A 72,089-nucleotide genomic window follows, 5' to 3' on the forward strand; every position below is an offset into this window, starting at 1 on the left:
TTGTGCACCTCCTATTTTGAGTGACGTCAGAGTTGCGCAACGTGACTTACGCGCGATTTTATGATTTTTAATGATTGATCATAGCTTAAAAAACAAGCGTAATTTTTTTTTTACCCTTTATGAAAATTTAAGTCATATCAAGGGCAAACTTTTAGTTAACTAAAAATGGCGTGTTTTACAAGAAGTTACGCGCGCACGCGCATTTAAAATTTTAAAATGCGCAAAATTAATTTCTAATGACATGACATTTTGCGCATGTCAAAATTTCCCACGCGCGCGAACAATTTTACGCGTGCAGTGCGCACGCAGCATGAAAATCATGATTTTTTCTATTAAATTGTGATTTTCCAGCCTTTCCTAGTCATTTTTAAAAAGATTGACATCATTTCAAATTAAAATGACGTCATACGTACACGTTGATTTAGACCATTTGCATGCGTTTTAGTTGCAAAAGTTACAAAATATTGTCAAAATTATGCCTATTTTGAATCTATTATAGCTCCTCAGGATCAACCGTTACCCCCGAGTTTTTTAACTTAATATGTAAGCAGATATGTTGTAGATATGAATTCATGCAGAATTTTTTCCTTACGGATGTTGTGACGTCATCGTATGGCCACACAAATGTAAAAAATAGGATTTTTGTCTCTTTCGTTATTGCTCATCACATTCAATGGAGCACATCACGCTTATCCGTCTTCCATTTTCTCCGAGATTTTAATATTATCTAGGTCAATCAACTATCTTTCGCATGAGTTAAAAATATTTTAATTTTTATAACGTCATCATGCCTAAAAATTTAAATTACGTGGGTCATTAATTTTATCTTTACAGTAAATTTTAATCTGTTATAGCTCGTAAGAATAAAATGTGATAATCACAATTAAAACGTTTTCTGGAAGCTATTGGATTGTAGATACGAATTCATGTGAACATTTTGTCAATCAGATGTAGTGACGTCATCATATGGCCAGTTGAATAAAAAAAGTCGTATTTTCACCTATTCTGCACTGTATGTAGTACGTATACAGTATATAGTGTATACCGTATATACTTAGACGTGAAGCAAAATAGAGGGCACACTAACACTTTTTCAATGGCATAATCGTTTTTCTGTGCGCAATATTCTAACTTATGTCGTGCGCGTGGCTTTTGCGCTGCGGATAACCTAACTCGTCCGTAGTGACGAGTTCAAATCTAGTTGGTTATCCGCACTTGGCGGATAACCCCTTGTTATTGTCAGGATCTTTTTTTTTTTTTTGGTTATCCGCACTTGGCGGATAACCCCTTGTTATTGTCAGGATCTTTTTTTTTTTTCTTTTTTTTTTTCTATCTTATTCTTCTTTCTTTCCACGAATTTTGTTAACAGCGTATCTATATCTTCTGGCCAACATAAGATTGTATAACTTTGTCATAAGATTGACCTATAGCTGTAGATGTGCAGCCAAGCTTTTCGACGATTTCGGAGTTGCGCAGCGTAAGTTACGCGCGATTTTATGAATTTCAATGATTGATCATAGATTAAAAACCAAAAGTCATTTTTTATTGAAACTTGGTGAAAATTTAAGTCATATCAAGCGCAAACTTTCTATGGATTAAAAATGGCAGGTTGCGCAAAAAGTTACGCGCGCACGCGCATTTAAAATTTAAAAATGCGCAAAATTAATTTCTAATCAACTTTCTACGCTGATCATGACATTTTAAACATGTCAAAAATTCTCACGCGCGCGAAAAAAATTACGCGTAAGGTGCGCACGGAGCATGAAAATCATGTGTTTTTTTCTTGAATTATGATTTTACAGCCTTTCTTAGTCATTTTAAAAAAGATTTACATCATTTCAAATTAAAATGACGTCATACGAACATGTTGATTTAGACCATTTGCGCGCATTTTAGTTGCAAAAGTGACAACAAATTGTCAAAATTAAGCCTATTTTTATTCTATTATAGCTCCTCAGGATCATCCACGACCCCCAATTTTTTTAATTTAATATGTAAGCAGATATGTTGTAGATATGAATTCATGCAGAACCTTTACCACTCGGATGTTATGACGTCATCGTATGGCCACACGAATGTAAAATATAGGATTTTTTACTCTTTCGTTATTGCTCATCAAATTCAACAAAGCGCTTCTAGGTTATACGTATTCCATTTCCCCCGAAATTTTAATATTGTCTACGTTAATCAACTATCTTTCGCATGAATTAAAAATATTTTAATTTTTATGACGTCATCATGTCTAAAAACGTAAATAACGTGGGTCACTTATTTTCATCTTTACAGTAAATTTCAATCTGTTATAGCTCGTCAGAATAAAAAGTGATAATCATGATTAAAACGTTTTCTGGAAGCTATTGGATTGTAGATACGAATTGATGTGAATATTTTGCCAATCAGATGTTGTGACGTCATCATATGGCCAGTTGAATTCAAAAAGTCATATTTTCATCTCTTGCGTAAAAGTTCATTGCGTTTAAACGAGAGCGCATCTCACTTTTACGTGCCCAAAATTCTTCAAATTTGTTTTAATGTAAATTTTTAGATAATTATCTTCTAAAATTGTTATCTTTATATGTCGATTTGATGACGTCATCGTGTTAAAAATTGGATTTAAAAGATGGGTCTCGTAATTTTGTCTATGCTACACTGTATATAACATATACAGTTTATTCTGTAAAATACTGTAATATGGTGTATGCTACATAATAGGTAGAATTCAGCACTGTAAACATATTTATTTCATGTCATAGGATGGCATAATAATTGTCGAGGTTCATATGGTTAAGTATGTGCATGTTGCGTTTGCGCGGATAACCCGAACTCGTCAAAGTGACGAGTTCAAATCTAGTTTTTCTATGTTATTCTTCTTTCTTTCCCTGAATTTTGTTGGCAGCGTATCTCTAATTCTGGCCAACATAAGATTGTGTAACTTTGTCATAAGATTGACCTGTAGCTGTAGATGTGCAGGACGTTTCGTTTTTTGACTATAGAGTTGCGCCGCGTAAGTTACGCGTGATTTTGTGAATTTCGCGTATTTACCATAGATTAAAAACCAAAAAACAAATTAAATTGAAACTTGGCAAAAGTGTAATTTATATCATGCGCTAACTTTCTATGGATTAAAAATGGCACTTTTTACAGAAAGTTACGCGCGCACGCGCGTTTAAAATTTCAAAATGCGTAAAATCAATTTCTAATCAACTTTCTACGCGTTTCAGGTCATTTTGAGCATTTCAAAAATTCCAACGCATGCGCAATATTTTTACGCGCGCGTGCGCACGTAGGGCAAAAACATGTTTGTTTTGCTTGATTTTTGTTTTATCAGCCTTTTCTAGTAATTTTACCAACTTTTAAACAATTTCGACTTAAAATCACGTCATACGAGCACGTAGAATTGAACAATTTGCGCGCGTTTTTGATAAACAATTTCAAAAATGTGTCAAAATTATACCTTTTTTTAAACAGTCATAGATTCTAAACTACATGGTCAATTTTATTTTTTTTTTACATATTCTGAATGTAAATGAGTTGTAGATGTAGAATCATGCATCCATTTGGCTAACCGGACATTCTGACGTCATCGTATGGCCACTCCAATATCAAATATAGGATTTTTGTCTCTTTCGTCATAGCTCATCACATTTAATAGAGCGCATCTCTACTTATCCGTATTCCATTTCCCCCCATTTTTTATATTGTCTAGGTCAATCAATTATCTTTCGCATGATATACCATTTTTAAAATTGTGATGACGTCATCATGTCCAAAAGCTTTAATTACTTTGGTCACTTATTTTCACCTTTTCTGCACTGAATGTAGTACGTATACAGTATAGTGTTATTTTGTATATACTTAGACGTGACACAAAATAGAGAGCACGCTAAAATTGTTTCAATGGCATAATCGTTTTTCTTTGCGCAATAATCTAACGTATGACGTGCGCGTGGCGTTTGCGCTGCGGATAACCTAACTCGTCCGTAGTGACGAGTTCAAATCTAGTTGGTTATCCGCACTTGGCGGATAACCCCTTGTTATTGTCAGGATCTTTTTTTTTTTTTTTTTTTTCTCTTTTTTTTTCTATTTTCTTCTTTCTTTCCACGATTTTTGTTCGCAGCGTATCGCTAATTCTAGCCAACATAAGATTCTATAACTTTGTCATAAGATTGCCCTGTAGCTGTAGATGTGCAAGAAACTTTTTTTTATTAGTTTCGAGTCGCGCAACGTAAGTTACGCGCGATTTTATGAATTTCAATGATTGATCATAGATTAAAAACCAAAAGTCATTTTCTATTGAAACTTGGTGAAAATTTAAGTTATATCATGCGCAAACTTTCTATGGATTAAAAATGGCATGTTATAAATAAAGTTACGCGCGCACGCGCGTTCAAAATTTCAAAATGCGCAAAATTCATTTCTAATCAACTTTCTACGCGTTTCATGTCATTTTAAGCATTTCAAAATTTCCCACGCGTGCGCAGTTTTTGTACGCGCGCGTGCGCATGTAGCGCAAAAACATCCATTTTTTGCTTGATTTTTGTTTTTTCAGCCTTTTCTAGTAAATTTATCAATTTTCAATCAATTTCGACTTAAAATCACGTCACACGAGCACGTAGAATTGGATAATTTGCGCGCGTTTTTGATGGAAAACTTCAAAAATTTGTCAAAATTAGACCTTTTTTTAAACAGTCATAAATTCTAAACTACATGGTGAACTTTTTTTAAATTACATATTCTAGAAGTAGATGAGTTTTATTTCTCGAATCATGCATTGATATGGCTAACCGGACATTGTGACGTCATCGTATGGCCACCCGAATCCAAAATATAGGATTTTTTTCTCTTTCATCATAGCTCGTCAAACTTAATAGAGCGCATCTTTACTTATCGGTATTCCATTTCCCTCATTTTTTTTATTTTGTCTAGGTCAATCAATTATCTTTCGCATGCTTTACCATTTTTAAAATTGTTATGACGTCATCATGTTCAAAAGCGTCAATAACTTTGGTCACTTATTTTCACTTATTCTGCACTGTTTGTAGTACGTATACAGTATATAGTGTATATTGTATATACTTATTAGGCGTGACACAAAATAGAGAGCGCACTAACATTTTTTCAATGGCATAATCGTTTTTTCTGTGTGCAATATTCTAACGTATGACGTGCATGTGGCGTTTGCGCTGCGGAAAACCTGAATCAAATTTGTTTATTTCTTTCCTTTTTCTTTTTTTTTTCGATTACGAGTGAAATTTAAAAATACGCCAAATTAATTTCTATTTAATTTGCGTACATTTCAGGTCATTTGAGCATTTCAAAACTGTCTAAATTGTTTGCGTTTTGCGCACGCACTTGTGCGCACAGCTCGTACAAAGCGTAGAAAAATGTGTTTTGCAATTGATTTTTGTTGGTCATAGGCCTACGTTCACGATTTCATTCATTTTCATGAATTTTTATTGCAAATTAACGATGCACGTGCATGTTAAACTTTAGAAATCGTGTGCTAAAGAATGGGTAATATAATACAATTTTTTTCAAAAATATACCTATTTTGATTCAGTTCTAGCTCCTCAGGATGGCAGGTTACCCCATTTTTTAAAATGTATTATAAAAGCTAATGAGTTGTAATTATCAATTACTGTACAATTTGTACCTAAAAGATGTTCTGACGTCACCATATTGGCCACTCGAATTTTAAAAATAGATTTTTTTTATATTTTGTATTAGTTAATCCCAGTTAATAGAGCGCATCGCGCTAATGCGTTTTAATGTTCTTGACAAATCAATTTTTTTCACACATGAGTTAACAAAGTGACCCACGTGATCAAAACTTATGGTACTTGTTGAATTGTAGATATGAAGTCATATACAAATTTTGTCTATCTGATTTCATGACGTCATCATATGGTCAGTTGAATTTAAAAAGTCAGATTTTCATCTCTTTCGTAAAAATTAATTGTGTTTAAAATAGAGCGCATCTCAGGTTAACGTTCCCAAATTTCTTCAAATTTGTATTAATGTAATTATTTAGATAATTAAATTATATAACATATACAGTGTATTCTGTAATATGCTGTCAGCACTGTAAACATATTTATGTCACTCAAAAGATGGCATAATAATTGCCGGCGTGCCCAAATTTCTTCAACTTCTAAGAATATAATTATTTAGATAATTATTCTCTAAAATTGTTACCTTCATGTTTTATTTTGATGACGTCATCATGTTAAAAATTGGAATAAAAATATGGGTCTCGTAATTTTTCTATGCTTCACTGTATTAGTATATATTAGACGTATGACACAAAATAGGCACAATTCATTAAAATCGTTTTTAAAAGTTTTCCTATCGGATGCTGCGAGGTCATGCTATCGGGTTATGCTATGGCCAGTAATAGGAAAGGTAGGATTTTTATTTGTTTTTTGGCATATTACGCATCTCAGTTGTACGTGCCAAATTTCATTATATTTTTTATATTATATTATTTAATTATGTTATCGTTGAGATGAATTATTTCCCGAAAATGGACATACTTTTATGTTTCATTTTGATGACATCAAACAATGTTTTCTCCCGTAATTTCAGTTCTAAACACCATAATATACTACACTAAAACCGGTTACATGTGTGAATAATAATAACAATAACAATTTCTTGTCTTCTCTGCTCTGTGATTTGATCTGATCAATTATTTCAGTTACCAGTGAAACTTGCTCCAATAGATATAATATTTCTGATAAAGCTAATATTATCACACCATAACTGTTAAAAATAATCTTTTATTTCAAACAAATTGAAGAAAACACACAAATCTGTATAAAATGTGTACCGGTATTTATATAAGCTTTCATTGGTTATTGTAAATGGTACAAAATTGTCAAAATATAGTAGGCTGTTTATACTATACAGTAGTTCATCAACATTTTGGTAATCAGTAAATTTACATAGTACATTATTTACATGGTAATTTGTTAGTTGAGGATTCATTAAACGCATATTTATTGATCTATTTATAGAAGATTGTTATTTTTTAACAATAACTATTAATATGATTATTATTAATTTAATAATTTGCCGCGTTTAGACAAATGTTATTAAAGAGCGAACAACTGCATTAGTGACTGCCTAAACATTCGGATCCCATTATTAATTAAAGAGATGAAACCATTCCATTGTACACCTAAAAATCAAAACAAAATAAATTGATTATTCTTGCAAAATTCTTGTAAATTGCTGTATTAGGAATTTCATGTGGACCTGCATAGATAGAAAACAAAACTGAAAGTATGTGTAGACCTAATAAAGTATTGGTAATCGTATAAAACAAAACGTATTTTCTTCTTCTGTAAAATGTAATTTTTATTTTTAACATTACTTGAATACCGGTAGATATTGAAAGATTATTATATGCACAGATTGCAACATTGCATATTCAAATTCAGAACAATATTTATAATAATATAACTCATATAAAAACAAGATTAAAATGTGTTTACTCACCAGATATTGTTTCTCCTATACAGTAGAATGACATGGTTGAAGTTACACATTATTCGCTGCCCCTCGTGCATAGATAATAAATTGATTATTCTTGCAAATGAATAAATTACTGTATTAGTAATTTCATGTGGACCTGGATAGATAGAAAAAAAAATATTAAAAGCAATTATACAACTGAAAGTATGTATAGACCTAATAAAGTATTGGTAATCGTATAAAACAAAACATATTTTCTTCTTCTGTAAAATGTAACTTTTTATTTTTAACATTACTTGAATACCGGTAGATATTGAAATATTGCATATTCAAATTCAGAACAATATTATATAACTCACATAAAAACAAGATTAAAATGTGTTTACTCACCAGATATTGTTTCCACTATACAGGAGAATGACATGTGTTGAAGTTACAGATTATTCACTGCCCCTCTTGCATAGATAATAATTGATTATTCTTCCAAATGAGTAAATTACTGTATTAGTAATTTCATGTAGACCTGGATAGATAAAAAAAAAATATACAAAAACAATTATACAAAAAATGAAAGTATGTATAGACCTAATGAAGTATTGGTAATCGTATAAAACAAAACGTATTTTCTTCTTCTGTGAAATATAACTTTTTATTTTTAACATTATTTGAATACCGGTAAATATTGAACAATTATTATGTGCACAGATTGCAACATTGCATATTGAAATTCAGAACAATATCTTTAATAATATAACTCACATAAAAACAAGATTAAATGTGTTTAGTCACCAGATACTGTTTCTCCTATACAGGAGAATGACATGGATTGAAGTTACAGATTACTCGCTGCCCCTCGTGCAGAGAGTCATAATGATTTTCAGCTTGTTTTTATAAAATTGTTTTTTTTTCTTGATTTGTATCCAGTTCTATTTTCAATTCTTAAAAAGTTTTTATAGTATTCTATTCTGAATTCTATTCACAGAAATACTTAAAAACCATTGCTACAATTATAATTTAATTTGAATGGCTTCATGATAGCTATAATAAATTGGAATTACTTCAGCCTGTACTGAATCAAGACCTTTGCTATAGACATGATCAATCAATGTATTGTTTTCAGTGGTGGAACATGTAACATGTTGTCGGTATTCATTCTCTGACATTAAATTATTCACTCTGGAAGATTGTTTGAAAAGATTTTCATTAAAATCACCCATTACAATACATTTTGTACTCATTTTTTGTAACTCTTCCAAATATTTTCTCAAATTTTGACAGAATTGATTAATATCATAACTTGGGGGTCGATAAATTACTGACACGGCAATAGAAATCGGACTTGTTATTAAAAATGAAACTGCTTCTATATCATTATTACATATGTTTAATCTACTTGAAGACGTGTTCTTGACATACACTGCAACGCCACCATGAGCCTGATGTTTTATTTTGGAACTGAGATCATTTGTATTAGAATACGAATCATACCTTGCTTGGTGATAACATTTATACGGCTCAATGCGTACGTCAAAAACATCATCATCCTTGTTCAACCATGTTTCAGTTAGACATAGTATATTAGAATTCATAAACAAATCATTACACTGAAGATCAACAAAATGTTGTTTAAGCCCTTGAATGTTATGTAACATTATTGAAAATCTAGAATCCGAATCATGACCTTGTTTATCACATTGTACGTATGAATCCATATTATTTAAGCACTTCTTTATGTTTGGATCACAATAAATCAGACTAGGTTTAAAATTTTCAATAGTAAGTCCAAATATTGAAGTAACACGACTGAGGCCTACATATGCTTGTCCATGCGTAAAAGTATCTTTAAGGCAAACCACTGCTTTATCCATTGTCATTCCTTGCACTTTATGAACTGTGCATGCATATGCTAATTTGAGAGGAAATTGTTTTCGACTGTATTTTTCCCCCATAGATTCTTTAAACATTTCAATTGCCTGAATACCAATGTCATTATTATCAAACTTTACTTTAATAGATACTGGTTTGGCGTTATTATTGGGTTTGACTATTTCATAAACATGTCCCATACATCCATTCGTTAAGCCTTTTTTAACATCTACATTTTTAATCAACATCACTCTGGCATTAAGTGCAATCCACAAATAATTTAGTAAACTAGTTTGACGTGAATTCCGAGGTTTGTCACAATTTTTGGTCTGTTTCTTGGCGTTTACTACACTATCTTCTGCTTCAATGCATACAATGTCTGTACAGGTTTTGTGCAACATTTTTTTATTCCATTCATCAACTTGTTTGTTGCGTGGGTAAATGTGAACAGCATCTTCACATTCTTCACCTGTTTCACGTGATTTTAGAACTAATAAATCGTTATCAGACAAACAATCATGTTTTTCTTTTGTACGCAATTTGTTTAACAATAAAGCAAATTCTTTATCTTCTTTTTGCCTCATGATTTGATCTAACTGTACTTGCTTAAAGTTATCTATCCACAGTGAGCTTTCCAATGTGTCTTTATATAACGAACTGCCCATAACCGGGGGTAACTGATAAAAATCACCAACAGCAATTACTGAAATGTTACCAAATGGACTATCGTTGCGTACTTGTTTTATTTGCCTTAATCGTCCGTGGATATACCAAAGTAACCTTTGATTTACCATTGATATTTCATCTATAATAACAATTTGCAACTGGCCCAATTTATTACGAAGTGCACTTATTTTTTCTTCTCCAAGTGGTTGATACGGAAGTGAAATATTAATCGGGATAGACAAAGCGCTATGAATTGTTTGGCCTTTAATATTATATGCTGCGATTCCTGTAGGAGCTAATTTCAATATTGACAAATCATCGGGATTTTCCATAATTTTTCCAAGAATACGTGTCGCTTCATTATAAATACAGTTTACCAAATGACTTTTTCCTGTACCAGCGCCACCAGTTATGAAAGTGTAAAATACTTCAGGTTTTTTACCATTAGCTTTGTCTAAACACCATTGTCTTGTCTTATAAAATATATGTTGTTGTTTTTCATTTAAAGATCGAATCATTTTGTTCAATTCTGGTCTTGGAATATTAGATGAATTAGACTCTATTTTAGATGTATGATTTTTTTGAATTCCAAAATCTGGAATGAAAAATTCATCTTCTTCATCATCAACCTCTACATTTGGCTTTGGGTTGTCTAACCTTTCTTTTTCGCTTTCTGGACATAATAGGCTCCATGCATCTTCTTGTGGTCCAAATTTTGATAAAACTTCTTTTGCTTCTTCAACATCATCAGCACTTTTTTCATACTGTTCCATGTTTCCATGAACTATTGACTTTACCGTTTGTAATTGACATCCACATAATTTCACACATCCTTTCTCATGAAATTGTTCATACGTTTCAAAATTTGGAGGTTTTAACTGTTCATCTTTTCGAAATGGTAGAAATAACTGAAGTATACTCAAAAAATATTTCTCAGGTGCTGTATCAATTGGAAATCGAGGGTATCTTACTATAGCATTACTAGTTCGTGTTCTTTTTTGGATGAATCCCAACTGTTTTTTTAACTGATATACATTCTTTTTTTGTTTGTTTCCTTTTATTTCTGATGAACTCAATATTCTATATTCCGAACAAAATTTTGCAAGGCACATTTTATTAAATTCAGAACCATTAGGTCGAGCTTTATATTTGTCAATCTTATTTGGCAACCATGCACTTACATCATCATCTGCTTTGTTTTTAATTACACTTAGTGGTAAACTCATTCTGACAGGATTAGGTCCTACTGGGATAAATTCAACTTTCCTTGAACATTCTTTTAATCTTAAACTACAAACACGATAAATACTTTCTTGTGCAGACACTTCTCGGTTATTCATATAAACATTACCAAGTTTTCGCAAACTTTGCCTAGCATCTTCATTGCCTTCTTTCACTTCTGATGCTGCATGAGATAAAAGTAAGCCCATTTCCCGTTCAGATTTAGACATATATCCTATAACGTAAATAATACATGCATATACATTTGTAATATATTGAATATCCATATTAGCATTCCATGCTCTCAATAAGGAAGGATTATATTGATTTACCCACACATCTTGAGGATTTCTCTTTATAACAATCTTTTCCTCAGTAGCTACACAATTATTTGCTTTCTCAAATGCACTCTGTGTAATACCTAAACTTTGGAAAAGTTCTATTGCATTTGTATATGTTTCTTCATTAGTCACAGCATCTTTTACTGACGTTAATAACTCCATTGCTTGTTTATTGTCATCATTATCATCACTGTCTTTATCCACAATTGTAGGTCTCATAACAAATGTATTTCCAGAAGGTTGTCTGGGGAAGTTAAATCTGCAGTTTGTTCCCTTTTTTTTACATGATTTAGAATGTCTTTTACTGTGAATTTGCACACTTTTAACAATTTCATTCAGTTCACGATCTACAGTTTCACATGGCACAGCACAAGAAATATATTTATCGACAAAATTAATAACCTCTTTATCTTTATCCGTACCAAAAATAGGAGCATTTTCAACCCATACTAACATATGAACATGCGGACTTCCTCTCATTTGAAATTCAATTCGGTAAAAATAATCTACGACTTTACCAATAGGCTGTGCTTCAGACAAAATTACATTTTTCAAAAAAGTATGAAAGCGTTTATCAAACATTCTGGCAACAGTCACTGGATTTGATTTCAACAAATTACATTTATCTGCCCATTCTAATTCTTCAATGTTTCTTTGGTCTCCTGACTGATTTAACAATGTCGTCATTATTTCTTTCCAACGGAAGTCAGCACTTGAGAATGAAAGAAAGAATGTTGGCTTTCCAATCTGTCTAACCATTGCTATTACATCTTTCTGTGTAGCTTGCCAGTACGGTGGAGTTCCACGAATTTGTTTTAAAAATTTATAACCCCTATCAGATTTTAAAATCTCCTCAATTTTGGTAACATTTTTTAAATCGGATACAGTAACTTTGCTAAAATCATCCTTTTTACTTGACCCTTTTCGTAATGCAATGGAAATACTTGATAAAATTTGCTGAAGTTCATATAAAGATTGAGCATAAAATATGAATTCTGTATTTTGTGCAAACCTGTTATCTATATGCATTAATCTATTATGAAAATAACGTCCAAGTGTTATTTTAACATCTCTCGTATCATGGAATGTCGGTTGACCTGTTGGAAATAGCACTGGAAATGATTTTGCTTCATTGCTTTTATTACTTAACAATGCAATAGGACTATTATTTTCACATGGTGCACAACAAATTATGTCATTAAAATATTCATCAACCAAATTTTGTCGCCTGTCAACAGGTTGAAGACTTGTATCAAAGGTAACACCACATAATCGGTCTTCTACTTCTTCTTCTTTTTCTTCTTCTTCATTGTTTTGATCGTCATTAGTAGTTTCATTTTCCATGTTATCTTCAGATAAATAATTGTGCCATTCTTCATTAATAGCTATATCAAAGTAGCACTTGTTATGATCTTGTAAATATCTAAGAGCTTGAATAACATTGGCAGTGTTAACAAATTTATATTTGTAATAACCTTTGTAAGACAACTTTCGCTTCAATTTTACAGATATTAATTGATCATCAACCTCTGGTCTAGGCAACATTTTTACAGTTTCAATAGTATTTGAAGGTACACATACGACTGGTCCATGTATTCCATGCTGTCCACCTTTTGGTAAATTCATTAATTTCATAAAAGGAATGTTTAATCCAATCAAATGCTGCTCTAAATTATTTAAACACCTGAGCTCAGGAGGAATATCGTGTAGTTGTAAATTGTTTGAATTGGCTTCTGCAGGAACTTTTCCGTTTAACATTTTCCTGTGGCATGTGAAACAAATCCATAAACGACACCTTGGTGATTCGACAAATTGACAAGGTTTATTACATTCATTACTGCAAATATGCAAATACTTTTCATTTATACAAGCCTTATTTTTGTATTTAGCTTTGATGCACTTCATAACTTGATCTTTGAATAACAATTTAAAGCATACACAACAAACATATTCAGGACCACGAGAAACTGTTTTCCTGAAGTTTTCTAAAACAATATCAAAATTAATGTTTTCTGTGGTTTTTTTTTCCCGATTTTTCAAGTTTTTCTTCATGATTTTTTTCCGGAACCCTTCATCACCATGATACTTTTCTGTAAATCTTTGCTTACATCTTTGACGAAATTTTAAATTATCTCGATATTTCTCTGCCAATTTCTGCTTACAGTTTTGTCTAAATTTCAAATTACTCCGATACTTTTCTACCAATTTGTCTTTACATTTTTGTCTAAATTTTAAATTACTCCGATACTTTTCTGCCAATTTGTCTTTGCATTTTTGTCTAAATTTCAAATTACTCCGATACTTTTCTGCCAGTTTGTCTTTAAAGTTTTGTCTAAATTTCAAATTACTCCAATACTTTTCAGTAAATTTTTCTTTACAGTTTTGTCTAAATTTCAAATTACTCAGATACTTTTCTGCCAATTTGTCTTTCCATTTTTGTCTAAATTTCAAATTAGTCCGATACTTTTCAACAAATTTTTCTTTACAGTTTTGTCTAAATTTCAAATTACTTTGATACTTCTCTGCCAATTTCTGCTTACAGTTTTGTCGAAATTTCAAATTACTCCGATACTTCTCTGTCAATTTTTGGGTAATGTTTTCTCTGAAATGTGAATTATTACAATACTTCTCTGCTAAATTTTGCTTCAAATTTTGACGAAATTGTGGATCATTGTGATACCTTTCCTTATTTCTTTGTTTATTATTTTGTTTAGTTTTATGTCTAAACATTGTATCATTGTCGTATCTACTCTTCATTGTTTCTTTTTTGGTTGTTCGGTAATCCAAATCAAGGTTGTAGTTATGTTTAGCTTTATTTCGTACCTTAACTTTATATTCAGGTTCACATCTATACATTTTGCGTTGTCTTTCTCTGTTTTCCTTCCTTTTTTGTAGTTTATAATCATCATCACCATATCTTATTTTTTGTGCCTCTTTTACTTTGCGTTTCTTTTCCTCTCTGTATACAGAATCACTTTGATATTTGTGTCCGAGTTCATTTGTTTCTTCTGAATTATTTTTTTCTTCTCTTTCCCGTTTAATTCTCTGTCGATTCTTTGCTTTTTCTTTTCTAATTCTATAAGATTGTTTTCGTTTTCCGCTCAATATTTTTACTCTGCTTTCCGAACAAGGGCTTTCAACAGTTTTACTCTGTTTGTGTTTTGGTTCTATATCTTCAAATGTGTCCCAAGTTTCTTTTCCCGTTTTCTTTCGTTTCTTCGATGTGACATTCATATCAACTTGTCCTGTTGTTTCCTGAACATTATTTTGACTAACATTGACAGATTCCACTACATTAAAATGCACATTCATGGTGTACAAAATATATATACCATTGTCAGTTGTAACATCATCTATTCTTCCCGGCTTTTTAGCAGAAAACAATTGCCACGTCAAAAGTTGATCATTAAATGAATAAATATCTGTATTAAGCAAGTTTGCCATTGCACTTATTTCAGTATTGGATGCCCACGTTCCATTATCTATTACTCTTTTTTTAAACACATATTCCTTAACTGATCTATATTCGTGACTAAATGTATTAATAAACAAGTTACCAGTCTCCAATAAATGATTAGTAATTGCTCTTCTTAAAAGTAAATGATTATCTTCAGTACCAGAAATAATGTATGAAATTGCACGATAAAAACAATTACCATCACCTGTAATATTCGTAATTTGAAGAGGATGTCCAATCTGACTAGCTCTGTTAATACCACAATTCATATCGGTATGTTCACAATGAATGCCTACTTCATTACACATGTTTTTCTTTTGTGCTTCTGAGATAGGAATAAATTTAAAATTCTTGTCAGGTCTTTCTTCATACTGAACATTAACAATTTCAATATCACTATCACTTTGACATCCATTACTTGATGAGACATGAGTTTCTTTATTATGTTTTTGACCTTTAACTTTAGAATCAATATTCTTGTCAGGTAATCGTGTACTACATTTATACTGATAAGACGTACTAGGTTCATCAACATCGACATTTTCCAAGTTGCTTTCATCAAACACAGAAGCGGAACATAACATCATAGACTTATTTTCAATATTTACACCAGTCAGTTCAAACTCGGTGTCATGTAAATTACAGTTCATTGACCTTGCTAATCTTATACAATAATCGTACACACCTTGCCAAGATGCACTGTAAAGTAAAATACTCTTTCCATGTTCACTAACACAACCAAATCGATATCTTGCATGTGGATCAAATATAAGAAATCCATTTACACGTTTGATAATAGAAAATGTGCTTCTGTTAAAATTCATAAAAAATGCATCATGTTGGTGTAATTCTTGTTCAACAGCTTGCTTTAATGATAAAGCTCCATATTCAGCCATAAATTCGAGATTCCCATCTATTATGCCAAACACTGATTCTTTGGGGGATATTACGAATGTGTTATCCAAAATATCCAATTCTTTCGGCAGTTCTGAAATCATCAAAAGGTCCTCGTGCATAGTGGAATCTTTCTGAATGTAACAGTACAACTCGTTTCCAAGAGTCAATATTGTATCAAGATCTTTGGTGTAAAATTCATTTCCATTCCTCTTTGTAGAATAAAGAATAGCTACAAGACTATTTGCAACACACTGTTTACCACGTGCAAAGCCAAACCTATAATTCCCTTGATTAAAACTACCCTGTGCTACAGTTATATTTTCATTACTATTATATAGTTGTAATTCTTTTATTGATTGTGTTTTCTGCCTTTTTCGTGTATTTTTTTGTTTTGGTACCTCATCGATTATCAATTCTTCCGAAAAATTATTTTTTGTTAAAACTTCAATATCCACATCGATAGTATGTTGGTCACATTTAGGTTTAGTATGGGACCTAATTTTTTCAGTCACTGCTTTTTTGCATTCGTCATTAATTATCAATACTTCATTTTCCTCAAATTCACAACTTGCACATGTTTGATTTTTATGATCTGTACCATTACTATCAATTATTCTATTTCTGTCATTTATTTTGCTATTATTTTGTGGTTTCACATCGTCAGTCGCTGTGTTGTCGGTTTCTTCAGTACATTTCATTTTAAAATCCTCGTCAGTTTTTATTTCTGAATTGTCATTATCACCCATGTTCTTTAAAATAATATCTTCGCCAATCCGTTCCATAATATCGCAATCATTCTTTAAATTCAGGTCCACATTACCTTGTGATTTTTTGTTATCAATCTTCTTAGTTTTGACAAAACGACCCTTGTTATTTCGTAAACGTTTCGAACCACCACCTGATTGTTGTTGTATTCCGTTTATTATTTTTGTATTTTTCAAAACATCACACGTAGGCTTACCACTGTCGTCAATTATTATTTGTGAATTTCCCAATACATTCGTTTTATCATTTTCCTTGTTGTATTCTCTGTAAGTATTTGTATTCATATTCCATTCCATTTTGTTATTTCGTCTTTCATAGAAATCTTTTACACCTTTGCCAATATATTTTATACCGGGTTCTATACTTATACCATGTATAACGCGCTTTCTCCTTTTCTTATTTCCTCTGTTTTTACATCTTTTTTTTCTGTTGTCGGTTCTTTTCTTTGATCTTACCCTTATCCAATCACTACCAAGTAAATCTTCACATCCTATTTGTTGACATTTTAATTTGGCATTATTACAACGTTTTTCTTTATTTTTCGGTAATTCTGGAAAGTCTGCAGTGACAGATTCATCAGGTTCTAGAATCGTATATCTATTGAAATGACAGGGAATACCTATTTCACCCAATATGTTATCAACAAAATTACTATTCCCACACATTGAACAAATCCAAATTACTCTGGAATCACATAGTTTGTCTTCAAAAACATCTCTTACACATTTCACATGAAAATATTGACTACAACAGTCACATGTTATGCAATTGTCGTCTGCTTTCACTTCAATACTACATAAATCGCATGTATCATCAAACTCTGAAGTGACCTTTGTATCATAAGATAATATGTTTATGGTATCATCAATTATTTCTTTAAATTCAATTGTATCTTTCATAAATTCATAATTGACATTACCTGTATCATCATTTCTCTCGTCTTTGACATTCTCAGTTGAACAGCATTCATCAAGTAGGTCCAAGATGTCATTAACAACTATTTTAAATTCTGCTGTCTTATCCATAACTCCATTATTAACATTACCAGTTGTATTGACAAAAATCTGCTTTTTACTTGTAACTTCTTTATTCACATTCTTACACAAATAAATTATCATTGTAAAGATAATTAACAAAAAGATACCAACTACTGTTATGAATTGCATATCCATTTTCTTCAAATTAATAAAGTTTGTTTACAAATTAAATTAAAATGTATTCTACAATTCCAATAAATATTAGGTTCTTTTATCAATTAAAACTTCAAAAAAGAAATACTTGCTACAACAAAATATATTATTAAAATTCCAAAAACAATTCAATTTTATATTCTCTTTTGTTTCTATGATTTTAACTTTTGCCCTAATTTATATTTAATATATATATATATATTCAATATTTTTTTGTCTGCTTCTTTTCAATAAGTAGATTATACAATTTCACTGAATACAGAAATTAGCTTCTACTTAATATTGGCTTGATGAAATACTTTATATTAATTTAAACTTCTCTGTAATACTTGGTTATGCTAAATAGTTTCAGATTGTAATTTATATTCTTTTTACAATTCTACTTAATAGAATTCAAATAAAAAGTGATCTTTAAATCTTCTTTAATTTATTCTTTTGTAATAAACTCTGTTTAATATTTGTTTCTTTGAAATAAGCTTCTGTTTTATTCTTCAAACTTTCTGCAAAAATGGTTTTGAAATAAACTTTGGTTTATCTTCAAGGTTTCACTGAATGTTTGCAAAAATGGTTTTGAAATAAACTTCGGTTTATCTTCAAGGTTTCACTGAATGTTTGCAAAAATGGTTTTGAAATAAACTTTGGTTTATCTTCAAGGTTTTACTGAATGTTTGCAAAAATGGTTTTGAAATAAACTTCAGTTTATCTTCAAGGTTTCACTGAATGTTTGCAAAAATGGTTTTGAAGTAAACTTCGGTTTATCTTCAAGGTTTTACTGAATGTTTGCAAAAATGGTTTTGAAGTAAACTTCGGTTTATCTTCAAGGTTTTACTGAATGTTTTACTGAATGTTTTACAGATAAATTGTACAGAAATATTCTTTGTTCGGTAACCCCTCGTAGATACTCTCTTCGGAGAGAAGGATCTTTTTCTAAAGATCCGGATCTCTTCTGAGATCCAGTGGGTTTATATAAGACAGTCACCTACAATAAAAGAAAAAAAAAGAGTTAGGTATTGATTTTAAGATACACTGTACTAAAAATTACAGTCAAAGAATTATAAATTAAATCAGTAGATAAATCAGTGTATTTACAAATAGCTAAATAATAATATACACATCCCCTTGTGGAATGTAACATGATCTATTGGGCCTAGCAAAACAAATTAGGACCAACTCACTACTAAATTCAGGATAGACCCATTTTGTAAATTGCAAGTAGATGCCTGGAGAAACTGACCGCCACATTTATGTTAAAAAGGATGATTGTCCCAAATTTTTAAGTAAATTGTGATAATATATTTGTGACTTTCGTTTATACAATATAAATAAATCACTATAGAAGATATTTTGACCTAAAAATGTCAAAAATTCATTACATAGAATGTGTCGGAAACAAATTCTTTTATAACACTTTCACCTTCACAATTTTTCAACTTCTGCGAAATCAACTTGTATTTTTGTTGCTTTTAATCAAATACTTGTATAAAATGATAATTCACATAAATTGTTATATTGTAATATTCAATAAAGTCCTAGTATAAACATATAATCTGAAAATAGGTTTAATTATTCAATGTTCTAATATAATAGAATTTTATACACAAAAATATTTGGTCACTCAGTATTGTAAATTTACAGACAACACATGTTTATCAATTAAGGAAGGGCATAAAGTAAGAAAAATATGTTTTTCCGTTTTACAGATAATTTTCTAATACTCACAGCTGTAACTGACACTGTATATTTTCTGTACAACTACAATCTAAAAAATAAAAGGAAAATCATTAATAATGGCAATAAACAACATTATCACTTTTTCAAAATCAACATGCTTCTTAATCGAAAAATTAAGAAATTTCCTCAAAATGACTTTAGGTATGGGCTGGTTGATTGGGGTCTACATGTTGTCTCAATACTAATTTCATTTAATATCTTATTCACAAACAATAAAATTAGAATAGAATTATGTAAATGTTTCATAATAGAAAATGGCTACAAAATAACAGGCAAAAGTTCACAAAGTAAGGAAAAATATGTTTTCTCCGTTTAACAGATAATCTACTAATACTCACAGCTGTAGCTGACACTGTATATTTTCTACAATCTAAAAAAAAACAAGGAAAAACATTATTAACAACATTAACACTTTTTCCAAATCAAAATGCTTCTTAATGTCTGAAAAATTAAGAAATTTCCTCAAAATGACTTTGGGTATGAGACAGCTGATTAGGGCCTACATGTTGTCTCAATGCTAATTTCATTTAATATTTTATTCACAAACCATAAAATCTGAATGATGTAAATGTTTCATAATAAAAAATGCCTACAAAATAACAGGCAACAGTTCACAAAGTAAGGAAAATATGTTTTCTCTGTTTAACAGATAATCTACTAATACTCACACAGCTGTAGCCGACACTGTATATGTTCTACAATCTAAGAAAAAACAAGGAAAACATTAATAATGGCAATAAACAACATTAACACTTTTTCCAAATCAACATGCTTCTTAATCGAGGTCTGAAAAATTAAGAAATTTCCTCAAAATGACTTTAGGTATGGGACGGTGGTTAGGGCCTACATGTTGTCTCAATGCTAATTTCATTTAATATTTTATTCACAAACCATAAAATCTGAATGATGTAAATGTTTCATAATAGAAAATGCCTACAAAATAAGAGGCAACAGTTCACAAAATAAGGAAAATATGTTTTCTCCGTTTATCAGATAATCTACTAATACTCACAGCTGTAGCCGACACTGTATATGTTCTACAATCTAAAAAAAAAAACAAGGAAAAACATTAATAATGGCAATAAACAACATTAACACTGGGTATAAGACGACTGATTAGGGCCTACATGTTGTCTCAATGCTAATTTCATTTAATATTTTATTCACAAACAATAAAATCTGAATTATGTAAATGTTTCATAATAGTATATGCCTACAAAATAACAGGCAACTCTTCACTCCCAATCATGAGGCCATTAATCATCTCTACAAATTATTTATTTTATGTACACTAGGCCTAGGCCTACTTTACTTACGATATTCTACTGTAGATACTATGAAATTGCTTAAAATTAACAATTTCTGCAAACAATAATGTACAAATGCACACTATAAATGCACAGGTACAACCTAAAAAGAAATTTAAAAATAGATACTAACTTGTATTAAACCACTAACATGTATTGATTTAGGTCTATGCATAAAGTTAAGGGTTTCTTTATAAAAACTATTCATTATGATTGCAAATTGTTTAACATTAATTATTATTTAAAAAAAACCTAGTCCATCCATACAAATTGGTTATAAAATTGCCAGATAAATTAAAACTCTATAGGCCTATTTGTTCATATTTAACATACAAATCAGGCCATACACGTTCTCCTCTCCTTCGGAAGCCATTGACAAAAACGTCACTACGTTAATCATCTCTGAAAACAAGCCTCCCGTGTGTAACAACAAAGAACTTATTCTTTGGTAACAAGTAGGCTTGGTGGCAGGCCCAGTCAGTCAGTACGTTGCAATTACAACTACAAATCAAACAATCCACATAATTTCTTACCTATTTCTTATACTAATCAAATTAAAAACAACTTGAGTTTGATATTATTATTATTCGTTGACGAATAATATACAATAATATATAAAATTGTTGTAATTTTATCAGAGTGGCGACTCTAAATAAAAATCAACGTGGAGTTATCCAAGTCATGCATACAACAACAACACGTTCAACGTTGTCTTTTCTCTCCTTCCTTCCCCTCGATCAAATTTCACCACACAGTATGGCAAGCAATCTCCGCCAAAATTATCAATATTATTGTAACAAATAACGAAAATTAGTTTTCACGTAGACCTTTGAATTTCTACGTGTATATTACACGTTGCGTTTGCGCGGATAACCTAACTCGTCCGTAGTGACGAGTTCAAATCTAGTTAGTTATCCGCACTCAGCGGATAACTCCTTGTAACTGTCCTGTTTCATCATCTTTTTTTTTTTTTTTTTTCTGTATTCTTCTTTCTTTCTGTCATTTTTGTGTCACACGTAACTCAAAAACGTGTAAACATAACATTTTATAACTTTGTCAACATGTGGGCATTCACGTGAAGTTGTGCACCTGCTATTGTGAATGACGTCAGAGTTGCGCAACGTGACTTACGCGCGTTTTTATGAATTTCGCGTATTTAACATAGATCGAAAACCATATAACATTTTAATTTGAAACTTAGAAAAAGTTTAAGTTATATCTTGCGCTAACTGACTGTGGGAAAAAATGACATGTTTTACACAAAGTTACGCGTGCACGCGCGTTTGAAATTTCAAAATGCGAAAAATCAATTTCTAATCAACTTTCTACGTGTTTCATGTCATTTTGAGCATGTAAAAAATTCCCACGCGCGCGCATTTTTTTACGCGCGCGGTGCGCACGTAGCGTTGAAAACAATTTTTTTCCCGTGATTTATGTTTTTCCAGCCTTTTCTAGTAATTTTACCAACTTTTGAACAATTTCGATATAAAATTACGTCATACGGGCACGTCGAATTGGATAATTTACGTGCATTTTTTATTAAAAAGTTCAAAAAATCGTCAAAATTATGCCCTTTTTTAAACAGTCGTAGTTCCTAAACTAAACGGTGAAAGTTATTTTTTTTGCATATTCTGGAAGTTGATGAGTTGTAGATTTTGGATCATGCGTTAATATGGCTAACCGAACATTGTGACGTCACCGTATGGCCACGCGAATATAAAATATATGATTTTTGTATCTTTCATCATAGCGCATGACATTTAATAGAGCGCATCTCCAATTATCTGTTTTCCATTTTTACCCAAATTTTTATATTATCTAGGTCAATCAACTATCTTTCGCATGAGTTAAAAATATTTTAATTTTTATGACGTCATCATGTCTAAAAATGTAAATAATGTGGGTCACTTATTTTCATCTTTACAGTAAATTTCAATCTGTTATAGCTCGTCAGAATAAAACGTGATAATCATGATTAAAACGTTTTCTGGAAGCTATTGGATTGTAGATACGAATTCATGTGAACATTTTGCCAATCGGATGTTGTGACGTCATCATATGGCCAGTTGAATAAAAAAAGTCGTATTTTCATATTTTGCGTAATAGTTCATCACATTTAAAAGGGCGCGCATCTATATTTTACGTATTCAAATTTCTTCTACACGGTAATATGTGGTTGCTGAGATAATGTCCTTCAGAAATTGCTGTCTTAGTTTTTCATTTTGATACCGTCGCCATGTTAAAAATAGGAATAACCGGGGGTCCCGTAATTTCACCTATTCTACACTGTATGTAATATGTATACAGATTATACTGTTTATACTGTATATACTATATGACACAAAATTGACAGAATTCAGCACTAACAACATATCATATTCTTCAGATCAGGTCATAATGCCATAATCTTTTTCTGTGTGCAAAAGTCTAACGTATGACGTGCACGTGGCGTTTGTCGTGCGGATAACTAACTCGTCAAAGTGACGAGTTACATGTCTAGTTGGTTTTCCGCAACGAAGTTGCAGGAAAACCTCTTGTGATTGTACGAAATCATCAACTTTTTATTTATCTTCTTTCTTTCTGTATGATTTTTGTGTATCGCTTTTCTCTGAAACTTGCAAACATAACATTTTGTGAACTATGTTAACATTTTGACATTTATGTAACGTCGTCAAGCGAAGCTTTTCATGATGTTTACAATTGCGCAACGTGACGTACGCGCGATTTAACGATTTTCTCGTATTTAACATAGGTCAAAAACCAAATAACATTTTAAATTGAAACTTTGCACAAGTTTAATTTATATCATGCGCTAACTTTCTGTTGAACAAAAATTGCGTGTTTTACACAAAGTTACGCGCGCACGCGCATTTAAAATTTCAAAATGCGCAAAATTAATTTCTAATCAACTTTCTACGCGTTTCATGTCGTTTTAAGCATGTAAAAAATTCCCACGCGTGCGCAAATTTTTACGTGTGCGGTGCGCACGTAGCATTAAAAACATATTTTTTTCGCGTGATTTATGTTTCTCCAGCCTTTTCTAGTAATTTTACCAACTTTTAAACAATTTCGACTTAAAGTAACGTCATACGAGCACGTGGAATTGGACAATTTGCGCGAGTTTTTGTTGAAAAAGTTAAAAAATTCGTCAAAATTATGCCTTTTTTTAAACAGTCGTAATTTCTAAACTGCACGGTCAACTTTTTGTGGATGACATTTTCTGGAAGTTAATGAGTTGTAGATATCGGATCATGTATTAATATGGCTAACCGGACATTGTGACGTCATCGTATGGCCACGCGAATATAAAATTTAGGATTTTTGTATCTTTCGTCATAGCTCATCACATTTAATAGAGCGCATCTCCACTTATCCGTTTTCCATTTTCACCCAAATTTTGATATTGTCTAGGTCAATCAACTGTCTTTCGCATGAATTAGAAATATTTTAATTTTTTTGACGTCATCATTCCTAAAAATTTAAATTACGTGTGGCATTAATTTCATCTTTACAGTAAATTTTAATCTGTTATAGCTCGTAAGAATAAAATTTGATAATCACGATTAAAACGTTTTATGGAAGCTATTGGATTGTAGATACGAAATCATGTGAAAATTTTGCCAATCGGATGTTGTGACGTCATCATATGGCCAGTTAAATGAAAAAAGTCGTATTTTCATTTTTTGCGTCATAATTCATTACATTTAAAAGAGCGCGCATCAATATTTCACGTATTCAAATTTCTTCTAGACGTTAATATGTTGTTGCTGAGATAATTTCCTTCCGAAATTGCTACCTTCGCATTTCATTTTAAAACCGTCAACATGTTAACATTTGCAATAAATAGCGGGTCCCGTAATTTCACCTATTCTACACTGTGTGATATGGATACAGATTATACTGTGTATACTATATATGAATCGAAATAATAGAATTCAGCAATAACAACATATCATATTCTTCAGTTCAGGTCATAATGCCAACGTGAACACTTCCTTTTGTCCTCAACCTATCCCTTAATGTTAAAAGGTACGTCGTTACACGTTCATGTTGAACCACTTGCGCGGCGGAAAACCAAACTCGTCAAAGTGACGAGTTACATGTCTAGTTGGTTATCCGCACTTGGCGGATAACCCCTTGTTATTGTCAGGATCTTTTTTTTTTTTTTTTTTTTTTTCTATGTTATTCTTCTTTCTTTCCCAGAATTTTGTGTCACGTGTATCTCAAATTCTGATCAACATTACATCGTATAACTTTGTCAGAAGATTTACCTCTATCTGTAGAAGTGCAGGACAGTTCGTTTTTTTACTTTAGAGTCGCGCAGCGTAAGCTACGCGCGATTTTATGAATTTTGCGTATTTAACATAGACTAAAAACCAAAAGTCATTTTGTAATGACACTTGGTGAACATTTAAGTCATATCAAGTGCAAACTTTCTATGGATTAAAAATGGCATGTTTCACAGAAAGTTACGCGCGCACGCGCGTTTAAAATTTCAGAATGCGTAAAATCAATTTCTAATCAACTTTCTACGCGTTTCAGGTCATTTTGAGCATTTCAAAAATTCCCACGCGTGCGCAATATTTTTTACGCGCACGTGCGCACGTAGCGCAAAAACATCTTTTTTTTGCTTGATTTTTGTTTTTTCAGCCTTTTCTAGTAAATTTACCAATTTTCAATCAATTTCGACTTAAAATCACGTCATACGAGCACGTAGAATTAAACAATTTGCGCGCGTTTTTAATGAAAAAGTTACAAAATTTGTCAAAATTTTGCCTTTTTTAAAACAGTCATAGATTGTAAACTACGTGGTGAACTTTTTTAAAATTGCATATTCTGGAAGTTGATGAGTTGTAGATATCGAATCATGCATCGATATGGCTAACCAGACATTCTGACGTCATCGTATGGCCACTCGAATATAAAATATAGGATTTTTGTCTCTTTCGCATAGCTCATCACATTTAATAGAGCGCATCTCCACTTATCCGTATTCCATTTCCCCCCATTTTGTTATATTGTCTAGGCCAATCAATTATCTTTCGCATAATCTACCATTTTTTAAATTGTGATGACGTCATCATGTCCAAAAGCGTCAATAACTTGGGTCCCTTATTTTCACCTATTCTGCACTGTATGTAGTACGTATACAGAATATAGTGTATACCGTATATACTTTGACGTGACGCAAAATAGAGAGCGCACTAACATTTTTACAATGGCATAATCGTTTTTCTGTGCGCAATATTCTAACGTATGACGTGCACGTGGCTTTTGCGCTGCGGATAACCTAACTCGTCCGTAGTGACGAGTTCAAATCTAGTATTTATTTCTTTCCTTCCACCCTTCTCGCTCATTTTTTGTGGGCGGCGTATCTCTAATTCTGGCCAACATAAGATTGTGTAACTTTGTCACAAGATTGACCTGTAGCTGTATATGTGCAGGACGTTTCGTTTTTTGACTTTAGAGTCGCGCAGCGTAAGTTACGCGCGATTTTGTGAATTTCGCGTATTTAACATAGATCAAAAACCAAAAAACAATTTTAATTGAAACTTGGCAAAAGTGTAATTTATATCATGCGCTAATTTTCTATGGATTTAAAATGGCACTTTTCACAGAAAGTTACGCGCGCACGCGCGTTTAAAAATTTAAAATGCGAAAATTCACCTTCTAATCAATTTTCTACGCGTTTCATGTCATTTTGAGCATTTCAAAAATTCCCACACGTGCGCATTTTTCTTACGCGCACGTGCGCATGTAGCGCAAAAACATTTTTTTTTTGCTTGATTTTTGTTTTTTCAGCCTTTTCTAGTAAATTTACCAATTTTCTATCAATTTCGACTTAAAATCACGTCATACGAGAACGTAGAATTAAACAATTTGCGCGCAATTTTGATGAAAAAGTTCAAAAATTTGTCAAAATTATGCCTTTTTTTAAACAGTCATAGATTCTAAACTACGTGGTGAACTTTTTTATAATTACATATTCTGGTAGTAGATGAGTTGTAGATATCGAATCAAGCATCGATATGGCTAACAGGACATTGTGACGTCATCGTATGGCCACTCGAATATAAAATAGCGGATTTTATCTCTTTCGTCATAGCTCATCACATTTAATAGAGCGCATCTCCACTTATCCGTATTCCATTTCCCCCCATTTTTTTTATATTGTCTAGGCCAATCAATTATCTTTCGCATGATTTACCATTTTTAAATTTGTGATGACGTCATCATGTTCAAAAGCGTCAATAACTTTGGTCACTTATTTTCACCTATTCTGAACTGTATATAGTACGTATAAAGATTTTACTGTATATACTGTAACGGCATTTGGTATAGCCCAAATCATTTATTTCCTACCTATTGCTATAATGTAGCAGGCCAAATAAGACTAAGTACTGATTGGCTATTTTACTGTGTGTGTAATTTAATTACGCACTAACTTGTGGTAAACAATTTATCCAGGGACCTAGTATAGTATAGTAATCATGATAATCTTTTTCTGTGTGCAATATTCTAACGTATGACGTGCAGGCTTTTGGGCTGCGGATAACCTAACTCGTCCGTAGTGACGAGTTCAAATCTAGTTTTTTTTTTTTGGTTATCCGCACTTGGCGGATAACCCCTTGTTATTGTCAGGATCTTTTTTTTTTTTTTTTTTTTTTTTTTCTATGTTATTCTTCTTTCTTTCCCTGAATTTTGTTGGCAGCGTATCTCTAATTCTGGCCAACATAAGATTGTGTAACTTTGTCATAAGATTGACCTGTAGCTGTAGATGTGCAGGACGTTTCGTTTTTTGACTATAGAGTTGCGCCGCGTAAGTTACGCGTGATTTTGTGAATTTTGCGTATTTACCATAGATTGAAAACCAAAAAACAATTGAAATTGAAACTTGGCAAAAGTGTAATTTATATCATGCGCTAACTTTCTATGGATTAAAAATGGCACTTTTTACAGAAAGTTACGGGCGCACGCGCGTTTAAAATTTAAAAATGCGAAAAATCAATTTCTAATCAACTTTCTACGCGTTTCATGTCATTTTGAGCATTTCAAAAATTACGCGTGCGCACGTAGCGCAAAAACAATTTTTTTTTTGCTTGATTTTTGTTTTTTCAGCCTTTTCTAGTAATTTTACTAATTTTTATACAATTTCGACTTAATATCACGTCATACGAGCACGTAGAATTGAACAATTTGCGCGCGTTTTTGATAAACAATTTCAAAAATTTGTCAAAATTATACCTTTTTTTAAACAGTCATAGATTTTAAACTACATGGTCAATTTTATTTTTTTTTACATATTCTGAAAGTAGATGAGTTGTAGATATAGAATCATGCATCCATTTGGCTAACCGGACATTGTGACGTCATCGTATGGCCACTCCAATATCAAATATAAGATTTTTGTCTCTTTCGTCATAGCTCATCACATTTAATAGAGCGCATCTCTACTTATCCATATTCCATTTTCCTCAATTTTGTAATATTGTCTAGGTAAATCAATTATCTTTTACATGATTTACCATTTTTAAAATTGTGATGACGTCATCATGTTCAAAAGCGTCAATAACTTTGGTCATTTATTTTCACCTATTCTGCACTGTATGTAGTACGTATACAGTATATAGTGTATACCGTATATACTTAGACGTGAAGCAAAATAGAGGGCGCACTAACACTTTTTCAATGGCATAATCGTTTTTCTGCGCGCAATATTCTAACTTATGTCGTGCGCGTGGCTTTTGCGCTGCGGATAACCTAACTCGTCCGTAGTGACGAGTTCAAATCTAGTTGGTTATCCGCACTTGGCGGATAACCCCTTGTTATTGTCAGGATCTTTTTTTTTTTTTTTGGTTATCCGCACTTGGCGGATAACCCCTTGTTATTGTCAGGATCTTTTTTTTTTTTTTTTTCTATGTTATTCTTCTTTCTTTCCCTGAATTTTGTTGGCAGCGTATCTCTAATTCTGGCCAACATAAGATTGTGTAACTTTGTCATAAGATTGACCTGTAGCTGTAGATGTGCAGGACGTTTCGTTTTTTGACTATAGAGTTGCGCCGCGTAAGTTACGCGTGATTTTGTGAATTTCGCGTATTTACCATAGATTGAAAACCAAAAAAACAATTTAAATTGAAACTTGGCAAAAGTGTAATTTATATCATGCGCTAACTTTCTATGGATTAAAAATGGCACTTTTTACCGAAAGTTACGCGCGCACGCGCGTTTAAAATTTCAAAATGCGTAAAATCAATTTCTAATCAACTTTCTACGCGTTTCAGGTCATTTTGAGCATTTCAAAAATTCCCACGCGTGCGCAATATTTTTACGCGCGCGTGCGCACGTAGGGCAAAAACATGTTTTTTTTGCTTGATTTTTGTTTTTTCAGCCTTTTCTAGTAATTTTACCAACTTTCAAACAATTTCGACTTAAAATCACGTCATACGAGCACGTAGAATTGAACAATTTGCGCGCGTTTTTGATAAACAATTTCAAAAATTGGTCAAAATTATACCTTTTTTTAAACAGTCATAGATTCTAAACTACATGGTCAATTTTATTTTTTTTTACATATTCTGAAAGTAGATGAGTTGTAGATATAGAATCATGCATCCATTTGGCTAACCGGACATTGTGACGTCATCGTATGGCCACTCCAATATCAAATATAGGATTTTTGTCTCTTTCGTCATAGCTCATCACATTTAATAGAGCGCATCTCTACTTATCCATATTCCATTTTCCTCAATTTTGTAATATTGTCTAGGTAAATCAATTATCTTTTACATGATTTACCATTTTTAAAATTGTGATGACGTCATCATGTTCAAAAGCGTCAATAACTTTGGTCATTTATTTTCACCTATTCTGCACTGTATGTAGTACGTATACAGTATATAGTGTATACCGTATATACTTAGACGTGAAGCAAAATAGAGGGCGCACTAACACTTTTTCAATGGCATAATCGTTTTTCTGCGCGCAATATTCTAACTTATGTCGTGCGCGTGGCTTTTGCGCTGCGGATAACCTAACTCGTCCGTAGTGACGAGTTCAAATCTAGTTGGTTATCCGCACTTGGCGGATAACCCCTTGTTATTGTCAGGATCTTTTTTTTTTTTCTTTCTTATTCTTCTTTCTTTCCCAGAATTTTGTTGCGCGTGTATCTCTAAATCTTCTTAACATAACAGTGTATAACTTTATCAAAAGATTGACCTCTATCTGAAGATGTCGTAATAAGGTTTTCAGTCCTGTGCGAGTTGCGCAGCGTAAGTTACGCGCAATTTTATGAATTTCGCGTATTTAACATAAGTTAAAAACCAAAAGTCATTTTGTATTGACACTTGGTGAAAATTTAAGTCATATTAAGGGCAAACTTTCTATGGATTAAAAATTGCACGTCTCAAACAAAGTTACGCGCGCACGCGCGTTTAAAATTTCAAAATGCGAAAAATCAATTTCTAATCAACTTTCTATGCGTTTTATGTCATTTTGAGCATGCCAAAAATTCCCACGCGCGCGCACATTTTTTACGCGCACGTGCGCACATAGCGTTAAAAACATACTTTTTTCGCGTGATTTATGTTTTTCCAGCCTTTTCTAGTAATTTTACCAACTTTTAAACAATTTCGACTCAAAGTCACGTCATACGAGCACGTGGAATTGGATAATTTGCGCGAGTTTTTGATGAAAAAGTTCAAAAATTCGTCAAAATTATGCCTTTTTTTAAACAGTCATAGATTCTAAACTACAAGGTGAATTTTATTTTTTATTACATATTCTGAAAGTAAATGAGTTGTAGATATTGAATCATGCATTGATATGGCTAACCTAATATTGTGACATCATCGTATGGCCACCCGAATACAAAATATAGGATTTTTTTCTCTTTCATCATAGCTCGTCAAACTTAATAGAGCGCATCTCTACTTATCGGTATTCCATTTCCCTCATTTTTTTTATTTTGTCTAGGTCAATCAATTATCTTTCGCATGCTTTACCATTTTTAAAATTGTGATGACGTCATCATGTCCAAAAGCGTCAATAACTTGGGCCACTTATTTTCACCTATTCTTCACTGTATGTAGTACGTATACAATATATAGTGTAAACTGTTTATACTTAGACGTGACACAAAATAGAGAGCGCACTAACATTTTTTCAATGGCATAATCGTTTTTCTCTGCTCAATATTTTAACGTATGACGTGCGCGTGGCGTTTGCTCTGCGGATAACCTAACTCGTCCGTAGTGACGAGTTCAAATCTAGTTGGTTATCCGCAACGAAGTTGCAGGATAACCTCTTGTGATTCTACGAAATCATCTTTTTATTTGGCTTCTTTCTTTCTGTATGATTTTTGTGGAACGCTTTTCTCTAAAACTTGCAAACATAACATTTTGTAACTTTCACAACATATCGTCATGCACATGAAGATGTGCTGCGAAGCTTTTCATGACGTTTACAATTGCGCAACGTGACTTACGCGTGATTTAACGATTTCCTCGTATTCAACATAGGTCGAAAACCAAATAACATTTCAAATTGAAACTTTCCAAAAGTTTAATTTATATCATGCGCTAACTTTCTGTTGAAAAAAAATTGCGTGTTTTACACAAAGTTACGCGTGCACGCGCATTTAAAATTTCAAAATGCGCAAAATTAATTTCTAATCAACTTTCTACGCGTTTCATGTCGTTTTAAGCATGTAACAAATTCCCACGCGTGCGCAAATTTTTACGTGTGCGGTGCGCACGTAGCATTGAAAACATATTTTTTTTGCGTGATTTATGTTTTTCCAGCCTTTTCTAGTAATTTTACCAAATTTTAAACAATTTCGACTTAAAGTTACGTCATACAAGCACGTCGAATTGGACAATTTGCGCGCATTTTTGATGAAAAAGTTCAAAAATTCGTTAAAAATATACCTTTTTTTAAACAGTCGTAATTTCTAAACTACACGGTCAACTTTTTGTGGATGACATATTCTGGAAGTTGATGAGTTGTAGATATCGGATCAGGTATAAATATGGCTAACCGGACATTGTGACGTCATCGTATGGCCACACGAATATAAAATTTAGGATTTTTGTATCTTTCGTCATAGCTCATCACATTGAATAGAGCGCATCTCCACTTATTCGTTTTCCATTTTCACCCCGATTTTGATATTGTCTAGGTCAATCAACTATCTTTCGCATGAGTTAAAAATATTTTAATTTTTATGACGTCATCATGCCTAAAAATTTAAATTACGTGTGGCATTAATTTCATCTTTACAGTAAATTTTAATCTGTTATAGATCGTAAGAATAAAATGTGATAATCACGATTAAAACGTTTTCTGGAAGCTATTGGATTGTAGATACGAAATCATGTAAAAATTTTGCCAATCGGATGTTGTGACGTCATCATATGGCCAGTTAAATAAAAAAGGTCGTATTTTCATCATTTGCGTCATAATTCATTACATTTAAAAGAGCGCGCATCAATATTTCACGTATTCAAATTTCTTCTACACGTTAATATGCTGTTGCTGAGATAATTTTCTTCCGAAATTGCTACCTTCGCGTTTCATTTAAAAACCGTTAAAAATTGCAAAAAATAGCGGGTCCCGTAATTTCACCTATTCTACACTGTATGTGATATGGATACAGATTATACTGTGTATACTATATATGAATCTAAATAATAAAATTCAGCAATAACAACATATCATATTCTTCAGTTCAGGTCATACGTGAACACTTCCTTTTGTCCTCAACCTATCCCCTTAATGTTAATGTTGCACCACTTGCGCGGCGGATAACCAAACTCGTCAAAGTGACGAGTTACATGTCTAGTTGGTTATCCGCACTTGGCGGATAACCCCTTGTTATTGTCAGGATCTTTTTTTTTTTTTTTTTTTTTTTCTATGTTATTCTTCTTTCTTTCCCAGAATTTTGTGTCACGTGTATCTCAAATTCTGATCAACATTACATCGTATAACTTTGTCAGAAGATTTACCTCTATCTGTAGAAGTGCAGGACAGTTCGTTTTTTTACTTTAGAGTCGCGCAGCGTAAGCTACGCGCGATTTTATGAATTTTGCGTATTTAACATAGACTAAAAACCAAAAGTCATTTTGTAATGACACTTGGTGAACATTTAAGTCATATCAAGTGCAAACTTTCTATGGATTAAAAATGGCATGTTTCACAGAAAGTTACGCGCGCACGCGCGTTTAAAATTTCAGAATGCGTAAAATCAATTTCTAATCAACTTTCTACGCGTTTCAGGTCATTTTGAGCATTTCAAAAATTCCCACGCGTGCGCAATATTTTTTACGCGCACGTGCGCACGTAGCGCAAAAACATCTTTTTTTTGCTTGATTTTTGTTTTTTCAGCCTTTTCTAGTAAATTTACCAATTTTCAATCAATTTCGACTTAAAATCACGTCATACGAGCACGTAGAATTAAACAATTTGCGCGCGTTTTTAATGAAAAAGTTACAAAATTTGTCAAAATTTTGCCTTTTTTAAAACAGTCATAGATTGTAAACTACGTGGTGAACTTTTTTAAAATTGCATATTCTGGAAGTTGATGAGTTGTAGATATCGAATCATGCATCGATATGGCTAACCAGACATTCTGACGTCATCGTATGGCCACTCGAATATAAAATATAGGATTTTTGTCTCTTTCGCATAGCTCATCACATTTAATAGAGCGCATCTCCACTTATCCGTATTCCATTTCCCCCCATTTTGTTATATTGTCTAGGCCAATCAATTATCTTTCGCATAATCTACCATTTTTTAAATTGTGATGACGTCATCATGTCCAAAAGCGTCAATAACTTGGGTCCCTTATTTTCACCTATTCTGCACTGTATGTAGTACGTATACAGAATATAGTGTATACCGTATATACTTTGACGTGACGCAAAATAGAGAGCGCACTAACATTTTTACAATGGCATAATCGTTTTTCTGTGCGCAATATTCTAACGTATGACGTGCACGTGGCTTTTGCGCTGCGGATAACCTAACTCGTCCGTAGTGACGAGTTCAAATCTAGTATTTATTTCTTTCCTTCCACCCTTCTCGCTCATTTTTTGTGGGCGGCGTATCTCTAATTCTGGCCAACATAAGATTGTGTAACTTTGTCACAAGATTGACCTGTAGCTGTATATGTGCAGGACGTTTCGTTTTTTGACTTTAGAGTCGCGCAGCGTAAGTTACGCGCGATTTTGTGAATTTCGCGTATTTAACATAGATCAAAAACCAAAAAACAATTTGAATTGAAACTTGGCAAAAGTGTAATTTATATCATGCGCTAATTTTCTATGGATTTAAAATGGCACTTTTCACAGAAAGTTACGCGCGCACGCGCGTTTAAAAATTTAAAATGCGAAAATTCACCTTCTAATCAATTTTCTACGCGTTTCATGTCATTTTGAGCATTTCAAAAATTCCCACACGTGCGCATTTTTCTTACGCGCACGTGCGCATGTAGCGCAAAAACATTTTTTTTTTGCTTGATTTTTGTTTTTTCAGCCTTTTCTAGTAAATTTACCAATTTTCTATCAATTTCGACTTAAAATCACGTCATACGAGAACGTAGAATTAAACAATTTGCGCGCAATTTTGATGAAAAAGTTCAAAAATTTGTCAAAATTATGCCTTTTTTTAAACAGTCATAGATTCTAAACTACGTGGTGAACTTTTTTATAATTACATATTCTGGTAGTAGATGAGTTGTAGATATCGAATCAAGCATCGATATGGCTAACAGGACATTGTGACGTCATCGTATGGCCACTCGAATATAAAATAGCGGATTTTATCTCTTTCGTCATAGCTCATCACATTTAATAGAGCGCATCTCCACTTATCCGTATTCCATTTCCCCCCATTTTTTTTATATTGTCTAGGCCAATCAATTATCTTTCGCATGATTTACCATTTTTAAATTTGTGATGACGTCATCATGTTCAAAAGCGTCAATAACTTTGGTCACTTATTTTCACCTATTCTGAACTGTATATAGTACGTATAAAGATTTTACTGTATATACTGTAACGGCATTTGGTATAGCCCAAATCATTTATTTCCTACCTATTGCTATAATGTAGCAGGCCAAATAAGACTAAGTACTGATTGGCTATTTTACTGTGTGTGTAATTTAATTACGCACTAACTTGTGGTAAACAATTTATCCAGGGACCTAGTATAGTATAGTAATCATGATAATCTTTTTCTGTGTGCAATATTCTAACGTATGACGTGCAGGCTTTTGGGCTGCGGATAACCTAACTCGTCCGTAGTGACGAGTTCAAATCTAGTTGGTTATCCGCACTTGGCGGATAACCCCTTGTTATTGTCAGGATCTTTTTTTTTTTTTTATTTTTCTCTTTTTTTTTCTATTTTCTTCTTTCTTTCCACGATTTTTGTTCGCAGCGTATCGCTAATTCTAGCCAACATAAGATTCTATAACTTTGTCATAAGATTGCCCTGTAGCTGTAGATGTGCAAGAAACTTTTTTTTATTAGTTTCGAGTCGCGCAACGTAAGTTACGCGCGATTTTATGAATTTCAATGATTGATCATAGATTTAAAACCAAAAGTCATTTTCTATTGAAACTTGGTGAAAATTTAAGTTATATCATGCGCAAACTTTCTATGGATTAAAAATGGCATGTTATACATAAAGTTACGCGCGCACGCGCGTTCAAAATTTCAAAATGCGCAAAATTCATTTCTAATCAACTTTCTACGCGTTTCATGTCATTTTAAGCATTTCAAAATTTCCCACGCGTGCGCAGTTTTTGTACGCGCGCGTGCGCATGTAGCGCAAAAACATCCATTTTTTGCTTGATTTTTGTTTTTTCAGCCTTTTCTAGTAAATTTATCAATTTTCAATCAATTTCGACTTAAAATCACGTCACACGAGCACGTAGAATTGGATAATTTGCGCGCGTTTTTGATGGAAAACTTCAAAAATTTGTCAAAATTAGACCTTTTTTTAAACAGTCATAAATTCTAAACTACATGGTGAACTTTTTTTAAATTACATATTCTAGAAGTAGATGAGTTTTATTTCTCGAATCATGCATTGATATGGCTAACCGGACATTGTGACGTCATCGTATGGCCACCCGAATACAAAATATAGGATTTTTTTCTCTTTCATCATAGCTCGTCAAACTTAATAGAGCGCATCTCTACTTATCGGTATTCCATTTCCCTCATTTTTTTTATTTTGTCTAGGTCAATCAATTATCTTTCGCATGCTTTACCATTTTTAAAATTGTTATGACGTCATCATGTTCAAAAGCGTCAATAACTTTGGTCACTTATTTTCACTTATTCTGCACTGTTTGTAGTACGTATACAGTATATAGTGTATATTGTATATACTTATTAGGCGTGACACAAAATAGAGAGCGCACTAACATTTTTTCAATGGCATAATCGTTTTTTCTGTGTGCAATATTCTAACGTATGACGTGCATGTGGCGTTTGCGCTGCGGAAAACCTGAATCAAATTTGTTTATTTTTTTCCTTTTTCTTTTTTTTTCGATTACGAGTGAAATTTAAAAATACGCCAAATTAATTTCTATTTAATTTGCGTACATTTCAGGTCATTTGAGCATTTCAAAACTGTCTAAATTGTTTGCGTTTTGCGCACGCACTTGTGCGCACAGCTCGTACAAAGCGTAGAAAAATGTGTTTTGCAATTGATTTTTGTTGGTCATAGGCCTACGTTCACGATTTCATTCATTTTCATGAATTTTTATTGCAAATTAACGATGCACGTGCATGTTAAACTTTAGAAATCGTGTGCTAAAGAATGGGTAATATAATACAATTTTTTTCAAAAATATACCTATTTTGATTCAGTTCTAGCTCCTCAGGATGGCAGGTTACCCCATTTTTTAAAATGTATTATAGAAGCTAATGAGTTGTAATTATCAATTACTGTACAATTTGTACCTAAAAGATGTTCTGACGTCACCATATTGGCCACTCGAATTTTAAAAATAGATTTTTTTATATTTTGTATTAGTTAATCCCAGTTAATAGAGCGCATCGCGCTAATGCGTTTTAATGTTCTTGACAAATCAATTTTTTTCACACATGAGTTAACAAAGTGACCCACGTGATCAAAACTTATGGTACTTGTTGAATTGTAGATATGAAGTCATATACAAATTTTGTCTATCTGATTTCATGACGTCATCATATGTGTACAGCCACATCAAAACCAGGCGCTTGTCGCTAGATAGGGATTTGTGTAAAATGCATTTGAATGTGTGAAACTCATATTTTGACCATTTTGTTTTTTTACCATTATCTGATAGGAAATTTACCGTAGATTTCAAAAATATATGCCTTATTAACTAATTCAAATGGAAAGGTGGTAAAAATTACATAAATCTGAACCTCTATCCTCGTGTTTCGATTGAAAGAACGAGGTAATTCGTTACAAAAAAGCAGTTATTTTCGTCATTCCTATGCCGTAGTTTTGTAGATAACCCCTGAAAGCTTGGTATCATTCGATAGGTATTTTTTTCATGAATCTAAAAATAAACGAATGATGTCACAGATTGTACGATATAGACCAATAAAAACCGATTTTATAGAACCCTTTAGTGTAAACAAAAACGGCCTTGTTGCTACGAACACGCTGAAAGAAGCGATTTGATTGGTTTAATTTTGTCACATGACCCATCCAGCATGGAAAATTCCAGGTCAACAAAATCTTATGCTAGTACACGCTCGTCGAGGAAAATATATTTTTAGTTCATCTAAGTACTGTACACAGTAATACTAAAGTGACGTGTACTGACTCATACTTGCTAACAATAAGTTATAAACATACTAAAGTAAAGGGCCTAGCTAAGTTATTTATCGTAAGAGTTGACTAGGCCTAGGCTAGACCTGACTCTACTAATAAGCCTAGGCCTACTACAGTACTACTACGTTGGGCTACTAGCCTAGATAGGCTGCATGGCATAGGCCTAGCTAGCTAGTAATAACAACAACAAGGCCTAGGCCTAGCCCAATTTAAATAAGATAGAATTTTCATCTCTATAGTATAATAAGCCTCCTGCAATGCTTTACTTACTAGGCTATTTTATTTATTTTAATTTGGTTAAATTTCATTATGCTTAAAATGCCAATGATGGGCCGGGTGTGTGGGGATTGTGTGTACCTGTCAATAAATGGATATTTTGCGAAACTTAAACAGTAAAAACAAGTACAATACAAATCCCTCACAAATAAAATACTGGTACCTTGGCTAAATTTCACGTTATTCATCATGCTTAAAAACATTGTTCAAGCTAACGGGTGTGGCTACCTGTCATGATCAGGCCAGGTGCTGGTTCAACAATAGATGTATTACATAACATTAACAACAGTAAAAACAAGTACAATACAAATCCCTCACAAATAAAATACTGGTACCTTGGCTAAATTTTACGTTATTCATCATGCTTAAAAACATTGTTCAAGCTATCGGGTGTGGCTATCTGTCATGATCAGGCCAGGTGCTGGTTCAACAATAGATGTATTACATAACATTCACAGTAAAAACAAGTGCAATACAAATCACTCGCAAATAAAATACTGGTAACTGAATTTTGCCGACCAGAAACGAGAGACATTGTGTGCCCTGCGCCATTTTGAATAAAAAGCAGATAAAATAAAGTAAAAAGAGAAATAAAATTGAATAAAGTTCATAATTAACTATGATAACCACCTCGGATTTTGATGAAATTTTCAGGAATATCAGAAAACACTATATTGAACAGGTGTGCCAAATTTCAGAATGATTGTTTATCAAGAAGGTAGTGTTGCTAAGGTGTTAATTGTTCAATCTGTAACAGCATGGGGCAACTTCCTGTCTGATTTGTCATTAAACTTTGACTGTTAATTACTCAGTAATTAAAAGTAAATTGTTGTATAAATGCTATATACATTTATTGCTATAACTCTGGGAATATTTGCTTGATTTAAATGATCCAAACACCATTTTGAAGGATATATTGTGAGTAATATAATTATAGTAATAACTAAAAAAAAAAATATTTCACCAAGTGCCTGGTTTTGATGTGGCTGTACACATATGGTCAGTTGAATTTAAAAAGTCAGATTTTCATCTCTTTTGTAAAAATTAATTGTGTTTAAAATAGAGCGCATCTCAGGTTAACGTTCCCAAATTTCTTCAAATTTGTATTAATGTAATTATTTAGATAATTAAATTATATAACATATACAGTGTATTCTGTAATATGCTGTCAGCACTGTAAACATATTTATGTCACTCAAAAGATGGCATAATAATTGCCGGCGTGCCCAAATTTCTTCAACTTCTAAGAATATAATTATTTAGATAATTATTCTCTAAAATTGTTACCTTCATGTTTTATTTTGATGACGTCATCATGTTAAAAATTGGAATAAAAATATGGGTCTCGTAATTTTTTCTATGCTTCACTGTATTAGTATATATTAGACGTATGACACAAAATAGGCACAATTCATTAAAATCGTTTTTAAAAGTTTTCCTATCGGATGCTGCGAGGTCATGCTATCGGGTTATGCTATGGCCAGTAATAGGAAAGGTAGGATTTTTATTTGTTTTTTGGCATATTACGCATCTCAGTTGTACGTGCCAAATTTCATTATATTTTTTATATTATATTATTTAATTATGTTATCGTTGAGATGAATTATTTCCCGAAAATGGACATACTTTTATGTTTCATTTTGATGACATCAAACAATGTTTTCTCCCGTAATTTCAGTTCTAAACACCATAATATACTACACTAAAACCGGTTACATGTGTGAATAATAATAACAATAACAATTTCTTGTCTTCTCTGCTCTGTGATTTGATCTGATCAATTATTTCAGTTACCAGTGAAACTTGCTCCAATAGATATAATATTTCTGATAAAGCTAATATTATCACACCATAACTGTTAAAAATAATCTTTTATTTCAAACAAATTGAAGAAAACACACAAATCTGTATAAAATGTGTACCGGTATTTATATAAGCTTTCATTGGTTATTGTAAATGGTACAAAATTGTCAAAATATAGTAGGCTGTTTATACTATACAGTAGTTCATCAACATTTTGGTAATCAGTAAATTTACATAGTACATTATTTACATGGTAATTTGTTAGTTGAGGATTCATTAAACGCATATTTATTGATCTATTTATAGAAGATTGTTATTTTTTAACAATAACTATTAATATGATTATTATTAATTTAATAATTTGCCGCGTTTAGACAAATGTTATTAAAGAGCGAACAACTGCATTAGTGACTGCCTAAACATTCGGATCCCATTATTAATTAAAGAGATGAAACCATTCCATTGTACACCTAAAAATCAAAACAAAATAAATTGATTATTCTTGCAAAATTCTTGTAAATTGCTGTATTAGGAATTTCATGTGGACCTGCATAGATAGAAAACAAAACTGAAAGTATGTGTAGACCTAATAAAGTATTGGTAATCGTATAAAACAAAACGTATTTTCTTCTTCTGTAAAATGTAATTTTTATTTTTAACATTACTTGAATACCGGTAGATATTGAAAGATTATTATATGCACAGATTGCAACATTGCATATTCAAATTCAGAACAATATTTATAATAATATAACTCATATAAAAACAAGATTAAAATGTGTTTACTCACCAGATATTGTTTCTCCTATACAGTAGAATGACATGGTTGAAGTTACACATTATTCGCTGCCCCTCGTGCATAGATAATAAATTGATTATTCTTGCAAATGAATAAATTACTGTATTAGTAATTTCATGTGGACCTGGATAGATAGAAAAAAAAATATTAAAAGCAATTATACAACTGAAAGTATGTATAGACCTAATAAAGTATTGGTAATCGTATAAAACAAAACATATTTTCTTCTTCTGTAAAATGTAACTTTTTATTTTTAACATTACTTGAATACCGGTAGATATTGAAATATTGCATATTCAAAGTCAGAACAATATTATATAACTCACATAAAAACAAGATTAAAATGTGTTTACTCACCAGATATTGTTTCCACTATACAGGAGAATGACATGTGTTGAAGTTACAGATTATTCACTGCCCCTCTTGCATAGATAATAATTGATTATTCTTCCAAATGAGTAAATTACTGTATTAGTAATTTCATGTAGACCTGGATAGATAAAAAAAAAAATTATACAAAAAATGAAAGTATGTATAGACCTAATGAAGTATTGGTAATCGTATAAAACAAAACGTATTTTCTTCTTCTGTGAAATATAACTTTTTATTTTTAACATTATTTGAATACCGGTAAATATTGAACAATTATTATGTGCACAGATTGCAACATTGCATATTGAAATTCAGAACAATATCTTTAATAATATAACTCACATAAAAACAAGATTAAATGTGTTTAGTCACCAGATACTGTTTCTCCTATACAGGAGAATGACATGGATTGAAGTTACAGATTACTCGCTGCCCCTCGTGCAGAGAGTCATAATGATTTTCAGCTTGTTTTTATAAAATTGTTTTTTTTTCTTGATTTGTATCCAGTTCTATTTTCAATTCTTAAAAAGTTTTTATAGTATTCTATTCTGAATTCTATTCACAGAAATACTTAAAAACCATTGCTACAATTATAATTTAATTTGAATGGCTTCATGATAGCTATAATAAATTGGAATTACTTCAGCCTGTACTGAATCAAGACCTTTGCTATAGACATGATCAATCAATGTATTGTTTTCAGTGGTGGAACATGTAACATGTTGTCGGTATTCATTCTCTGACATTAAATTATTCACTCTGGAAGATTGTTTGAAAAGATTTTCATTAAAATCACCCATTACAATACATTTTGTACTCATTTTTTGTAACTCTTCCAAATATTTTCTCAAATTTTGACAGAATTGATTAATATCATAACTTGGGGGTCGATAAATTACTGACACGGCAATAGAAATCGGACTTGTTATTAAAAATGAAACTGCTTCTATATCATTATTACATATGTTTAATCTACTTGAAGACGTGTTCTTGACATACACTGCAACGCCACCATGAGCCTGATGTTTTATTTTGGAACTGAGATCATTTGTATTAGAATACGAATCATACCTTGCTTGGTGATAACATTTATACGGCTCAATGCGTACGTCAAAAACATCATCATCCTTGTTCAACCATGTTTCAGTTAGACATAGTATATTAGAATTCATAAACAAATCATTACACTGAAGATCAACAAAATGTTGTTTAAGCCCTTGAATGTTATGTAACATTATTGAAAATCTAGAATCCGAATCATGACCTTGTTTATCACATTGTACGTATGAATCCATATTATTTAAGCACTTCTTTATGTTTGGATCACAATAAATCAGACTAGGTTTAAAATGTTCAATAGTAAGTCCAAATATTGAAGTAACACGACTGAGGCCTACATATGCTTGTCCATGCGTAAAAGTATCTTTAAGGCAAACCACTGCTTTATCCATTGTCATTCCTTGCACTTTATGAACTGTGCATGCATATGCTAATTTGAGAGGAAATTGTTTTCGACTGTATTTTTCCCCCATAGATTCTTTAAACATTTCAATTGCCTGAATACCAATGTCATTATTATCAAACTTTACTTTAATAGATACTGGTTTGGCGTTATTATTGGGTTTGACTATTTCATAAACATGTCCCATACATCCATTCGTTAAGCCTTTTTTAACATCTACATTTTTAATCAACATCACTCTGGCATTAAGTGCAATCCACAAATAATTTAGTAAACTAGTTTGACGTGAATTCCGAGGTTTGTCACAATTCTTGGTCTGTTTCTTGGCGTTTACTACACTATCTTCTGCTTCAATGCATACAATGTCTGTACAGGTTTTGTGCAACATTTTTTTATTCCATTCATCAACTTGTTTGTTGCGTGGGTAAATGTGAACAGCATCTTCACATTCTTCACCTGTTTCACGTGATTTTAGAACTAATAAATCGTTATCAGACAAACAATCATGTTTTTCTTTTGTACGCAATTTGTTTAACAATAAAGCAAATTCTTTATCTTCTTTTTGCCTCATGATTTGATCTAACTGTACTTGCTTAAAGTTATCTATCCACAGTGAGCTTTCCAATGTGTCTTTATATAACGAACTGCCCATAACCGGGGGTAACTGATAAAAATCACCAACAGCAATTACTGAAATGTTACCAAATGGACTATCGTTGCGTACTTGTTTTATTTGCCTTAATCGTCCGTGGATATACCAAAGTAAACTTTGATTTACCATTGATATTTCATCTATAATAACAATTTGCAACTGGCCCAATTTATTACGAAGTGCACTTATTTTTTCTTCTCCAAGTGGTTGATACGGAAGTGAAATATTAATCGGGATAGACAAAGCGCTATGAATTGTTTGGCCTTTAATATTATATGCTGCGATTCCTGTAGGAGCTAATTTCAATATTGACAAATCATCGGGATTTTCCATAATTTTTCCAAGAATACGTGTCGCTTCATTATAAATACAGTTTACCAAATGACTTTTTCCTGTACCAGCGCCACCAGTTATGAAAGTGTAAAATACTTCAGGTTTTTTACCATTAGCTTTGTCTAAACACCATTGTCTTGTCTTATAAAATATATGTTGTTGTTTTTCATTTAAAGATCGAATCATTTTGTTCAATTCTGGTCTTGGAATATTAGATGAATTAGACTCTATTTTAGATGTATGATTTTTTTGAATTCCAAAATCTGGAATGAAAAATTCATCTTCTTCATCATCAACCTCTACATTTGGCTTTGGGTTGTCTAACCTTTCTTTTTCGCTTTCTGGACATAATAGGCTCCATGCATCTTCTTGTGGTCCTAATTTTGATAAAACTTCTTTTGCTTCTTCAACATCATCAGCACTTTTTTCATACTGTTCCATGTTTCCATGAACTATTGACTTTACCGTTTGTAATTGACATCCACATAATTTCACACATCCTTTCTCATGAAATTGTTCATACGTTTCAAAATTTGGAGGTTTTAACTGTTCATCTTTTCGAAATGGTAGAAATAACTGAAGTATACTCAAAAAATATTTCTCAGGTGCTGTATCAATTGGAAATCGAGGGTATCTTACTATAGCATTACTAGTTCGTGTTCTTTTTTGGATGAATCCCAACTGTTTTTTTAACTGATATACATTCTTTTTTTGTTTGTTTCCTTTTATTTCTGATGAACTCAATATTCTATATTCCGAACAAAATTTTGCAAGGCACATTTTATTAAATTCAGAACCATTAGGTCGAGCTTTATATTTGTCAATCTTATTTGGCAACCATGCACTTACATCATCATCTGCTTTGTTTTTAATTACACTTAGTGGTAAACTCATTCTGACAGGATTAGGTCCTACTGGGATAAATTCAACTTTTCTTGAACATTCTTTTAATCTTAAACTACAAACACGATAAATACTTTCTTGTGCAGACACTTCTCGGTTATTCATATAAACATTACCAAGTTTTCGCAAACTTTGCCTAGCATCTTCATTGCCTTCTTTCACTTCTGATGCTGCATGAGATAAAAGTAAGCCCATTTCCCGTTCAGATTTAGACATATATCCTATAACGTAAATAATACATGCATATACATTCGTAATATATTGAATATCCATATTAGCATTCCATGCTCTCAATAAGGAAGGATTATATTGATTTACCCACACATCTTGAGGATTTCTCTTTATAACAATCTTTTCCTCAGTAGCTACACAATTATTTGCTTTCTCAAATGCACTCTGTGTAATACCTAAACTTTGGAAAAGTTCTATTGCATTTTTATATGTTTCTTCATTAGTCACAGCATCTTTTACTGACGTTAATAACTCCATTGCTTGTTTATTGTCATCATTATCATCACTGTCTTTATCCACAATTGTAGGTCTCATAACAAATGTATTTCCAGAAGGTTGTCTGGGGAAGTTAAATCTGCAGTTTGTTCCCTTTTTTTTACATGATTTAGAATGTCTTTTACTGTGAATTTGCACACTTTTAACAATTTCATTCAGTTCACGATCTACAGTTTCACATGGCACAGCACAAGAAATATATTTATCGACAAAATTAATAACATCTTTATCTTTATCCGTACCAAAAATAGGAGCATTTTCAACCCATACTAACATATGAACATGCGGACTTCCTCTCATTTGAAATTCAATTCGGTAAAAATAATCTACGACTTTACCAATAGGCTGTGCTTCAGACAAAATTACATTTTTCAAAAAAGTATGAAAGCGTTTATCAAACATTCTGGCAACAGTCACTGGATTTGATTTCAACAAATTACATTTATCTGCCCATTCTAATTCTTCAATGTTTCTTTGGTCTCCTGACTGATTTAACAATGTCGTCATTATTTCTTTCCAACGGAAGTCAGCACTTGAGAATGAAAGAAAGAATGTTGGCTTTCCAATCTGTCTAACCATTGCTATTACATCTTTCTGTGTAGCTTGCCAGTACGGTGGAGTTCCACGAATTTGTTTAAAAAATTTATAACCCCTATCAGATTTTAAAATCTCCTCAATTTTGGTAACATTTTTTAAATCGGATACAGTAACTTTGCTAAAATCATCCTTTTTACTTGACCCTTTTCGTAATGCAATGGAAATACTTGATAAAATTTGCTGAAGTTCATATAAAGATTGAGCATAAAATATGAATTCTGTATTTTGTGCAAACCTGTTATCTATATGCATTAATCTATTATGAAAATAACGTCCAAGTGTTATTTTAACATCTCTCGTATCATGGAATGTCGGTTGACCTGTTGGAAATAGCACTGGAAATGATTTTGCTTCATTGCTTTTATTACTTAACAATGCAATAGGACTATTATTTTCACATGGTGCACAACAAATTATGTCATTAAAATATTCATCAACCAAATTTTGTCGCCTGTCAACAGGTTGAAGACTTGTATCAAAGGTAACACCACATAATCGGTCTTCTACTTCTTCTTCTTTTTCTTCTTCTTCATTGTTTTCATCGTCATTAGTAGTTTCATTTTCCATGTTATCTTCAGATAAATAATTGTGCCATTCTTCATTAATAGCTATATCAAAGTAGCACTTGTTATGATCTTGTAAATATCTAAGAGCTTGAATAACATTGGCAGTGTTAACAAATTTATATTTGTAATAACCTTTGTAAGACAACTTTCGCTTCAATTTTACAGATATTAATTGATCATCAACTTCTGGTCTAGGCAACATTTTTACAGTTTCAATAGTATTTGAAGGTACACATACGACTGGTCCATGTATTCCATGCTGTCCACCTTTTGGTAAATTCATTAATTTCATAAAAGGAATGTTTAATCCAATCAAATGCTGCTCTAAATTATTTAAACACCTGAGCTCAGGAGGAATATCGTGTAGTTGTAAATTGTTTGAATTGGCTTCTGCAGGAACTTTTCCGTTTAACATTTTCCTGTGGCATGTGAAACAAATCCATAAACGACACCTTGGTGATTCGACAAATTGACAAGGTTTATTACATTCATTACTGCAAATATGCAAATACTTTTCATTTATACAAGCCTTATTTTTGTATTTAGCTTTGATGCACTTCATAACTTGATCTTTGAATAACAATTTAAAGCATACACAACAAACATATTCAGGACCATGAGAAACTGTTTTCCTGAAGTTTTCTAAAACAATATCAAAATTAATGTTTTCTGTGGTTTTTTTTTCCCGATTTTTCAAGTTTTTCTTCATGATTTTTTTCCGGAACCCTTCATCACCATGATACTTTTCTGTAAATCTTTGCTTACATCTTTGACGAAATTTTAAATTATCTCGATATTTCTCTGCCAATTTCTGCTTACAGTTTTGTCTAAATTTCAAATTACTCCGATACTTTTCTACCAATTTGTCTTTACATTTTTGTCTAAATTTTAAATTACTCCGATACTTTTCTGCCAATTTGTCTTTGCATTTTTGTCTAAATTTCAAATTACTCCGATACTTTTCTGCCAGTTTGTCTTTAAAGTTTTGTCTAAATTTCAAATTACTCCAATACTTTTCAGTAAATTTTTCTTTACAGTTTTGTCTAAATTTCAAATTACTCAGATACTTTTCTGCCAATTTGTCTTTCCATTTTTGTCTAAATTTCAAATTAGTCCGATACTTTTCAACAAATTTTTCTTTACAGTTTTGTCTAAATTTCAAATTACTTTGATACTTCTCTGCCAATTTCTGCTTACAGTTTTGTCGAAATTTCAAATTACTCCGATACTTCTCTGTCAATTTTTGGGTAATGTTTTCTCTGAAATGTGAATTATTACAATACTTCTCTGCTAAATTTTGCTTCAAATTTTGACGAAATTGTGGATCATTGTGATACCTTTCCTTATTTCTTTGTTTATTATTTTGTTTAGTTTTATGTCTAAACATTGTATCATTGTCGTATCTACTCTTCATTGTTTCTTTTTTGGTTGTTCGGTAATCCAAATCAAGGTTGTAGTTATGTTTAGCTTTATTTCGTACCTTAACTTTATATTCAGGTTCACATCTATACATTTTGCGTTGTCTTTCTCTGTTTTCCTTCCTTTTTTGTAGTTTATAATCATCATCACCATATCTTATTTTTTGTGCCTCTTTTACTTTGCGTTTCTTTTCCTCTCTGTATACAGAATCACTTTGATATTTGTGTCCGAGTTCATTTGTTTCTTCTGAATTATTTTTTTCTTCTCTTTCCCGTTTAATTCTCTGTCGATTCTTTGCTTTTTCTTTTCTAATTCTATAAGATTGTTTTCGTTTTCCGCTCAATATTTTTACTCTGCTTTCCGAACAAGGGCTTTCAACAGTTTTACTCTGTTTGTGTTTTGGTTCTATATCTTCAAATGTGTCCCAAGTTTCTTTTCCCGTTTTCTTTCGTTTCTTCGATGTGACATTCATATCAACTTGTCCTGTTGTTTCCTGAACATTATTTTGACTAACATTGACAGATTCCACTACATTAAAATGCACATTCATGGTGTACAAAATATATATACCATTGTCAGTTGTAACATCATCTATTCTTCCCGGCTTTTTAGCAGAAAACAATTGCCACGTCAAAAGTTGATCATTAAATGAATAAATATCTGTATTAAGCAAGTTTGCCATTGCACTTATTTCAGTATTGGATGCCCACGTTCCATTATCTATTACTCTTTTTTTAAACACATATTCCTTAACTGATCTATATTCGTGACTAAATGTATTAATAAACAAGTCACCAGTCTCCAATAAATGATTAGTAATTGCTCTTCTTAAAAGTAAATGATTATCTTCAGTACCAGAAATAATGTATGAAATTGCACGATAAAAACAATTACCATCACCTGTAATATTCGTAATTTGAAGAGGATGTCCAATCTGACTAGCTCTGTTAATACCACAATTCATATCGGTATGTTCACAATGAATGCCTACTTCATTACACATGTTTTTCTTTTGTGCTTCTGAGATAGGAATAAATTTAAAATTCTTGTCAGGTCTTTCTTCATACTGAACATTAACAATTTCAATATCACTATCACTTTGACATCCATTACTTGATGAGACATGAGTTTCTTTATTATGTTTTTGACCTTTAACTTTAGAATCAATATTCTTGTCAGGTAATCGTGTACTACATTTATACTGATAAGACGTACTAGGTTCATCAACATCGACATTTTCCAAGTTGCTTTCATCAAACACAGAAGCGGAACATAACATCATAGACTTATTTTCAATATTTACACCAGTCAGTTCAAACTCGGTGTCATGTAAATTACAGTTCATTGACCTTGCTAATCTTATACAATAATCGTACACACCTTGCCAAGATGCACTGTAAAGTAAAATACTCTTTCCATGTTCACTAACACAACCAAATCGATCTCTTGCATGTGGATCAAATATAAGAAATCCATTTACACGTTTGATAATAGAAAATGTGCTTCTGTTGAAATTCATAAAAAATGCATCATGTTGGTGTAATTCTTGTTCAACAGCTTGCTTTAATGATAAAGCTCCATATTCAGCCATAAATTCGAGATTCCCATCTATTATGCCAAACACTGATTCTTTGGGGGATATTACGAATGTGTTATCCAAAATATCCAATTCTTTCGGCAGTTCTGAAATCATCAAAAGGTCCTCGTGCATAGTGGAATCTTTCTGAATGTAACAGTACAACTCGTTTCCAAGAGTCAATATTGTATCAAGATCTTTGGTGTAAAATTCATTTCCATTCCTCTTTGTAGAATAAAGAATAGCTACAAGACTATTTGCAACACACTGTTTACCACGTGCAAAGCCAAACCTATAATTCCCTTGATTAAAACTACCCTGTGCTACAGTTATATTTTCATTACTATTATATAGTTGTAATTCTTTTATTGATTGTGTTTTCTGCCTTTTTCGTGTATTTTTTTGTTTTGGTACCTCATCGATTATCAATTCTTCCAAAAAATTATTTTTTGTTAAAACTTCAATATCCACATCGATAGTATGTTGGTCACATTTAGGTTTAGTATGGGACCTAATTTTTTCAGTCACTGCTTTTTTGCATTCGTCATTAATTATCAATACTTCATTTTCCTCAAATTCACAACTTGCACATGTTTGATTTTTATGATCTGTACCATTACTATCAATTATTCTATTTCTGTCATTTATTTTGCTATTATTTTGTGGTTTCACATCGTCAGTCGCTGTGTTGTCGGTTTCTTCAGTACATTTCATTTTAAAATCCTCGTCAGTTTTTATTTCTGAATTGTCATTATCACCCATGTTCTTTAAAATAATATCTTCGCCAATCCGTTCCATAATATCGCAATCATTCTTTAAATTCAGGTCCACATTACCTTGTGATTTTTTGTTATCAATCTTCTTAGTTTTGACAAAACGACCCTTGTTATTTCGTAAACGTTTCGAACCACCACCTGATTGTTGTTGTATTCCGTTTATTATTTTTGTATTTTTCAAAACATCACACGTAGGCTTACCACTGTCGTCAATTATTATTTGTGAATTTCCCAATACATTCGTTTTATCATTTTCCTTGTTGTATTCTCTGTAAGTATTTGTATTCATATTCCATTCCATTTTGTTATTTCGTCTTTCATAGAAATCTTTTACACCTTTGCCAATATATTTTATACCGGGTTCTATACTTATACCATGTATAACGCGCTTTCTCCTTTTCTTATTTCCTCTGTTTTTACATCTTTTTTTTCTGTTGTCGGTTCTTTTCTTTGATCTTACCCTTATCCAATCACTACCAAGTAAATCTTCACATCCTATTTGTTGACATTTTAATTTGGCATTATTACAACGTTTTTCTTTATTTTTCGGTAATTCTGGAAAGTCTGCAGTGACAGATTCATCAGGTTCTAGAATCGTATATCTATTGAAATGACAGGGAATACCTATTTCACCCAATATGTTATCAACAAAATTACTATTCCCACACATTGAACAAATCCAAATTACTCTGGAATCACATAGTTTGTCTTCAAAAACATCTCTTACACATTTCACATGAAAATATTGACTACAACAGTCACATGTTATGCAATTGTCGTCTGCTTTCACTTCAATACTACATAAATCGCATGTATCATCAAACTCTGAAGTGACCTTTGTATCATAAGATAATATGTTTATGATATCATCAATTATTCCTTTAAATTCAATTGTATCTTTCATAAATTCATAATTGACATTACCTGTATCATCATTTCTCTCGTCTTTGACATTCTCAGTTGAACAGCATTCATCAAGTAGGTCCAAGATGTCATTAACTATTTTAAATTCTGCTGTCTTATCCATAACTCCATTATTAACATTACCAGTTGTATTGACAAAAATCTGCTTTTTACTTGTAACTTCTTTATTCACATTCTTACACAAATAAATTATCATTGTAAAGATAATTAACAAAAAGATACCAACTACTGTTATGAATTGCATATCCATTTTCTTCAAATTAATAAAGTTTGTTTACAAATTAAATTCAAATGTATTCTACAATTCCAATAAATATTAGGTTCTTTTATCAATTAAAACTTCAAAAAAGAAATACTTGCTACAACAAAATATATTATTAAAATTCCAAGAACAATTCAATTTTATATTCTCTTTTGTTTCTATGATTTTAACTTTTGCCCTAATTTATATTTAATATATATATATATATTCAATATTTTTTTGTCTGCTTCTTTTCAATAAGTAGATTATACAATTTCACTGAATACAGAAATTAGCTTCTACTTAATATTGGCTTGATGAAATACTTTATATTAATTTAAACTTCTCTGTAATACTTGGTTATGCTAAATAGTTTCAGATTGTAATTTATATTCTTTTTACAATTCTACTTAATAGCAGATTCAAATAAAAAGTGATCTTTAAATCTTCTTTAATTTATTCTTTTGTAATAAACTCTGTTTAATATTTGTTTCTTTGAAATAAGCTTCTGTTTTATTCTTCAAACTTTCTGCAAAAATGGTTTTGAAATAAACTTTGGTTTATCTTCAAGGTTTCACTGAATGTTTGCAAAAATGGTTTTGAAATAAACTTCGGTTTATCTTCAAGGTTTCACTGAATGTTTGCAAAAATGGTTTTGAAATAAACTTTGGTTTATCTTCAAGGTTTTACTGAATGTTTGCAAAAATGGTTTTGAAATAAACTTCTGTTTATCTTCAAGGTTTCACTGAATGTTTGCAAAAATGGTTTTGAAGTAAACTTCGGTTTATCTTCAAGGTTTTACTGAATGTTTGCAAAAATGGTTTTGAAGTAAACTTCGGTTTATCTTCAAGGTTTTACTGAATGTTTTACTGAATGTTTTACAGATAAATTGTACAGAAATATTCTTTGTTCGGTAACCCCTCGTAGATACTCTCTTCGGAGAGAAGGATCTTTTTCTAAAGATCCGGATCTCTTCTGAGATCCAGTGGGTTTATATAAGACAGTCACCTACAATAAAAGAAAAAAAAAGAGTTAGGTATTGATTTTAAGATACACTGTACTAAAAATTACAGTCAAAGAATTATAAATTAAATCAGTAGATAAATCAGTGTATTTACAAATAGCTAAATAATAATATACACATCCCCTTGTGGAATGTAACATGATCTATTGGGCCTAGCAAAACAAATTAGGACCAACTCACTACTAAATTCAGGATAGACCCATTTTGTAAATTGCAAGTAGATGCCTGGAGAAACTGACCGCCACATTTATGTTAAAAAGGATGATTGTCCCAATTTTTTAAGTAAATTGTGATAATATATTTGTGACTTTCGTTTATACAATATAAATAAATCACTATAGAAGATATTTTGACCTAAAAATGTCAAAAATTCATTACATAGAATGTGTCGGAAACAAATTCTTTTATAACACTTTCACCTTCACAATTTTTCAACTTCTGCGAAATCAACTTGTATTTTTGTTGCTTTTAATCAAATACTTGTATAAAATGATAATTCACATAAATTGTTATATTGTAATATTCAATAAAGTCCTAGTATAAACATATAATCTGAAAATAGGTTTAATTATTCAATGTTCTAATATAATAGAATTTTATACACAAAAATATTTGGTCACTCAGTATTGTAAATTTACAGACAACACATGTTTATCAATTAAGGAAGGGCATAAAGTAAGAAAAATATGTTTTTCCGTTTTACAGATAATTTTCTAATACTCACAGCTGTAACTGACACTGTATATTTTCTGTACAACTACAATCTAAAAAATAAAAGGAAAATCATTAATAATGGCAATAAACAACATTATCACTTTTTCAAAATCAACATGCTTCTTAATCGAAAAATTAAGAAATTTCCTCAAAATGACTTTAGGTATGGGCTGGTTGATTGGGGTCTACATGTTGTCTCAATACTAATTTCATTTAATATCTTATTCACAAACAATAAAATTAGAATAGAATTATGTAAATGTTTCATAATAGAAAATGGCTACAAAATAACAGGCAAAAGTTCACAAAGTAAGGAAAAATATGTTTTCTCCGTTTAACAGATAATCTACTAATACTCACAGCTGTAGCTGACACTGTATATTTTCTACAATCTAAAAAAAAACAAGGAAAAACATTATTAACAACATTAACACTTTTTCCAAATCAAAATGCTTCTTAATGTCTGAAAAATTAAGAAATTTCCTCAAAATGACTTTGGGTATGAGACAGCTGATTAGGGCCTACATGTTGTCTCAATGCTAATTTCATTTAATATTTTATTCACAAACCATAAAATCTGAATGATGTAAATGTTTCATAATAAAAAATGCCTACAAAATAACAGGCAACAGTTCACAAAGTAAGGAAAATATGTTTTCTCTGTTTAACAGATAATCTACTAATACTCACACAGCTGTAGCCGACACTGTATATGTTCTACAATCTAAGAAAAAACAAGGAAAACATTAATAATGGCAATAAACAACATTAACACTTTTTCCAAATCAACATGCTTCTTAATCGAGGTCTGAAAAATTAAGAAATTTCCTCAAAATGACTTTAGGTATGGGACGGTGGTTAGGGCCTACATGTTGTCTCAATGCTAATTTCATTTAATATTTTATTCACAAACCATAAAATCTGAATGATGTAAATGTTTCATAATAGAAAATGCCTACAAAATAAGAGGCAACAGTTCACAAAATAAGGAAAATATGTTTTCTCCGTTTATCAGATAATCTACTAATACTCACAGCTGTAGCCGACACTGTATATGTTCTACAATCTAAAAAAAAAAACAAGGAAAAACATTAATAATGGCAATAAACAACATTAACACTGGGTATAAGACGACTGATTAGGGCCTACATGTTGTCTCAATGCTAATTTCATTTAATATTTTATTCACACACAATAAAATCTGAATTATGTAAATGTTTCATAATAGTATATGCCTACAAAATAACAGGCAACTCTTCACTCCCAATCATGAGGCCATTAATCATCTCTACAAATTATTTATTTTATGTACACTAGGCCTAGGCCTACTTTACTTACGATATTCTACTGTAGATACTATGAAATTGCTTAAAATTAACAATTTCTGCAAACAATAATGTACAAATGCACACTATAAATGCACAGGTACAACCTAAAAAGAAATTTAAAAATAGATACTAACTTGTATTAAACCACTAACATGTATTGATTTAGGTCTATGCATAAAGTTAAGGGTTTCTTTATAAAAACTATTCATTATGATTGCAAATTGTTTAACATTAATTATTATTTAAAAAAAACCTAGTCCATCCATACAAATTGGTTATAAAATTGCCAGATAAATTAAAACTCTATAGGCCTATTTGTTCATATTTAACATACAAATCAGGCCATACACGTTCTCCTCTCCTTCGGAAGCCATTGACAAAAACGTCACTACGTTAATCATCTCTGAAAACAAGCCTCCCGTCTGTAACAAGTAGCTGTCTTGGTGGCAGGCCCAGTCAGTCAGTACGTTGCAATTACAACTACAAATCAAACAATCCACATAATTTCTTACCTATTTCTTATACTAATCAAATTAAAAACAACTTGAGTTTGATATTATTATTATTCGTTGACGAATAATATACAATAATATATAAAATTGTTGTAATTTTATCAGAGTGGCGACTCTAAATAAAAATCAACGTGGAGTTATCCAAGTCATGCATACAACAACAACACGTTCAACGTTGTCTTTTCTCTCCTTCCTTCCCCTCGATCAAATTTCACCACACAGTATGGCAAGCAATCTCCGCCAAAAATATCAATATTATTGTAACAAATAACGAAAATTAGTTTTCACGTAGACCTTTGAATTTCTACGTGTATATTACACGTTGCGTTTGCGCGGATAACCTAACTCGTCCGTAGTGACGAGTTCAAATCTAGTTTTCTATGTTATTCTTCTTTCTTTCCCTGAATTTTGTTGGCAGCGTATCTCTAATTCTGGCCAACATAAGATTGTGTAACTTTGTCATAAGATTGACCTGTAGCTGTAGATGTGCAGGACGTTTCGTTTTTTGACTATAGAGTTGCGCCGCGTAAGTTACGCGTGATTTTGTGAATTTCGCGTATTTACCATAGATTGAAAACCAAAAAAACAATTTAAATTGAAACTTGGCAAAAGTGTAATTTATATCATGCGCTAACTTTCTATGGATTAAAAATGGCACTTTTTACCGAAAGTTACGCGCGCACGCGCGTTTAAAATTTCAAAATGCGTAAAATCAATTTCTAATCAACTTTCTACGCGTTTCAGGTCATTTTGAGCATTTCAAAAATTCCCACGCGTGCGCAATATTTTTACGCGCGCGTGCGCACGTAGGGCAAAAACATGTTTTTTTTGCTTGATTTTTGTTTTTTCAGCCTTTTCTAGTAATTTTACCAACTTTCAAACAATTTCGACTTAAAATCACGTCATACGAGCACGTAGAATTGAACAATTTGCGCGCGTTTTTGATAAACAATTTCAAAAATTGGTCAAAATTATACCTTTTTTTAAACAGTCATAGATTCTAAACTACATGGTCAATTTTATTTTTTTTTACATATTCTGAAAGTAGATGAGTTGTAGATATAGAATCATGCATCCATTTGGCTAACCGGACATTGTGACGTCATCGTATGGCCACTCCAATATCAAATATAGGATTTTTGTCTCTTTCGTCATAGCTCATCACATTTAATAGAGCGCATCTCTACTTATCCATATTCCATTTTCCTCAATTTTGTAATATTGTCTAGGTAAATCAATTATCTTTTACATGATTTACCATTTTTAAAATTGTGATGACGTCATCATGTTCAAAAGCGTCAATAACTTTGGTCATTTATTTTCACCTATTCTGCACTGTATGTAGTACGTATACAGTATATAGTGTATACCGTATATACTTAGACGTGAAGCAAAATAGAGGGCGCACTAACACTTTTTCAATGGCATAATCGTTTTTCTGCGCGCAATATTCTAACTTATGTCGTGCGCGTGGCTTTTGCGCTGCGGATAACCTAACTCGTCCGTAGTGACGAGTTCAAATCTAGTTTTCTATGTTATTCTTCTTTCTTTCCCTGAATTTTGTTGGCAGCGTATCTCTAATTCTGGCCAACATAAGATTGTGTAACTTTGTCATAAGATTGACCTGTAGCTGTAGATGTGCAGGACGTTTCGTTTTTTGACTATAGAGTTGCGCCGCGTAAGTTACGCGTGATTTTGTGAATTTCGCGTATTTACCATAGATTGAAAACCAAAAAACAATTGAAATTGAAACTTGGCAAAAGTGTAATTTATATCATGCGCTAACTTTCTATGGATTAAAAATGGCACTTTTTACAGAAAGTTACGGGCGCACGCGCGTTTAAAATTTAAAAATGCGAAAAATCAATTTCTAATCAACTTTCTACGCGTTTCATGTCATTTTGAGCATTTCAAAAATTCCCACGCGTGCGCAATTTTTTACGCGCGCGTGCGCACGTAGCGCAAAAACAATTTTTTTTTTGCTTGATTTTTGTTTTTCCAGCCTTTTCTAGTAATTTTACTAATTTTTATACAATTTCGACTTAATATCACGTCATACGAGCACGTAGAATTGAACAATTTGCGCGCGTTTTTGACTAACAATTTCAAAAATTTGTCAAAATTATACCTTTTTTTAAACAGTCATAGATTTTAAACTACATGGTCAATTTTATTTTTTTTTACATATTCTGAAAGTAGATGAGTTGTAGATATAGAATCATGCATCCATTTGGCTAACCGGACATTGTGACGTCATCGTATGGCCACTCCAATATCAAATATAGGATTTTTGTCTCTTTCGTCATAGCTCATCACATTTAATAGAGCGCATCTCTACTTATCCATATTCCATTTTCCTCAATTTTGTAATATTGTCTAGGTAAATCAATTATCTTTTACATGATTTACCATTTTTAAAATTGTGATGACGTCATCATGTTCAAAAGCGTCAATAACTTTGGTCATTTATTTTCACCTATTCTGCACTGTATGTAGTACGTATACAGTATATAGTGTATACCGTATATACTTAGACGTGAAGCAAAATAGAGGGCGCACTAACACTTTTTCAATGGCATAATCGTTTTTCTGCGCGCAATATTCTAACTTATGTCGTGCGCGTGGCTTTTGCGCTGCGGATAACCTAACTCGTCCGTAGTGACGAGTTCAAATCTAGTTATTAATTAATGTTCTCTTACGTAAATAAAAAAGACACATCAAACATACGTTTATAAAACTATAATACTACATTTAAATAAATGTTAACAAATATATGCCTAATTAAACGAAGTCTACAATCAAATCAATGGTCATTTTTATTAGCACACATTTCACCGAGACCTGTAAAATAAAAAAACAATTTAAATATAAAAATATTCATACGGCAAAAGCATACCACTAGTTTTGCGCCGATCAAACCATTACAAGTAATTATTCAAATTGGGTACGAGTAGGCCAAATAATGGGTACGAGTAAGCCAAAAATGGGTACGGGCAAGCCAAATAATGGGTACGAGTAAGCCAAAAACTTGGGTACGAGTAAGCCAAATATTTAGGTACGAGTTGGCATGGGTACGGGTTGGTTTGGGTACGGGTTAGCCAAAGTGGGTACGAGTTGACCAATTATTTGGGTACGGGTTAGCCAAGTTGGGTACGAGTTGGCATGGGTACGGGTTGTACGGGTTGACCAGCACCCGTACCCTGGCCTACTAGCTAGGCCTATAGTCTATTATAGCTCTAGGCCTAGTTAGGCTAGCTAGGCCTATATGACAGATCTGTTTTCTTCTTCTTTCTTTTATGGGAATGGGTTAGGCCTATAAGGCCTAGCTAGGCTAGTATTATTACTATAAAGGCTATATCGTTAGTCTAGTATCAAGCTAGCCTAGGCCGAAGACCCTATATTCAATTAGGCCTAGCTTAGATATCAATTGGTTTTTCTGTTGACAGCTTTCATTCTAAAAACTAGGAAATGTAATTTTGGTTTAAGGTTTATTTTTTTTAGGCCCAGCAGGCTAGCCTACATGCTGGGACCTATCATCCTAGTATTGGCCTAGCCTATATACCAATACCTAATAAATACAGTACAATCTATCCGCATGTCCTATATTAAACACCAAACCAAAGACTATTCAGGGTTATATGTAACAAATACGATGTAAATAGGCCTATATGCTTTTTATAAATCAACTTCAGTTCCAAAAAGTCAATATTTATATAGTTAAAAACAAGGAATATTTAAATAACGCTAACTGTTACGCCGTACACATCTTTTGATCGATTCAATAAGCAATATTTTATAATTCGAGATCTGTGCTGACTTGTCTGTGTTCTTGAGTGATTCTTCAGACAAGACACAAAGTTGTTGGGTCACTGTCTGTACGACCTAATAATAATTAATTAAAAAATTAGTAGAATTGTTATTGTTTCTTCAGAAGAAAAAAATCTCAAAATGACCAACAGAAGACGACTGGATATGTGTTTTGAAGCATCACATATTAGAAGACAAGACCCAGATGGACATTTACTGTATTCTATTTGAAGGAAAAGGTAATCTTATAATAGGCTTACTAATATTTTATGCAGTGTAGTGAAATTCAGGCATCACTGCATCAGTGGAAAATTCAGAATGTTAACACCAGACCATGATTTACTGGCTAATTGTTAAAAAGTGATATATTGTGATATATGCAGTAGTTATTTGAAAAAAACCATAAATCATTAATTAAAAATACTGTTGCAGCCAATGGCGCAATTGCAGATAATTCTTCTTTTTATAAAAAAAAGTGCAAAAAAGAATTATAAGGCTTCCATTTCAGCAGGGCTTGATTTTTGTTTTTGTTGTGACTATCCCACTGGGCAAGATAACTTAACTTAATTATATTAAGCCTATAGTTTAAGTAAATGCTAAATTAAATTATAAATAAACAACTATAAAATAAAATTATTTTTAATTTACACTAAAATATGTTTTAATGTTAATAATAAATTAAGTACAAAGTACTGTAAAATATTTCATCCCAATTGTTAATTAACTTAATCAACGGGTAAGTATAATGTTCCCTTAGGTTGCTTTCTTGGATATTGGAGGAGTTACTGTAGAAGGTCCAGCGGTTGTATACATTTCATAATGGCTTCAGTCCTGCTATCGGGATGTTTGGTACTTCAGGACTAACAATTCAGGATAATGTAATTCACCACACAGTTGGAGCAGGTAAGCAATGCCAAAATACTTCTCTTTCCCTTATATAGTAACTTACATTTTAGATTAATCTGCTGTTCTGTCTTTCCTGGTACATATCAAGACCGCTACAATGCTGAGGATATATCGTGGCCAGCAGGTATTGAAATTGAGAGCTCCAGAGATGTCATCCTACAAGACAACACTGTGGTAGGCTCTGAGATGGTGCTGTACCATGTCAGTGGGGAGATTGTGACGTTGAAAGTCAATGGAGCAACAACGAAGGCCATACTTCTTTGCACGGTGTTCATGACGAGGGATGGTCAGAGAGACTGCACACAGATTGCCAATTTCTTCATCTGGAAGAATTGGGATTATGGAGTCTTTTTCCAAATTTCGAGTTCCGTTGTAAATGACTGATCTTGTTCTTGCTGACAACAACATCGGGGTGATGCCATTTGTCATTGAACCATCTTCTCTTAGTCATGAAGCTGTTGATAAGTATGTGTGAGAATGGACGTTTATAATTGGTACAAGCCTGTTCTTTGATTGCGATGAGTTACAGGTAGGTTCAGTAAGATTTAACATTAAATAGCATGTTACAAACCGAATACTGTATATATGTAAAAATCATAATGAATGAAAGTGGGAAACCAAAAAAAAAAAAAAAGAAAAGATATAAACAGTTTCAATAAATATGAACATTTTTATTATTCATTTTAAAAGATGTTTTTTTTTTTTTTTCTGTATTTCAATTTTTATTATATTTTCATTTTGGGGAACTCTATTTTGCATTCTGTCAAATAAAATCAATGTATAGATATTATACAGTATATGCATACTTGACTTTCACTCGAAAGGAAATTTGTCAAAGGACTTTCTTACTCTTCTACCTCCTTTTTCTTAACGTGTACTGATAATGCCATTCCATTGTGTAATCAGTTACGTAATTTATAAATTCTGATTAAAATATTACATTTTTCCATTAACATTTTCATGTAAATATTTCAGAATCAACCGGAGAATGCAGGTCAAAGTGCAAAACAGCGTGCACCTCGTCCAGAGAACGGAAATGCTGGATTCGTGTGGGAAAATTTCATGTAATGGTGCTCAATTTTTTCAATTTCATGGTATACATAATTACCCAGCTATTGCTGGAAGCACAAGATTGCAAGGTATGTAAAAGCATGACATAATCTGGTCCTTACTTGGACAAACCTAGTCCTTACTTCGACAAACCAACAACTGCCATTGTTTGAGTTCTATTGCAGGAAACGCATACTCATACTGTTTACACATGAAGCTGAATGCTTATAGGTACAAAGAAGGTAGCAGTCAGAGACGAGAACAGGGTTTACATACATAATTATACCTAATTTAGGGTAAGTACTAATAGTATTTATCCTATATATCTACGGACCGCTTGCATTTATCCAAGTTACGTTATTGTAAATCATTGTGTATCTTTACTTGCTAATTGCATTATTCTCATCAACCAAGTACACTTTCTGTACCTACAATACTTTTCATTTAATCTTAACACTACAGTAAAGTTAAAAAGACCCCCTTCCCTACGTTTTTTAGATCTAATTTAAGGTCACAAACTACAATTAATGTAAAAATAAATATTATATGGTAACTTTTTTGTCTTTAAATGGTTAAAAATGTGAAAAATAAGTTGATTCTAGTAATTTTAGCGGCCCGCTATAAATCCCAAAATGCATTGCGTGCGGATTGATATTTTTGTTTTTCTTCTGTAATTCACCCACTTTTTGATTGATCGTGAGGCCAAAACAAATGGAAGACTCATAAATTTTCACCGAAAATACCAGGTTTTCCCCATTTTGTATCAACGGAGTCTGGCAAATATAGAAAGACAATTAATGCAGCAACTATACAACGTCAGGCTAGGTATATAACTAGCATACGATATTCGTACGTTACCGATGTTTACCGGCTAGGCCTACAAAACTCAGCCTATCTAGGCTAGACCTAAAGACTGCCCACGAGAGGTCATTCGCCGCGAGCTACATAGGTAGTGCATTGTTTCTCACTTTTTATCATAATTTACCATAAAACGTACATTTAAGACAAGGAATGACCTTGTTCAATGTTTTTAAACTAATATATATGTATTATTTTTACAAAACGTCACAAATTGAAGGGAAGGGGTCTTTAATCCTTCTGAGTGCGTGGAGATGGATTGTGATGCATTTAAGAATGCAATGATCAGAGACGAAGATGGTGGAATTCTAGTAGGATCACGGCCTGGTTATGTTATTCCTGATTCTGCATACGAGTGGGATAGAGATCCGAGACGTGGACTTAGAATTATAGGATTATAGAATTTCAAACATGATGGTTACAGACATCAATGGTAGTAAAATCTTTTATCTAATCTGCTCTTTTCATTAAGGTATCATTGGTACAGAAGACTGCATATGGCATGAATCTTGGCAGGCTTTTGAATGCTATGACTACGATTACGCTATGTTGATTATTGAAAGTCTTGATCCTGACACAAGAATTACGACGTCTTCACCAATCGTCATTGTGTCTAACGGTTATGTTGATTTGATCAATGGACCACAAGATCACGGCTGGTGTCATGGGTACACATGTCAAGAGCGCATCAGCACATTTATGTCTATCGTTGCAATTGGAGAGACTTATGAGATGTATATGAGAGTTCAACGAATCCTCAAACTTTATGACAGCTCCAGATCAGAAAATAGTTGTCGGCATCTGGTATGCCAATCCTCAACGCTTAGATGTGTACCATCAAGGTCACTATGTCATGCCAAATAACAGGCAGCTGGATGGAGATATGTTCATATGGGTTCCAGAAGATCCAAATAGACCAGACGATCAGTTCATGACTCCAGCATTTATGGCGAGAACTATTTTGATCGCGATTGGCAGACTCTTTGGATACTTATACGTGGTAGTGACCCAATTGACATCATCACTACACCGGTTATAATGGTTGACGTTGGTGTGGCTTCTGTTGATGTTGATGACTTCTATGAAGAAGATCTTGTTAACAATCTTGCCAGTTTGGTATATATAATACAGTAAGTAAATAGCTTTCTTCAACCATATTAAAGTATCACATAATCTATCCAGATTTCTTCTTTTTTCAGTTTTATATGTTTAGAAATGAGTTGAATTTTATTTCATTGCCTATTCTTTTAATATGTAAACAATAATTAATATTTCTTCCTTACAGGCAATTCAACCCTAGAACATGATGAGTTAGTTAACCTTCAAGCAGAAATTGTAAATGCAGCACAAACCGGTACTTTGTACGAGAGTCTTGAAGTTGAGGTTATTAGCAATGACCGATCCTTCTCCCCCAGCCGAAGACCCAACAAGGGGTGTGAGAGCAACAAATACAACAGGAGGTCCAAGTACAGGCAATAAAACGTAAGTCACATTTAAGAAGTAGAGTTACTGTAGTAAAGAACTGGCTTGTATCGTCTTGTCCAAAGTCTTAAATTGTATTCTCATGTGTGGCTTGTAACGAACATAACCATAATGCCTATATCATTACAAAACAACATAACTAATTGGTTCACAGGTATTCTGAGAAGCAAGCTGAAGAAGAGGCATCTAGTGACCCAGGAGTAGAAATCATCTATCAATTCTCAAGCACAATGAGTATACGTTTACAACGGCTGATGCTATTTGAGATTCAACCTTGCATCTCTATATTGGATACCAGTGTAGATAACACAATTCTTTCTAAACTCCAATATAGGCTATCAAGCTGTGGTAATACACCATAGGTTTGATACAAATATTCTACGAAAAAAAAGGAATTATTCAATGATTTTTACAGGGTGAAATTGTGCAAAATCTGGGACATTCTTCACATCCATGGAAAATGCCCAGGAGTATCTGATGCAGAGCTCATCAGCAACAACACTGTAGATATAATCCAAGGCTGGGCCAACTTCACTGATCTTGCCATTAATCTGTCAGGAAGTGGTTACTTCTTTAAATTCAGCATTGTTTATTCCAACTCATCCACGCTAGAAGGTATCAACTCAACAGAGTTTTCTGTCATTGAGGGTGTTTTCCACATATCAATCGCAGATCAACACTAAAAGTTGTTGAGAAATTTGATGTTCAGTTTAATCTAATTGAAGATTTTACAATGGATATTGCAGAACATCTGGATTCCAAGGTTGGTGATTTTTTAATTAATTATAAGTCATTTTCAAATTGTCAATGCAGTTTTTCTCTCTAATTAACCATCCATCTTCTATTTAATACTGCATTATAATAACTAAAATCACCATCAATTGTAGACTAGTGTATCCAATCTAAGAGCAACTTCTTTTTGAAGACTACAGTCCATTTCAAATTTTCAATGCAGGTCTCCCTCTATTTAACCCACTACCTTCTATTAATACTTCCCCCTACCCCAATTTTAAAAGCATCTTCAATTGTAGACTACCGTATCCACTCTAAGAGCAACAAACGTTACTGTTACCATGAATAGGTATAATAAGTTCAATTTATCCACGGAGGCCCAGATCAACACAGGGTTGCTCTTCCCAGCTTCTCGAACTTCACTAAATTCTTATTGGATGCTACACACACAGATCCTCTCAATTTAAGATGCAGGCGAGCATGTTCATACATGCATACATACTGTACATTAATTAAACAAATATCCAGTCAAATGTGTGTACAACAGGGTCATTGTTTAGAAATTGAGCAACGCATTGCTTTTTCAACCTTTGACATCCATTGACAGTTTTCATTTGAGCACCCACAGAGAAGGTACCTTAAGTTAAAATGTCAGACTATGCGAATGAATCTAAGGAAGAAGAGTGCTAGCAGTGGATCTAATCAACTATTGTAAGTATTAAGCCTAAGAAATAAATATTTAGAATATTTATTCTTTGTGTTGAAGTATACAGTGCCAGTAACTACTGTTTATGTGTACACTAAACTGTTTGCCAGTCCAAACTTCTAGCATTCTCTTTATTTGCCTTCTTTCCTTCTTTGGAAACTTAAGATTATATAATCGTTGGGAAAACTAACATTATCAGCTCTATCACTCATTATTTCTGGTCATTAATGGTGATGATTTTTATATTTTTAATTAATAAACAATTTATTGAATCATGGCAATGATTGTTATTAGATTGAGAGAAAATAATTATAAATAGACCACCATGGTTCCTTAGGCAGGATGCTTTACTCTCATTGCCTTATTCTTCGGATGAGATGTAAAGCCGTTGGTCCTGTGTACTTAACAGTGCACATTAAAGAACGTGGTACACTGTTTGAAAAAAGTAGGGGATTGTCTCCCGGTGTGCTGATCTGGTAGGCGCTGCACTGCTGGCTGTCGAGGGTCCGTGGAGGGCCTAATCCGAATTTCCTCAGTTTCCAGTAAAGCTTGAGGACCAGAATAATACATTATAATAACACAGGTTGTGTTAAAATACTTCTATAAAGGAACATTCTTACATTGGAAAGTGTTAGTTCTGTAATTGTAACTTTTTTTTCCCTGAGGTTTTTGTCTGGCACTTATTCATTCGATAGTGACACTTATTTATTTGTTTCAGATTTTTATGAGCCACATTATTCAGTTGCTTTCTTGGATATTGGAGAAGTTACTGTAGAAAGTCCATCGTTTGTACGTGAATATACATTTCATAATGGCTTCAGTCCTGCTATCGGGATGCAATTCAGGATAATGTAATTCACCACACAGTTGGAGCAGGTAAGCAATACCAAAATACTTCTCTTTTCCTTATATAGTAACTTACATTTTAGATTTTAGACAACAACATCGGGGTGATGCCATTTGTCATTGGGCCATCTTCTCTTAGTCATGAAGCTGTTGATAAGTATGTGTGAGAATGTAGTCATCGTTTATAATTGGTACAAGCCTGTTCTTTGATTGCGATGAGTTACAGGTAGGTTCAGTAAGAATATAAACATTTGTAGCATGTTACAAACCGAATACTGTAATTAAGCAATTATGATGAATTAGATTAGATAATGTATAAATGTAAAAATCATAATGAATGGAACAATGTTAATGACGATGAAATAAAAGTGGGAAACCCAAAAAAGACACAAAAAAAAGATATAAACATTTTCAATAAATATGAACATTTTTATTATTCATTTTAAAAGATTTTAATTCTGTTTTTCAAATGTTATTATTTTGTCAGTTTGGGGAACTATATTTTGCATTCTGTCAAATAAAATCAATGTATAGATATTATATATGCATACTTGACTTTCATAAGGAAATTTGTCAAAGGACTTTCTTACTCTTCTACCTTCTTTTTCTTAACGTGTACTGATAATGCCATTCCATTGTGTAATCAGACACGTAATTTATAAATTCTGATTAAAATATTACATTTTCCCATTTTCATGTAAATATTTCAGAATCAACCGGAGAATGCAGGTCAAAGTACAAAACAGTGTGCACCTTGTGGTCCAGACAATGGAAATGCTGGATACGTGAGGGCAAATTTCATGTCTGGTGATAATGGTGCTCCATTTTTTCCATTTCATGGTATACATAATTACCCAGCTATTGCTGGAAGCACAAGATTGCAAGGTATGTAAAAGCATGACATAATCTGGTCCTTACTTGGACAAACCTAGTCCTTACTTGGACAAACCAGTTGAGTTCTATTGCAGGAAACGTATACTCATACTGTTTACACATGAAGCTGAATGCTTATTTGGATAACATAAAATTGCCATTGTATCCAAGTTATCACCACTGTAATGTTGAGGTTGTCCCTTAGTACTGTTTTATCATAAAATATGTCTTTAATATCGGAATACATTTTTGGTGAAACTTACCAAATGAATATATTTCAACATACTTATTCATTTACAAATAAAGGTATTTTGCTCTTTCTTATCAATAGATGTCACATTCGCTCATTTTGATACTGCGTGTAAGAAAGATCATTACGCTACTATGACCAATCCATCAAATGATGATGGTATCCACCCAATGTCCGCTGTAGGTACTGTACAAAGAAGGTAACAGTCAGAGACAAGAACAGGGTTTACATACATATACCTAATTTAGGGTAAGTACTAATAGTATTTATCCTATATATCTACGGACCACTTGCATTTATCCAAGTTACGTAAATGTAATCATTGTGTATCCTTACTTGCTAGTTGCATTATTTTCATCAACCTAGTACACTTACCTACAATACTTTTTGTAATGTACCGATTTACAATACAAATAAGTGAGAGAGAGACAAGTTCTGTTATAGTTGAAAGCTAGCACTGAAGTGTTTATTCTTTATTCTACATCTACTATATATAATAACAATATCGGTAATGGGTAATTAATCTGTCAAGGTGGAATGTTTAGTGGTCTCAGCAGAGGGGTCTACTTTAGCCAGTGACCATTAAGTAGCCAGGGTTATATAGAAGTGGGTTAACATAATATATATGGTAACAGGTGAAGGAAGTATAAATAATTGGTAGCAAGTAATATTAATCAAGTTCAATACATTACATTCCCTCCCTTCTATTATAAACAATTCTAAGCTATTTATTTATAATTGAATCAAAGCAGCACTGTACTAAGTTATGGTTTAATAACACTTTAAATGTATATGGTATAATGCACTGTATAAAGTAAAATATAAGATCAACATTTTAAATTGTCCAGTAATAATGTCCATAAAAGTTTCTATATTTCAGTTATTAAAAATGTCCATATCTTTCCGGCGGTTTTCTATCGCGAGTAAGGTATACTCTTCGCTGAGCAGTAATAGACTGTGCTTCGACAGTCGATTGTGATGTTTCCACTGTTCAGATTTGGATTAATGAGTTTGAACAGGCCTATAACGCTTCCTGATATGGTCGGCATGACGACGACAAACTCGTCCATCTTCTAGTTTTATCTTGAATGAGATGCGACCGGATTTTAATATTATTGTTCCGGGTAACCATTTCAGATTTTGTCCTCTAAAGTTCTTTATATACACCTACTCTCCTTCTACAAAAGTGCGTTCTTTGCATGACGATCATGAGCTAATTTCTGTTTTTCAAGTTGAGTGATAACACGATCTGCTTGATAAGGGTGTAAAAGATCAAAATGCGTTTTCAATTTTCGGCCATTCAGTAATTCTGCTGGTGTTTTGCCAGTTGTGCTATGAGGTGTATTTCTATATTTAAATAGGAATCTTGAATTGTTTTTTTTTTAAACTTTATTTGGTAATCAAGGTTAAAAAACAATAAAATATAATACATAGAAAATAGAAAAACAATTGCACGGAAAAAACAGGCCTTGATTACAAGGAATGCCAAGAAAAGTTAAAAACTTATTTCCACTTGGGTCCTAAAAAGAAGAAACTGATAACAAGAACATACAAATTACAACATAAGAATCTTGCGACTTTTGTTTCGATATATCCATCTTTCATACGTTTCATTGTTTCTTTAAATGTGCGTACAGCACGTTCCGCAAGACCATTCGATGATGGGTGATATGGGGCTGTTAAAGAATGTCTTATTCCATTTCGCTTTACGAATGTATGAAATTCATCACTGGTGAAACATGTTCCATTGTCGGATACTATTTTATCTGGCAATCCATGCGATGCAAATATAAGCCTGAGCTTATCCACTGTGGTATTTGTCGTTGAGGAATTTACCGGAATTACCTCAAGCCATTTTGAGTATGCATCGTATTAAAAACATTTTTCCAATAAATGGTCCAGCATAGTCGATATGTAATCGTGACCATGGTCTATTTGGCCAATTCCATGGGTGCAATGGTGCTTTAGGTGGTAAAGTTTGATTGGATTGGCATGTATCGCACTGCTTTGATATGTCTTTGTCCATATAAGCCACCATAACGAATCCTGAGCAAAACTTTTCATTCTGACAATTCCAGTATGACCGTCATGTAGTGCTTGTAGCAACTGTTTTCTACCAGGCTGTGGAACAACAATTCTATTTCCCCACAAAATACATCCATCTTGTGTAGAGAGTTCTCTTTGTCAGATCCATCCAATATGGTTGCAAGTTTTCAATTTTTGGATTAGTATTGGGCCAACCCTTTTTAATGTAGTAAAGAACTCGAGAAAGTGTTGGATCTTTAACCGTCCAACCTTTAATATCTGCTGTGGAAACTGGAGATTGGTTCATTGGCTCCATCAATAGAACAGTTTCGGCAGGTTGTGGAATTGATTCTGGTTTTCCTGGCAATGGTAATCTGCTTAAGGCATCCGCATTGGCATGGGACTTTGTCAGTTTGAATTTTAATGTATATTTGTATGTACCTAATTTCAGTGCCCAACGTTGGATTCTAGCTGATGCTTGGCTAGGCACAAGTCTGTCCTCATTAATAAGACCCAGCAATGGCTTATGGTCTGTTACCAATGTGAAATGTAAGACTGAAATCGCGTTACTCCGAAAACGCATGCCAAACCTTCTTTCTCAATTTGCGAATACTTTTTTTCCGCTTCTGCAAGTGTTCTAGATGCAAATGCGATTGGTCTTTCTGTACCGCCCCAATTCCATATTGAGATGCATCACACGATAATATTATTTCCTTTTTTGGATCATAATGTGCAAGTACTCTGCAGGAAAGTAGCAATTCCTTTGATTTATCAAAAGTAGATTGTTCTAAATTTGTCCAGTTCCAAGCTTTATCCTTACGAAGTAAGGCATATAACAGAGCAATTAAGTGTGTTGGATAAGTTTGGTAAAAACTTCATAATAAGATAATAATCCCAAATAAGCTCTCAGTTCTGTCAAGTTTTGAGACGCTGGAGCATCTTTAATTGCTCTCACTTTGGCGTTTGTGGGATGCAATCCCTCTTTGTCGATCAGGTGTCCCAAATAACCAACAGATTTAACCATAAAAACACACTTACTCTTTTTTAGACGAAGTCCAGCATCTGCCAGTCGCTTTAGGACGGTTTCAAGAGTTTCGAAATGCTCAAAATCTTTCTTTCCTGTCGTAATTAATATATCGTCCAGGTATACTGTAACACCTTTAATTCCTTGTAATAGTCCTTCCATGACAAGCTGGAAAATCGCTGGTGCTGAAGAGACTTCAAACGGCAACCGTGTATATTGTAAAGTCCCTTTTGAGTGTTGATTACAACATATTTTCGAGAATCTTTATCCAAGAGTAATTGTTGGTACGCTTGTGACATATGTCCAATTTAGTAAATTTTTCTTCGGGGCAAAGGATACTGATCAACTTTGGCTGCTTTATTTACAGTAATTTTGTAGTCACCACAGATCCTAATGGTAGATTTATCTGCCTTAAGTACCGGAACTATTGGTGCAGCCCAGTCTGAAAACTGTATAGGTTCAATAATGCCTTCTCGTTGTAAGCGATCAAGTTAGTCATCTACTTTCTGTCGCAAAGCATACGGAACATTTCTGGCTTTGCAAAATTTTGGCATTGTCTCTTTATCAACATACATTTTTGCTTCAGTACCCTTAAGGGTACCTAGTTCATCTTTAAATATTTCTTGGTATTTACCAAGCAGTGAACTTAAATCTAATTGGTTTATTACCTTGATTTGTTGCCAGTCCAACTTTATAAACTGAAGCCAGTCTCGACCAATTAGGGTAGGTCCATCTGTTCGCACAATCGTTAACGGTAATATTGTAGTAGTACTCTGGTATGTAACTTCAGCATTAATTTTACCCAAAACATCCATTATTTGTCCAGTGTACGTACGTAGCTTAACTGACGATGGTTCAAGTTTTCTTTCAGGCCATAATTGCCTAAATTTCGTCTGCGACATTATTGATACCGAGGCTCCTGTGTCAATTTCCATTTCAGTATCCAAACCATCTAACAGTATCTTAACTTTCATAGGTGGAGGACTAGACGTGGTCTTTATTCCAAATAATTCTTCATACATTTCTGTAGCTATGTTGCTTGGTTCATCGCTTGGCTCATCTGCCACAACATTTTTAACTGTTTGGGGCTTCCCCTTCTTTTTGCTAAGACAAACAGATTGAATGTGTCCTACCTTGTTACAATAATGGCAAGTTGTTTGCTTAAAATAACATTTGTCTGGCAAATGGTTATTCTTTCCACAGCGAAAACATGGTTTCGACTTCTTATTTGTATTTGACATAACTAGTTTTTATGGCTTCATAAGATTATGTTAACACAATATATGTGCATAAATTGCAATATTATAGCATAATTATCGAATTTTAAAAAGTGGACATTTTTGCCATTTTTCGAAATAATTCCTTTTTTCCCCCGCATTGAAATTTTCGAAAAATGGCAAAATTTCGACCCTTTTATTTGTTTACATAACTAGTTACTATGGCTCTATAAGATGATGTTAACACAATATATATACATAAATGACAATATAATAGCATAATTATTGGATATTAAAAAGTGAACATTTTGCAAATTTTCGAAAAATTCCTTCGGTCCCCAGCAGTGAAATTTTCGAAAAATGGCCAAATACTTACCCTTTTATTTTTTGACTTAACTAGTTTTTATGTCTCCATAAGATGATGTTAACACAATATATGTGCATAAATTGCAATATTATAGCATACTTATTGAATTTTAAAAAGAAGAAAATTTGGCAATTTTTCTAAAAAATTCCTTTGGTCCCCCGCAGTGAATTTTTCGAAAAATGTCAAAATTTAGACCTTTTTATTTTTTTACACAACTAGTTACTATGGCTTTATAAGATGATGTTACCATAATATATGTGCATAAATGGCAATATTATAGCATAATTCTTGAAGTTTAAAAAGTGGAAATTTTGGACATTTTTTGAACAATTCCGTAAATTTTGACTTCTTTTTGTAAGCAATTTTGTTTACATTTTCAACTGCAGCTGCAGAGGTTGGCTGCGCCAGATCTCTTACATTTCTTGTTGCAGTTTCGATGCTAGTTGCAATTTCAACAGCTTTTTCCAGTGTCAGTGCTTTTTCTGCCAAAAGACCAAATTCCGTGATTACGGACGCCAAAAACTAGACGATCTCGTAACATTGTATTGAGCGAGGCTCCAAAGTTACAGAATTCTGCCATCGATCGAAGCGATGCCATAAATTCAGGCACTGTTTCATTATCACGTCGAAAGCGTGAGTTGAATTTGTATCGCTGTACAATTTCACTAGGCACTGGACTGTGATGCCCATTCATAGCTGTTACCAGCTCATCGAATGTTTTATCCTTGGGTTTTTCTGGTGTAACCAAATTTCGTAAAAGCTTATAAGATGATGGGCCAATAACTGTTAACAGTGTTGCTTGTTTCTTCTCCTCTGTAGTAATTTCTTTTGCCTTGAAATACAAGTTACTTACTTACTTATTTGTTTTCATAGCTATCCCCAATATTGGGGACATTTCGCCGTCATTGACATTATGTTGACATAGCACAACTTTTCTTAATTTTATGAGAGACGTTAATTTTGATGAGAAGGTCATGGAACACTAATTAATTTTAAAAACAACTAAAAACCTGGGAACTGTAACCCTGACGGGTACTCTCCCTCCGGGTCAAAGGGATCCCGAAACTCATCGGTGGGCAGGGGCGCTCATCTCCCTGTTCAGGACTATTCCTGATGATTACCCAACCTATTTACATTTAAAATTAAAATTAAACATCAAGACATAACTTAATCAACTTAATGACTACTGGACATAGTAGTTATTGTCTTCTATAAAAGATGCTGGAAGCACTTCCTTATATAGTCTTCTCGGTCTAGTTGACTAGCGTTTATATTTCTCTGAAGTATACTTGGGCTCGGTCTTCCTATCAATTTACTTTTTTGGTCATAAAATGTAAGAACTTCGCAGGGATCATAGTTCTGTCTCCGAATACAGTGTGAAATCCAGTTAGATTGCTGTTGTTGGTAGA

At 32.6% G+C, this 72,089-nt stretch overlaps 1 long non-coding RNA gene across 2 annotated transcripts; it reads right to left on the bottom strand.

Annotated features, from left to right (window-relative positions):
• Positions 1 to 18,759: 18,759 nt before the first annotated feature.
• LOC144845560 (uncharacterized) lies at positions 18,760 to 53,757 on the bottom strand. Of its 2 annotated transcripts, none has more exons than XR_013612567.1 (5): positions 53,462 to 53,757; positions 53,058 to 53,130; positions 19,949 to 19,980; positions 19,599 to 19,638; positions 18,760 to 18,858 (listed from the first exon to the last, which is right to left on the bottom strand). It is a non-coding gene; the product is annotated as an uncharacterized LOC144845560 (long non-coding RNA). The 2 variants fall into 2 exon arrangements; XR_013612566.1 differs by having other exon boundaries at positions 53,058 to 53,089; positions 53,390 to 53,754.
• Between the last annotated feature and the right edge of the window lie 18,332 nt (positions 53,758 to 72,089).

Source organism: Antedon bifida, chromosome 6 (genome assembly GCF_963402885.1).
Source record: "Antedon bifida chromosome 6, ecAntBifi1.1, whole genome shotgun sequence".
NCBI classification, from domain to species: Eukaryota; Metazoa; Echinodermata; class Crinoidea; order Comatulida; family Antedonidae; genus Antedon; species Antedon bifida.